Source organism: Delphinus delphis, chromosome 11 (assembly GCF_949987515.2).
Source record: "Delphinus delphis chromosome 11, mDelDel1.2, whole genome shotgun sequence".
Lineage (NCBI taxonomy): Eukaryota > Metazoa > Chordata > Mammalia > Artiodactyla > Delphinidae > Delphinus > Delphinus delphis.
The window spans coordinates 78,511,452-78,583,540 of record NC_082693.1 but is presented as its reverse complement, the minus strand read 5'-3'; positions in this window follow the sequence as shown (position 1 = coordinate 78,583,540).

The window sequence follows — 72,089 nt, the reverse complement described above, 5'->3', positions numbered from 1 at the left end:
AGTGCCTGTGCCCTGTAGACCCAGTGTGCCTGGTCCAGTCTGCCATGCTCCCCACCACTCCCTGTTGTCTCACACTCATCTGCTTCACCCATTTATTGTTTCACTACATGGCCCCTGTGGGAAAGTGAGACTGAATGCAGAGGCAGAGAATCTCAGGCTGGAGAGAAAGCATGTGGAAAGGCCTGAAAGCAGAGTTTATCATGCTGTGTGTCTGTGTGCACACGCATGCACACATGTGTGTAGTCCAAGTCAGAGAAAAAGCAGGGGAGTAAGAAGTGAGTGGCGGCACCACCTAGAGCAGAATGGACAGATTTGATGGGAGTCGAGCAACGTAATCAAGGAAGGACAGAGACGCATTTCAGCAGCGAGATCTATACGCATGACTCCTCTCAGGAGTTCTGGACCTGGGGGTATGACATTTTGAAAGTTGAGCTGGGTAGGAGAGATTACATGAGGGAGAAATGGGTGGGGAGAAGACTTGGGAGGACATTGCGATGACCCGCATGGAAAGCAATGAGAGTCTTAGACCAAGAAGGAACTCTTGCTTCTGCCTGGTTCAGCCAAGAAGTATTTAGCACCCTGTCTAGCTCTGTTTACTTCAGTCATCCCTGGCATAGTAAGCGGAGTGGGAAAAGGTGATGTTTGGGCTAGAGGGCTGATCTGGAAAAGAGATGATTCTTCACTGCTTAACAGATGGGGGAGATTAAACAGCAGAGTGCTGGCAAATAGAGAAATGTCACAAAAGGAGTCTGCAATAACCTTAAGCCATGAGTGTCTCTTTTCTTTTCCTTCTACTCAGTCTATACCCAATCCTTGCAACTTCCTGTACACTTAATAAAAATAGGGTACGTGAAAGCAGTTTGCATAAGCTGGGCACATAGCAGGTGCTCAGTAAATGTTAGCCTGGATTGAGACAGACATTTCAGTTTGCCCATCTATATTTCTGTCAGGTCTGCAAAGACCAGCTTCAGCTGTAATAGATTCAGTACTTCGAAGGCATTACCACAGCTCAAGAGGAAGGAAACCACTAATGAGGAGAAACTGCAGCAAGAGAAATAGGATGAAAGAATAACACACATTTTTATTCCTACAGGAAATAATTGCCTAGAAATCACATAAACTTTCCCAAGTTGAAAAAGAATACTGCACTTTAAATTCCCTCTAAAAGTACATGATCTAGTGACCACGTTTTAACCCTGAGTTGAGTTGTTTGGCATAGCAAATACAATAACAACCAAAGTCAATATAATATACTCTTTCCGTTGTGCATTTCCTTTCATCAGTGGGTTTCAAAGGGTTGATGTCAGTATGGGCCTGAAATACCCCAGCCCAAAGCATTTAAGTTATGGGGACATGAAGAATTTCTTCTCCCATGTTAAATTTTTTATGGGAACAGCGTGATATAGTATAAAGAGTATTAATATAAAACATCAAGAATTCTACTACTAACCTGGCCAGGTACTGAGACTTTGGGCAAGTCACTCTACCTCTCTGGGTCTCAACATCTCCCTATAAGACAAGAGGAGATTACAGGAGATCAGCGATTTCCAAATCGAGGCGGATAACAGAATCACGTGGTGGGCTTTTAGAAACACAGATTCCTGGGCTCTACTCACAGAATATCTTGAGATGGAGCCGAAATCAGGCCCTTAACAAAGAATCACAACATCTCAGTGGCATACATCAACAAATATTTAAGTCACAAGTCTGTGGACTGGTTGGCCATCAGCTGATCTCAGCTGGGCTCAGCTGGAGGGCTCTGCTGATCCTGGCTGGCCCAGTGACATCTGGAGGGGCAGCTGGGGCTTGAAATTTGAGGGCTGGGATCCACGGGGGTAGCCCAGCTCTGAGCAATGTGTATCTTATCCTACTCCAGGGACCAGCATGCTATATTGGGCATGTTTTCTCACAGCAATAGCAGAGGTGCACAGGAGCCAGCCTAACTTCACAAGAGCATTTCTAGCCTCTACTACCTCATGTCTGTTTAATATCCAGTTGAGCGAAGCCAAGCCTAGGCTAACATCAGAGGGGAAAAGTATGTTCTTCCCATGGAAATTAGGAGGACAGAGTGAATAGTTTTCAAGAATAATCCAATCTGCCACAGGATGCTAAAAAACTGTATATGTTTTTGGGTTTTTTTTTTGCGGTACGCGGGCCTCTCTCTGTTGCGGCCTCTCCCGTTGCGGAGCACAGGCTCCGGACGCGCAGGCTCAGCGGCCATGGCTCACGGGCCTAGCCGCTCCGCGGCATGTGGGATCTTCCCAGACCGGGGCTCGAACCCGTGTCCCCTGCATCGGCAGGCAGACCCTCAAACACTGCGCCACCAGGGAAGCCCTGTATATGTTTTTTAATCCTGGATACACAGTCAGGAATAAATGATCTGTAAGGTATTTTCTGGTCTGTCATCCTAAAAGATGCTATAAATTGATGAAGAGAAACTGAAATTGGGTTGAAGAAAAGGCAATCTGGTAACCTGGGCAGGGGAGATAAATGAATTCTTATCACCATCCAGCAAAAGCCATCACTGAGGGAAATATGGGAGACTGTCCTGCTAGGAGCATCTGTTCTCTTCCAAGGACTTCGTATGAGCTTTCTTGTTTTGTTCCAGACAAAACCCCTGCTAGTTAGGTGTTATGACCCTCATCCTTTTTCCTTCTTCTTTTAGACAAAGAACATGGCAAAGAAAGATGAATCCTCTTGCTTAAGGCCACACAGCTCAAACATTGCAGCACGAGGTTTCTATCCCCATTTGGCTCCAGAGTCCCTGCTCCTGTCACTGCACGTCCACTGCCTTAACATGGGTTCCTACAAGGACCTACCCAGAGTCAGAGCCCCTAAAAACTTCCTGAGAACCCTAATATCTCCATGCCTCCTACAGAAGGTTTTGCATCTCTGGTGGCATTTATTCAGCTTTATAACATGGTCACTTACTAGTTGAGAGTGCCTGGGCAGGTTACTTAAAACTGGGCAAGTGCCTCAGTTTTCTCTTCTATAAACCAGGTATAACAGAACCTGCCTCATAGGGTCTCTGTAATGAGTAAATGAGTCGATAACTGTAATACTATGTATTATGTATATATACAAAATCTGGCACATGGTAAGTGCTAATTAGGTGCTTGTTAAACAAATAATGGTCTCATTTGTACACCTATCTTGTGTATAGGATATAGAGCGGTGAGTCTCAAAACATGTTCCATTGAACATATTGCACACCAACTGAATTAGAAACTCTGGGGATGGATTCGAGCGATCTGAGTTTTACCAGGTGATTCAGATGCATGCTAAAGTAAGTTAAGAATCCTTCTGTCTTCTGGCTCTTATTCGAGAGTTCAGTAAATAAATATCGAAGTAATTAATGGTATTTGACACTTACTGAGCCCTCCAATGCATCAGGTACTACACTAGACACTTTTAATCCTCCCAAACGCCCAATGAGGTAATTGCTATTATTATGCCCAACGTGCAGATGAGAAAAACTGAGGCACAGGGTAACAGCGAGTAAATCGGCAGATCTGAGATTTGAACCCATTCTGTCTAACATCAGAATCCACACTCTTCAACCTCACACCACACGACTAAAGGAATGATGTTGAATAAGTCAAGCATGGACAAAGCTCTGGCTTCGGGCACCAACCTGCCCTCCATAAGCACCCACCCTCTGTAGGGATTTATGGGCAGAGAGTAGCTGCTCTTCTCTAGGATCAGAAACAACTGCAGCGTCTCCCATCTGCTGGAGCCTCAACCTCCACCTTGCTGGATGCTAGACCCCACCTGCCATAATCTCCCCAAATTTGCTTAACCTTCCTGCCTTGGCTGCGTTCCTAGACTCACTCTCTGTTTTTAGATGCCTGATGTTCAGGATTCTACCAGATTTGCCGTTTTCTTTGGTCTCCAACAAAACTTGAGTTTCCCACCAAGTCCCTCCCACATCTCTGACCTCTTGCTTGGCCATCCCTGTATGTGCCCAGAAAAATATACAGAAACTGTTATTGTTACCTGACTTCTCAGAAACACACACACTCCTAAACATATTAAGAGTTTTGTGAGAGACTCATAGGACTGCCTTACTTGGCAAATTTTAAAGCCACACTATCGACTTGTGCCTGGTTCCTAAAACACAAAATGAAATATCCTGGGTTTTGGCAAAGGGACCTTTTTTTTTTTTTTTTTTTTTGGCGTTACGGGGACCTCTCACTGTTGTGGCCTCTCCCGTTACGGAGAACAGGCTCTGGACGCGCAGGCTCAGCGGCCATGGCTTACGGGCCCAGCCGCTCCGCGGCATGTAGGATCCTCCCAGACCGGGGCACGAACCCGTGTCCCCTGCATCAGCAGGCGGACTCTCAACCACTGCGCCACCAGGGAAGCCCAAAAGGGACCATTTTTAAGGGCAGCTGTTGACTCTCAGAATGTGTATTTCTTTGAGGACAGTTATGTGAGATTACATAATCTTCTCCCTCCATTCACTGCCATTTCGTCTGGGCCATTTCAGCTTTCATCACAGCCATAACGCATATGCTTGTGTGCGAAGTACCCACCGCTAAATGCCCGTGCAGGGTGGAGAGCAATAAAGGAAACCTTGATCTCACCTGGCATGGAGGCCAGCAACGCTAGCCAAAGAAGGAGACAAGAGAAAGAGCCCGGCTCAAAAGGGGCACCACCCTCCCTCCCTGGGCCTCAGGAAGAGGCTTCAGACAGAGTGAGAACGGCAGACAGAGGATGCCTGTGCACATGTGCTGTCAAGAAGGGCTCGCAGAGTCCGAGGATGCCCCGGAGGAGAGAGCAGCTGCTTTTGTTTCCTCGGAGGCAGAGCCCAGTAGGGAGTGGGTAAGCCAGGAGCCAGGGAGACAATTACTAGAAAGGCATTCCCTGGTGTTCTAATGAGGCAATCAGAGCCACTGAGGTTTCCAGTGTCAGAGCAGGACAGGGCTCTGAAGACCCCAGGCCAACACCCTCGTTTTGCAGAAGAGGTAACTGAGGCCCAGATGGGGAGAGTGACTTGCCCAGAGTCACAGAGCCAATTAGGGCTGGGAACGGAACCATAATTCTCTGCCTCTGCCAGAACCCAAACCCTACCCACTGAAGGGCCGCCTCTGAGGGCCGGTGGAGGAGAAAGCGGCTCATGGCAGTAGAAGCGTTTTCACTCTGAGCAGCCTGGCTGTGGGATTCCCTCAGGGGGCACAGTCCAGGTTCAGGAGGCCTAAGCAGTCGCTGACCAGAAGCCTGGGGTCTGGGTGGGGAGGCGCGAGGGGCTGAGGAGGGGATGGAGGCGAGGGTGACAGCGAAGTGCGCTGCGTCAGACACTATGAGGCTATGACTTACCTCCCTGTGCCACGTACTGTCGTATCCCTGCCACCGCCAACAAAAACATGCCTCATCTCTGCATCTCTAAGGAGCCCATTCCCAGGGTTCTCAGGGGATCCTAGGAGGCGGAGAGTCCCAAGATGCCTGAGTTTAGAATTCTGAGGGACCTCCCAGGCCTGGAGGCCACTAAGCCTCACAGTATTTCCTTAGTCCTTAACAAGCCCAATAAATCTGCTCACAAAAGGCGAAGAAAGAACCTGAAGAACGTGCCCTGCCTTCGCCCCACTACCCGCCCTGCTCCCTGCACACTCGTCCGCCTAAATGGCCTCTTAGTGCGCCCTTCTCCCTGAACAGGCTCAGCAATTTGCATCTCTGCTGTTCTCCTTTTTAAAATGACAGAAAAACACTCAGCAGAATGGGGCCTGCCAGGGCCAGGCTTCCGCCCACAGCAACAGAGGCACAGAAGGCAACCTGACGTTTAGCCGACGTGACCTTCCCATCCGTTCACACACACCACAAAACAGACTTTAATAGATGAGGTTCGGAGAGGGGGGCACGAGGAAGGGATCGAAGGAGAAAAGGCACCGCGATCTTTTTATCATGTACAGCTTAGTCAACATTTTCGTAAGTGGATTCTCGTGCGTGCGTCGCTGGAGAAGACGGGGTTCCAGACACGCTACCCCAACCATGTGGCATCTGGCGTACTGAGTACTGTGAGGCTGAAGGGCACCCTGAACTCCTCCCTTGGCCGAAACAGGTCATAAAACCCTCCTGTGAGAGGTGTCCTCCCCCATCCTGAGGGAAGGAGCACCCTCACCTCTGAACACAAAAGGAGGCCAAGAAGAACCTGAACTAAGAGGCCTTGCTGAGCTCCCCTGCTTTAGTGCCCCTAACCTCACACCCCTTACCCTGTCAGCTTCCTCTACCACTGTGCACTCTTCGTCAAGTCTGGCAAAAGAATACTCAGCTCTAACTGTTTCTTTGGGTCCTTATTTCTTTATGAAGGCTCCTGTGTCATGTAAAACAACTAAATCTGCATGCTTTTCTCCCGTTCATCTGTCTTCCTCAGTTTAATACGCAGACCCAGCCAAGAACCCTAAGAGAGATGAGAAAAACCTTTTCCTTCCCCACAGAGATCAGTGATAAGCCCTCAGTGGTGGGTTTTCTTCCCCTCTTTCTCTAGCCTTTAAAGGGGGAAGGAAAAAGATACGTGAGAACTATATATCTAATGTATTGGTGTTCTTTATTGCAATTAACTCTTCAACACCCCAATATTCTCATGCTGTAGAGGAGCCTGTTGTGCATCAGAGAGGTTAAATATCTCACCCGAGGATACCTGAGATTCAACTCCCCTATGCTTTTCCATACCGCTTAGCTCTGTGGCTTTCTAAAGGTGCTATATTTAGGGAAATGGAGAAGACATTGTCACTCAAAAGCCTACATGTTCTTCCAATTAAAAAGATATGCTGAAAGGACCTCTTCTGTTTATCTTTTTTATATAATATACCCACTAGCACTTTCAGCTGTCAGTAATATTGCTCACTATACATTCGCAGACAGAATGGAGGAATTCATCAGAAGGTAGAAACACTCCACAGCAACTACATAAGAAGCCCTACGGTGGGACTGGGCACTTCATCCGTGTTCATGAGGCACGAAGAGCAGTGGCAGGTGCATGTGGAGTGTGGCTAAAAGAAATGTGGTTCTCAACTTGGAGCTGTATGTGAAATACAGGCAGTCTGTAGGGCGGTGAGGGTATGTGATATGTTTTTTAGAATGGCCATTTTTCCCCCTAGGGTTCTAAAGCGCCAGAAAATAATCTTACAGAATATAAAGCAGATAATTCAGGCTTCAGTGTGGTTCAGGTGGAATCAGACTCCGCCCCGTTTACAAACAGAGGTGAGCCCCACTCCGCATTCTGCCAACAGCCAGGCTCTGTCATCCTTCACTGCCTTCTGAGAAGTGCATCTGCTTTGAACTTGGGAGCAGGCACTCAGGACTGAGACTAACAGCCAGAGCCTGGAGACTCGCACTGGGGAATCTCTTGGCCTGTTCTTCAAGGTCTGTGGGAGATGCTGGGAGCAAGACTGAGAGGAAGGTATGGAGACTTCCCATACACCTCCTGCTCTCAGACATGCACAGCCTCCCACATCTGCACATCAACTGTGGTAAATGTACCACTCTGGTGGAGGATGTTGATGTGGATAAAGGGGGAGGATTTCTTGATTTTTGGTCCTGTCATGTGGGAGATGGCAGTGCATGAACTGGGCCAGTGCTAAAGTCTGATGGGACTTGGCACTTCCAGATGCAAGATATTTTCTCCTCAAGCTCATGGATGTGGGATGGGGAATTAGACCTCCCACTGCCAGATCACAGGGCTGAACATCCCTTCCTCAAAGAGCTCTTAGACAAGTTTCCTTCTCATATACATGACTGCCCAGAGGGTGCCCAGAGCTTACAGTCAGTAAATCTCATCCTAAAATCTTAGTCTTTGATGGAGTGAGTATAACCAGGAAAACCTATATTTCAAACCTTCCCTTGTTTTGCAAGAGGTAGGGGCTATTCAAATGAGATTTTTATAAAATTGAGCACATGAACCAAGCTGCTTTAAGCACTGGTGTCAACAGAGGCCAGCGGGGAGAGGGCATGCTACCATTCTTATGGACTGCGGTTCCATTGTTGTACCTCAAGAGGAGACTTTGGTGAGTGTATGGAGATAGAAGCATAGGCAAAGATACTAGATTTTCATGAATTTCTAGCATAGCACTTGCCACATGTAAGTACTCAACTAATTGTAAGAATGAATGATTGGGATTCTCAGCATTGGTAGCTAGGAGATACTGTCCCAGGCAGAAACAAGTTAAGTCTGAAAATGGAGACGAAAGTGGATAGACCATTCAACTAACAGGCAGGAGAGAGATGGCCTATGTGCGGCGTTCCTTTATAGGTCTCCAGAAATAACTGAGGTACATATTAAGGGGTGGAGGGAGAGTAATATTCTATTTGGTTGGGAGAAATTAACTCAAACGTTGGAGTCTATAGCCAGGTGAAGTATACACACACATTGTTTTCAGGCTTTAAAGGGTAAGTGTCCCCCTGTTGGTGGAAATGTAAATTGGTGCATCCACTATGGAAAACAGTATGGCGGTTTCTCAAAAACTAAAAATAGAGCTACCACACGACCCAGCAATTCCACCACTGGGTATATATCTGAAAAAAACAAAAACACGAATTTGAAAAGATACACGCACCCCAATGTTCATAGCAGCATTATTTACAGTAGCCAAGATATGGAAGCAACCTAAGTGTCCATCAACAGATGAATGGATAAGGAACATGTGATATATATACACACACACATACACACAGTGGAATACTACTTAGCCATAAAAAACAATGAAATTTTGCCATTTGCAGCATCATGGATGAAACTGGAGGGCATTACGCTAAGTGAAATAAGTCAGACAGAGAAACACAAATACTACATGATATCACACATGTGGACTCTAAAAAATACAACAAACTAGTGAATATAACAAAAAAGAAGCAGACTCACAGATATAGAGAACAAACTAGTGCTTACCAGTGGGGGGCAGGGGCAATATAGGTGTCGGGGAGTGGGAGGTACAAACTATTGACTCTAAGATAGGCTCAAGGATGTATCGTACACCATGGGGAATGCAGCCAATATTTTATAAAAATTGTAAATGGAGTTTAACCATTAAAAATTGTATAAAACATCTTAAAAATTAAAAAAGAAAGAGTAAGTGTTCCCAAATCCTATCTTTCCAAGTTAAAAAAAACAAAGTACAAGCTCAACCTTGCCAAAATTATATTTTGAAACCATTTGAATTGCCATTTTCTTCAGGAATACGAAAAGCTTCAGAATATCAAATTACTGAAAACCATTAAATCATTTCAAATCATATCTAGCACCAAATTATGAAGGACTAATTGAGCCTGAAAGTTCTAAAATGTCAAACCCGAAAGTGAGAAAATAAATAAATAATAATCATAAAAGAAAAATACTAGTAGAAAACACTAAAAGAAAAAGAAAGTAAAAAGTGATTTTCAACTACTCTATAAATTATTTTCTTTCATCTCTAGTCTGATGGGAGCTTCTTCAAAAAGCCAAGAACCAGAATATCACCCCAAGACATCTGGTCCTCTCATCGTTTCGTGAAGTGCAGATGGAGCGTCCTATGTGGTCTTGGTAAGAGAATTGGTCACGCTCATTAGCCTGGGCAGATTTAGGTTTCAAATAATAAGCTAAATTGAGAACTACCAAGAGACCAACTCTTGCAAAAGCAGCACTATAGCCTGAAGGGGGACATGCCAATTTTTGATTAATTAAAAAGGTTATTAAACTGTTCGGATGGCATGTTAATGAACAATCTGCACGGCACTCAATCAAAACCACACCTCCCAGCCTTAATTACAGGACCCTTATATTGAAAAGAATCTGGGTGAGCCCGCAAGGGATCTTGAAGTGTATCAGACTTGAATATAATACGATCATGGTCAAGCCAGGACAAATCCCATGAAGAAAGATGGTAGTTAAGCTTATAATGTAAACTCTTTCAGGAGAAAGGTGATGCTGATTCCAGCCAGCTTAGAGACACTGAGATGTTAGAATTAGAGAGGTACAATAGACACTGTGCCTTTACAATACATTTTGTACCCAAGAGGTCCAAGTGCTCGGTATATTTTAACTCACATTTTCCCCAATCCTGGTGGTAAAATTAGAAGCCAGAAATGATTGTTTTTTATTTCATAAAGTGTACCTGAATTTATAGTTTGAGACACTGTAATATCTACCATCTACTTTAGAGTTCCAATGCCAGAAAAAGACAGTACTTCTGCCTGGATCAATGATTCTCAAAGTGTGGAACACATGGGGCCTTCTCATAACCCTCAGCCTAATCTACCATTGCAAGTCTCTGCTTTAGTCTTTTGGGGTGAATTACCCATAATTCTATAGGCCTTAGATTATATGTACAACCAAGGTTGATTTTCCAGTGAATTCCTAAATCAGTTAAAAGTCACTAAAATTTGGCATTCATAAACTAAAACTAAGTAGCTCCTAAAGTTTATTGAGGAATATAATTCAATATCCATCTAAGACATCTGACTGCCATACGGTGTTTGGCAGGGATGAAAACTTCTATTGTGTATAATAACTTGCAGATTACTGGAAATCCCACAAAATTCAGAAAGTATGATTTGTTTTTATTACCTCAAGAATTTTCTCAAGCTGATTATGATTTGAATAACTGTGATTATTACTTTTGAATTAAAAATTGCTGTTTAATTTATTTCTATCTTTATCAAGGTAGGTTGTTGTGGATTGTTTGGTTAACCCTATAGTATTCTTTTGCTTTTGATGTTTATTTTTATTTATTTATTTTTCCTTATTAGTCATCCATTTTATACACATCAGTGTTTACATCTCAATCCCAATTACCAATTCATCACACCCCCACCCCCAGCCCCCACCACTTTCCCCCCATACGTATTTCATCTACTTCTGTGTCTCAATTTCTGCTCGGCAAACTGGTTCATCTGTACCATTTTCTAGGTTCCACATATATGTGTTAATATACGATATGTTTTTCTCTTTCTGACTTACTTCACTCTGTATGACAGTCTCTAGATACATCCACGTCTCTACAAATGACCCAGTTTCATTCCTTTTTATGGCTGAGTAATATTCCATTGTATATATGTACCCCTTCTTCTTTATCCATTCGTCTGTCAGTGGGCATTTAGGTTGCTTCCATGACCTGGCTACTGTAAATAGTGATGCAATGAACATTGAGGTGCATGTGTCTTTTTGAATAATGGTTTTCTCTGGGTATATGCCCAGTAGTGAGATACCTGGGTCATATAGTAATTCTATTTTTAGTTCTTTAAGGAACCTCCATACTGTCCTCCATAGTGGCTGTGTCAATTTACATTCCCACCAACAGTGCAAGAGGGTTCCCTTTTCCCCACACCCTCTCCAGCATTTGTTGTTTGTGGATTTTCTGATGATGCCCATTCTAACTGGTGTGGGGTGATACCTCATTGTAGATTTGATTTGCATTTCTCTAATAATTAGTGAGGCTGAGCAGCTTTTCATGTGCTTATTGGCCATCTGTATGTCTTCTTTGGCGAAATGTCTATTTAGGTCTTCTGCCTATTTTTGGATTCGGTTGTTTGTTTTTCTAATATTGAGCGGCAAGAGCTGTTTATATATTTTGGAGATTAATCCTTTGTCCGATGATTCATTTGTAAATATTCTCCCATTCTGAGGGTTGTCTTTTGGTCTTGTTTATGGTTTCTTTTGCTGTGCAAAAGCTTTTAAGTTTCATTAGGTCCCATTTGTTTACTTTTGTTTTTATTTCCATTAGTCGAGGAGGTGGTTCAAAAAAGATTTTGCTGTGATTTATGTCAAAGAGTGTTCTTCCTATGTCTTCCTCAAAGTTTTATAGTGCCCAGTCTTACATTTAGGTCTCAAATCTATTTTGAGTTTATTTTTGTGTATGGTGTTTGGGAGTGTTCTAATTTCATTCTTTTACAGGTAGCTGTCCAGTTTTCCCAGCACCACTTATTAAAGACACTGTCTTTTCTCCATTGTATATCCTTGCCTCGTTTGGCATAGATTAGTTAATCATAGGAGCGTGGGTTTATCTCTGGGCTGTCTATCCTGTTCCATTGGTCTATATTTCTGTTTTTGTGCCAGTATCATATTGTCTTGATTACTGTAGCTTTGTAGTATAGTCTGAAGTCAGGGAGTCTGATTCCTCCAGCTCCGTTTTTCTTTCCCAAGATTGCTTTGGCTATTCGGAGTCTTTTGTGTCTCCATACAAATTTTAAGACTTTTTGTCTAGCTCTGTAAAAAATGCCATTGGTAATCTGACAGGGATTGCACTGAATCTGTAGATTGCTTTCGGTAGTATAGTCATTTTCACAATGTTGATTCTTCCACTTTAAGAACATGGTATATCTATCCATCTGTTGGTATCATCTTCCATTTCTTCCATCAGTGTCTTATAGTTTTCTGCATACAGGTCTTTTGTCTCCTTAGGTAGGTGTATTCCTAGGTATTTTATTCTTTTTGCTGCAGTGGTAAATGGAAGTGTTTCTTTAATTTCTCTTTCAGATTTTTCTCATTAGTATATAGGAATGCAAGAGATTTCTGTGCATTAATTTTGTATCCTGCAACTTTACCAGATTTATTGATTAGCTCTAGTAGTTTTCTGGTGGCATCTTTAGGATTCTCTATGTATAGTATCATGTCATCTGCAAACAGTGACAGTTTTACTTTTTTTCTTCTTTTCCAAATTGTATTTTTTACTTTTTTTTTTTTTTACTTTTTTTTACTTTTTTTTTACTTTTTTCCTTCTTTTCCAAATTGTATTACTTTTATTTCTTTTTCTTCTCAGATTGCCGTGCTAGGACTTCCAAAACTATGTTGAATAATAGTGGTGAGAGTGGACATCCTTGTCTTGTTCCTGATCTTACAGGAAATGCTTTCAGTTTTTCACCATTGAGAATGGTGTTTGCTGTGCGTTTGTTGTATATGGCCTTTATTACGTTGAAGCAGGTTCCCTCTATGCCCACTTTCTGGAGAGTTTTTATCATAAATGGGTGTTGAATTTTGTCAAAAGCTTTTTCTGCATCTATTGAGATGATCATATAGTTTTTATTCTTCAATTTGTTAGTATGGTGTATCACCTTGATTGATTTGCGTATACTGAAGAATCTTTGCATCTCTGGGATAAATCCCAGTTGATCATGGTGTATGATCCTTTTAATATGTTGTTGGATTCTGTTTGCTTGTATTTTGTTGAGGATTTTTGCATCTATATTCATCAGTGATATTGGTCTGTAGTTTTCTTTTTTTGTAGTAACTTTGGTTTTGGTTTCATGGTGATGGTGGCCTCACAGAATGAGTTTGGGAGTTTTCCTTGCTCTGCAATTTTTTGGAAGAGTTTGAGAAGGATGGGTGTTAGCTCTTCCCTAAATGTTTGATAGAATTCACCTGTGAAGCCATCTGGTCCTGGACTTTTGTTTGTTGGAAGATTTTTAATCACAGTTTCAATTTCATTACTTGTGATTGGTCTGTTCATATTTTCTATTTCTTCCTGGTTCAGTCTTCGAAGGTTATACCTTTCTAAGAATTTGTCATTTCTTCCAGGTTGTCCATTTTATTGGCATAGAGTTGCTTGTAGTAGTATTTTAGGATGCTTTGTATTTCTGTGATGTCTCTTGTAAGTTCTCCGTTTTCATTTCTAATTTTATTGATTTGAGTCCTCTCCCGATTTTTCTTGATGAGTCTGGCTAAAGGTTTATCAATTTTGTTTATCTTCTCAAAGAACTAGCTTGTAGTTTTATAGATCTTTGCTATTATTTTCTTTGTTTCTGTTTCATTTATTCCTGCTCTGATCTTTATGATTTCTTTCCTTCTGCTAATTTTGGGTTTTGTTCTTCTTTCTCTAGTTCCTTTAGGTGTAAGGTTAGATTGTTTATTTGAGATTTTTCTTGTTTCTTGATGTAGGCTTGTGTAGCTATAAACTTCCCTCTTAGAACTGCTTTTTCTGCATCCCATAGGTTTTGGATCGTCGTATTTTCATTGTCATTTGTCTCTAAGTATGTTTTCTTTCCTCTTTGATTTCTTCAGTGATCTCTTGGTTAGTTAGTACTGTATTGTTTAGCCTCCATGTGTTTGTGTTTTTTACCCTTTTTTCCCTGTAATTGATTTGTAATCTCATAGGGTTTTGGTAAGAAAAGATGCTTGATATGATTTCAATTTTCTTAAATTTACTGAGGCTTGATTTGTGACCCAAGATGTAATCTATCCTGGAGAATGTTCCATGTGCAGTTGAGAAGAAAGTTTAATCTGCTTTTTTTGGATGGAATGTCCTATAAATATCAAGTAAATCTATCTGGTCTATTGTGTCATTTAAAGCTTCTGTTTCCTTATTAATTTTGTTTGGATGATCTGTCCATTGGTGTAACTGAGGTTTTAAAGTCCCCCACTATAATTGTGTTACTGTCGATTTTCTCTTTTATAGCTGTTAGCAGTTGCTTTATGTATTGAGGTGCTCCTATATTGGGTGCATATATATTTATAATTGTTATATCTTCTTCTTGGATTGATCCCTTGATCATTATACAGTGTCCTTCCTTGTCTCTTGTAACATTCTTTATTTTAAAGTCTATTTTATCTGATATGAGTATTGCTACTCCAGCTTTCTTTTGATTTTCATTTGCATGGAATATCTTTTTCCATCCCCTCACTTTAGTCTGTATGTGTCCCTAGGTCTGAAGTGGGTCCCTTGTAGACAGCATATATGTGGGTCTTGTTTTTCTATCCATTCAGTAAGCCTGTGTCTTTTGGTTGGAGCATTTAATCCATTCACGTTTAAGGTAATTATCGATATGTATGTTCCTATGAACATTTTCTTAACTGTTTTAGGTTTGTTTTTGTAGTTCCTTTTGTCTCTTGTGTTTCCCACTTAGAGAAGTTCCTTTAGCATTTGTTGTAGAGCTGGTTTGGTGGTGCTGAATTTTCTTAGCTTTTGCTTGTCTGTAAAGCTTTTGATTTCTCCATCGAATCTGAATGAGATCCTTGCCAGGTATAGTAATCTTGGTTGTAGGTTCTTCCCTTTCATCACTTTAAGTATATCATGCCATTCCTTTCTGGCTTGTAGAGTTTCTGCTGATAATCAGCTGTTAACTCTATGGTAGTTCCCTTGTATGTTATTTGTCATTTTTCCCTTGCTGCACTCAATAATTTTTCTTTATCTTTAATTTTTGCCAATTTGATTACTATGTGTCTCGGCGTGTTTCTCCTTGGGTTTATCCTGTATGGGACTCTCTGCCCTTCTTGGACTTGGGTGGTTATTTCCTTTCCCATGGTAGGGAAGTTTTTGACTATACCCTCGCCAAATATTTTCTCCGGTACCTTCTCTTTCTCTTCTCCTTCTGCGACCCCTATAATGTGAATGTTCTTGCATTTAATGTTGTCCCTCCCAGAGGTCTCTTAGGCTGTCTTCATTTCTTTTCATTCTTTTTTCTTTATTTTGTTCTGCAGCAGTGAATTCCACCATTCTGTCTTCCAGGTCACTTATCCATTCTTCTGCCTCAGTTATTCTGCTATCTATTCCTTCTAGTGTATTTTTCATTTCAGTTATTGTATTGTTCATCTCTGTTTGTTTGTTCTTTAATTCTTCTAGATCTTTATTAAACATTTCTTGCATCTTCTCATTCTTTGCCTCCATTTTTTTCTGAGGTCCTGGATCATCTTCACTATCATTATTCTGAATTCTTTTTCTGGAAGGTTGCCTATCTCCACTTTAATTAGGTGTTTTTCTGAGGTTTTATCTTGTTCCTTCATCTGGTACATAGCCCTCTCTGCCTTTTCATCTTGTCTATCTTTCTGTGAATGTGGTTTTTGTTCCCCAGGCTGCAGGACTGTAGTTCTTCTTGTTTCTGCTGTCTGCCCTCTGGTGGATGAGGCTATCTAAGAGGCTTTGTGAAGTTTCCTGATGAGAGTGAATGGTGGTGGGTAGAGCTGGCTGTTGCTCTGGTGGGCAGAGCTCAGTAAAACTTTAATCCGCTTGTGTGCTGATGGGTGGGGCTGGGTTCCCTCCCTGTTGGCTGTTTGGCCTGAGGCGACCCAACACTGGAGCCTACCCATGCTCTTTGGTGGGGCTAATGGCGGACTCTGGGAGGGCTCACGCCAAGGAGTACTTCCCAGAACTTCTGCTGCCAGTGTCCTTGTCCCTTGGTGAGCCACAGCTGCCCCCCGCCTCTGCAGGAGACCCTCCAACACTAGCAGGTAGTGGTTCAGTCTCCTTTGGGGTCACTGCTCCTTCCCCTGGGTCCCGATGTGCACACTACTTTCTGTATGCCCTCCAAGAGTGGAGTCTTTGTTTCCCCCAGTCCTGCTGAAGTCCTGCAATCAAATCCCAGTAGCCTTCAAAGTCTGATTCGCTAGGAATTCCTCCTCCCATTGCCAGACCCCCAGGTTGGGAAGCCTGACGTATGGCTCAAAACCTTCACTCCAGTTGGTGGACTTCTGTGGTGTAAGTGTTCTCCAGTTTGTGAGTCACCCACCCAGCAGTTACGGGATTTGATTTTATTGTGATAGCACCCCTTCTACCATCTCATTGCGGCGTCTCCTTTGTCTTTGCATGTGGGGTATCTTTTTTTGGTGAGTTCCAGTGTCTTCCTGTCGATGATTGTTCAGCAGTTAGTTGTGATTCCAGTGTTCTTGAAAGAGGGAGTGAGAGCATGTCCTTCTACTCTGCCATCTTAAACCAGTCTAACCATATAGTATTGTTCTTATGCACTGTCATGTTCTTATTATGGCTTTTCTCATTAGAAAGTAGAAATGAGCGGAGTTTCTTGTACTATGGACTGTGGGTTTCTTGTACTGTCTTGTGGGGTACAGTAAAATGCAATGGAAAGCCATTAATCTAGAAAAACAATAGGGGGAAGCAGTTGAATTATAGTTTCAGACATACTTTGACTATTTCTTAGAGCTAATAAATGAAGAAAAAATTGAGGTAAGTCAGAAACCAATAGTTTTTACACTGTTCTAAAATTTTGCCTTTAAAACAAATGAACTGATTAAATAAATAAACATTCATTAAGCATTTATTTTGGACTGGTACTGTGCTGTGGGCGTTTTCCATTAATTCCCTCAAATGAGAGTTGCCAGATTCAGCAAATAACCAGTTAAATATGAATTTCACCTAGACAACAAATAATTTTTTTAGTGTAAATTTGTCCCATCCAATATTTGGTACATACTTACACTAAAAAATTATTTGTTTATTTGAAATTCAAATTTAATTGGGTGTTCTATATTTTATCTAGCCACCTCATCCCAAGCAATCTTGTATTTTTATTAAGAGCCAAAAAGTTTAGTAAAACAGGGTTTGTCTTAAGTGCTGAGTCACATTGATTGGTATTGCCTGTCTGGAATGATCTGAGACTGTTAAGTCTTGGTTCAGTCAGAGAAAAAAAAGTCATGATCAATTGGTGATGTCTGCCATGGATAAGTAACAAGGATTTACTGATACAGATAATAAATTTTTGCTATCTCTTCCTTAGGGGCTAAAATAGAACCTCTATCTTGCAAAGTCCTGCTAGAAGTTATACATTGATTGCGCCACTCCCTAGTGTGAAATCTTAAAATCCTTTAATGTCTTCCACTGCTCTTTGGATAAAGACCAAATTGAGTTCTTAACATGGTTTGTAAGGTGCTAGATGCTGCCAACTTCCTAGCATAGCCTTTTGCCATGTTCCCCCTCACTTTCTGTGTTCCAGCCTTCCTGGCTTTGGTCAGGTTCTTTAAGTAGGTTTTTACCTCTGCCTGGAAACCCCTTGCTCCTTTTCGTTACCCAAATGACTTTTGCCCATTCTTTAGATCCCAACTCAAACATCTGTCCTCAGGTAAACTTCCTAACATCCCGTAGAAGGTCAAGAACCATTTAATGGACTGCCAGGGTCCCATGATCCAGGGACAACTTCCCTGGGAGAACAAACGGCGCGCATCAGCCTGTTGCAACGTCACACGCCAGCCTCTGCCACTGCAGGCTCACCCCACATTCTGTACCCCGCCCTCCCCCCAGCCTGAGTGAACCACAGCCCCCTAATCAGCTGCTCCTTTAACTCCATCCTGTCTGGGCAGGAACAGACACCCTCAGGTGACCTACACGCAGAGGCGGGCAAAATCCAAAGCTGAACCCCAGGAGCTGTACAAAGAAAGAAGAGAAAGGAAAATTTCTCCCAGCAGCCTCAGTAACAGTGGATTAAATCTCCACAATCAACTTGATGTACTCTGCATCTGTGGAATACCTGAATAGACAACGAATCATTCCAAAATTGAGGCAGTGGACTTTGGGAGCAACTGTAGACTTGGAGTTTGATTTCTGCATCTAATTTGTTTCTGGTTTTATGTTTATTGTAGCTTAGTATTTAGAGTTTATTATCACTGGTAGATTTGTTTATTGATTTGGTTGCTCCCTTCCATTTTGCTTTTTTATATAGAGATGTATATATATTTTTTCCTTTTTCTCTTTTTGTGAGTGTGTATGTGTATGCTTCTTTGTGTGATTTTGTCTGTATAGCTTTGCTTTTACCATTTGTCCTAGGATTCTGTCTGTCCTTTTTTTTTTTTAAATATAGTTTTTAGCGCTTGTTATCATTAGTGGATTTGTTTTTTGTTTGGTTGCTCTCTTCTTTCTTTCTTTTTTCTTCTATTGCTTTTGAATTTTTTTGTTTTTTATAAATTTTTTATTTTAATAACTTTATTTCTATTTATTTATTTTCTATATTTCCTTCTTTTTTTCTCCCTTTTCTTCTGAGCCATGTGGCTGCCAGGGTCTTGGTGCTCCGGCCGGGTGTCAGGCCTGTGCTTCTGAGTGGGAGAGCCGAGTTCTGGACATTGCTCCACCAGAAACTTCCCAGCTCCACGTAATATCAAACAGCGAAGGCTCTCCCAGAGATCTCCATCTCAATGCTAAGACCCAGCTCCACTCAACAACCAGCAAGCTCCAGTGCTGGACACCCTATGCCAAACGACTAGCAAGACAGAAACACAACCCCACCCATTAGCAGAGAGGCTGCCTAAAATCATAATAAGGTCACAGACACCCCAAAACACACCAGTGGACATGGTCCTGCCCACCAGAAAGACCAGATACAGCCTCATCCACCAGAACACAGGCACCAGTCCGCTCCACCAGGAAGCCTACACAAACCACTGAACCCACATTACCCACTGGGGGCAGACCCCCAAAACAATGGGAATGAAGAACATGCAGCCTGTGAAACGGAGACCCCAAACACAGTAAGTTAAGCAAAATGAGAAGACAGAGAAATACACAGCAGATGAAGGAGCAAGGTAAAATCCCACCAGACCAAACAAATGAAGTGGAAATAGGCAGTCTATCTGAAAAAGAATTCAGAGTAATGATGGTAAAGATGATGCAAAATCTTGGAAATAGACTGGAAAAAATACAAGAAACATTTAACAAGGACCTAGAAGAACTAGAGAGTAAACAAACAATGATGAACAACAGAATAAATGAAATTAAAAATTCTCTAGAAGGAATGAAGAGGAGAATAACTGAGGCAGAAGAATGGATACATGACCTGGAAGATAAAATAGTAGAAATAACTATGGCAGAGCAGAATAAAAAAGAATGAAAAGAACTGACAGTCTTAAGAGACCTCTGGGACATTAAACACATAAATATTCAAATTATAGGGGTCCCAGAAGAAGAAGATAAAAAGAAAGGGACTGAGAAAATACCTGAAGAGATTATAGTTGAAAACTTCACTAATATGGGAAAGAAAATAGTCAATCAAGTCCAGGAAGTGCAGAGTGTCCCATACAGGCTAAATCCAAGGAGAAACACACCAAGACACATATTAATCAAACTATCAAAAATTAAGTACAAAGAAAAAATATCAAAAGCAGCAAGGGGAAAAACAACAAATAACATACAAGGGAATCCCCATAAGGTTAACAGCCAATCATTCAGCAGAAACCCTGCAAGCCAGAAGGGAGTGGCATGATATATCTAAAGTCATGAAAGGGAAGAAACTACAGCCAAGATTACTCTACCTGGCCAGGATCTCATTCAGATTCGATGGAGAAATCAAAAGCTTTACAGACAAGCAAAAGCTAAGAAAATTCAGCACCACCAAACCAGCTCTACAACAAATGCTAAAGGAACTTCTCTAAGTGGGAAACACAGGAGAAAAAAAGGACCTGCAAAAACAAGCCCATAACAAATAAGAAAATGGTAATAGGAACATAAATATTGAAAACTACCTTAAATGTGAATGGATTAAATGTTCCAACCAAAAGACACAGGCTCACTGAAAGGATAGAAAAACAAGACCCACATATATGCTGTCTACAAGGGACCCACTTCAGACCTAGGGACACATACAGACTAAAGTGAGGGGATGGAAAAAGATATTCCATGCAAATGGAAATCAAAAGAAAGCTGGAGTAGCAATACTCATATCAGATAAAATAGACTTTAAAATAAAGAATGTTTCAAGAGACAAGGAAGGACAATACATAATGATCAATCCAACAAGAAGATATAACAATTATAAATATATATGGACCCAAAAGAGGAGCACCTCAGTACATAAGGCAACTGCTAACAGCTCTAAAAGAGGAAATTGACAGTAACACAATAGTAGTGGGGGACTTCAACACCTCACTTACACCAATGGACAGATCATCCAGACAGAAAAGTAATAAAGAAACACAAGCTTTAAATAACACAATAAAGCAGAGAGATTTACTTGATATTTATAGGACATTCCATCCAAAACCAGCAGATTACACATTCTTCTCAAGTGCACATGGAACATTCTCCAGGATACATCACACCTTGGGTCACAAATCAAGCCTCAGTAAATTTAAGAAAATTGAAATCATACCAAGCATCTTTTCCGACCACCATGCTATGAGATTAGAAATCAGTTACATGGAAAAAAACATTAAAAAAACACAAACACATGGAGGCTAAACAATACATTACTAAATAATCAAGAGATCACTGAAGACATCAAAGAGGAAATAAAAAAATACATAGAGACAAATTACAATGAACACACGATGATCCAAAACCTGTGGGATGGGGCTTCCCTGGTGGCGCAGTGCTTGGGAGTCTGTCTGCCAATGCAGGGGACATGAGTTCAAGCCCTGGTACAGTAAGATCCCACATGCCACAGAGCAACTGGGTCTGTGTGCCACAACTACTGAGACTGCACTCCAGAGCCCATGAGCCACAACTCCTGAGCCCGCAAACTGCAACTGCTGAAGCCCACACGCCTGGAGCCTGTGCTCTGCAACATGAGAAGCCACCACAATGAAAAGCCTGCGCACCACAATGAAGAACAGCCCCCACTCACCATAACTACAGAAAGCCTACGTGCAGCAATGGAGACTGAACGCAGCCAAAAATAAATAAAATTTAAAAAAAAAAAAGAAAGAAAAAGCTTTCAAAACCTATGGGATGCAGCAAAAGCAGTTCTAAGAGGGAAGTTTATAGCTGTACAAGCCGACCTCAAGAAACAAGAAAAATCTCAAATAAACAATCTAACCTTACACCTAAAGGAACTAGAGAAAGAAGAACAAACAAAACCCAAAGTTAGCAGAAGGAAAGAAATAATAAAGATCAGAGCAGAAATAAATGAAAGAGAAACAAAGAAAAAAATAGCAAAGATCAAAAAAACTAAAAGCTAGTTCTTTGAGAAGATAAACAAAATTGATAAACCTTTAGCCAGACTCATGAAGAAAAAGAGGGAGAGGACTTAAATCAATAAAATTAGAAATGAAAAAGAAGTTACAACAGACACCACAGAAATACAAAGCATCCTAAGAGACTACTACAAGCAACTCTATGCCAATAAAATGGATAACCTGAAAGAAATGGACAAATTCTTAGAAAGGTATAACCTTCCAAGACTGAACCAGGAATAGAAAATATGAACAGACCAATCACAAGTAATGAAATTAAAACTGTGATTAAAAATCTTCCAACAAACAAAAGTCCAGGAACAGATGGCTTCACAGGTGAATTCTATCAAATATTTAGAGACGAGCTAACACACATCCTTCTGAAACTCTTCCAAAAAACTGTAGAGGAAAGAACACTTCCAAACTCATTCTATGAGGTCAGCATCACACTGATACCAAAACCAGACAAAAATACTACAAAAAAAAGAAAATTACAGACCAATCACTGATGAATATAGATGCAAAAATCCTCAACAAAATACTAGCAAACAGAATCCAACAACACATTAAAAGGATCATACACCATGATCAAGTGGGATTTATCCCAAGGACATAAGGATTCTTCAATATACACAAATCAATCAATATGATAAACCATATGAAGAAACTGAAGAATAAACACCATATGATCATCTCAATCGATGCAGAAAAAGCTTTTGACAAAATTCAACACCCATTTATGAAAAAACTCTCCAGAAAGTGGGCATAGAGGGAACCTACTTCAACGTAATAAAGGCCATATACAACAAACCCACAGCAAACATCATTCTCAATGGTGAAAAACTGAAAGCATTTTCTCTAGGATCAGGAACAAGACAAGGATGTCCACTCTCACCACTATTATTCAACACAGTTTTGGAAGTCCTAGCCACGACAATCAGAGAAGAAAAAGAAATAAAAGTAATACAAATTAGAAAAGAAGAAGTAAAACTGTCACTGTTTGCAGATGACATGATACTATACATAGAGAATCCTAAAGATGCCACCAGAAAACTACTAGAGCTAATCAATAAATCTGGTAAAGTTGCAGGATACAAAATTAATGCACAGAAATCTCTTGCATTCCTATACACTAATGAGAAAAATCTGAAAGAGAAATTAAAAAAACACTTCAATTTACCAGTGCAACAAAAAGAATAAAATACCTAGGAATAAACCTACCTATGGAGGTAAAAGACCTGTACTCAGAAAACTATAAGACACTGATGAAAGAAATCAAAGATGACACAAACAGATGAAGAGCTATACCATGTTCTTGGACTGGAAGAATCAATAGGGTGAAAATGTCCATACTACCCAAAGCAATCTATAGATTCAATGAAATCCCTATCAAATTACCAGTGGCATTTTTTACAGAACTAAAATCTTAAAATTTGTATGGAGACACAAAAGACTCTGAATGGCCAAAGCAGTCTTGCGGGAAAAAAACAGAGCTGGAGGAATCAGACTCCCTGTCTTCAGACTATAGTACAAATCTACAGTAATCAAGACAATATGGTACTGGCACAAAAACAGAAATATAGATCAATGAAACAGGATAGAAAGCTCAGAGATAAACCCACGCACCTATGGTCAACTAATCTATGACAAAGGAGGCAAGGATATACCTATATATGGAGAAAAGACAGTCTCTTCAATAAGTGGTGCTGGGAAAACTGGACAGCTGCATGTAAAAGAATGAAATTAGAACACTCCCAAACACCATACACAAAAATAAACTCAAAATGGATTCGAGACCTAAATGTAACACCGGACACTATAAAACTCTTAGAGGAAAACAAAGGAAGAACACTTTTTGACATAAATCACAGCAAGATCTTTTTTGATCTACTTCCAAGAGAAATGGAAATAAAAACAAAAAATAAACAAATGGGACCTAATGAAACTTAAAAGCTTTTGCAAAGCAAGAGAAACTACAAATAAGACGAAAAGCCAACCCTCAGAATGGGAGAAAATATTTTCAAATGAATCAACAGACAAAGGATTAATCTCCAAAATATATAAACAGCTCGTGCAGCTCAATATTATAAAAACAAACAACCCAATCCAAAAATGGGCAGAAGACCTAAATAGACATTTCTCCAAAGAAGATATACAGATGGCCAAGAAGCACATGAAAAGCTGCTCAACATCACTAATTACTAGAGAAATGCAAATCAAAACTACAATGAGGTATCACCTCACACCAGTTAGAATGGGCATCATCAGAAAATCTACAAACAACAAATGTTGGAGAGGATGTGGAGAAAAGGGAACCCTCTTGCACTGTTGGTGGGAATGTAAATTGATGTAGCCACTATGGAGAACAGTATGGTGGTTCCTTAAAAAACTAATAATAGAGCTTCCCTGGTGGCGCAGTGGTTGAGAGTCCGCCTGTTGATGCAGGGGACATGGATTCGTGCCCTGGTCTAGGAAGATCCCACATGCCGCGGAGTGGCTGGGCCCGTGAGCCACGGCCGCTGAGCCTGCGCGTCCGGAGCCTGTGCTCCACAACGGGAGAGGCCACGACAGTGAGAGGCCCACGTACCGCAAAAAAAAAAAAAGACACATGCACCCCAATATTCATTGCAGTACTGTTTACAATAGTGAGGTCATGGTAGCAACCTAAATGCCCAGTGACAGACGAATGGATAAAGAAGAAGTGGTATATATATACAATGGAATATTACTCAGCCATAAAAAGGAACGAAATTGGGTCATTTGTAGAGACTGGATGGGTCTAGAGACTGTCATGCAGAGTGAGGTAAGTCAGAAAGAGACAAACATGTATCGTATATTGATGCACATATGTGGAACCTAGAAAAATGGTACAGATGAACTGGTTTGCAGGACAGAAATAGAGACACAGATGTAGAGAACAAACGTATGGACACCAAAGGAAGCAAGTGACAGTAGGGGTGGTGATGGTGAGATGAATTGGGAGATCGGGATTGACATATATACACTAATATGTAAAAAATAGATAACTAATTAGATGCTGCTGTATAAAAAAATAAGTAAAATAAAATTCAAAAATTCAAAAAAAAGAGAACCATTTAATGTAGACTCATAGAAACTATCACGTTTGTGAAAATTATTTGTGTCAATATTTAATATGTTTTTCCTCCTTGACTAGACTGTAGAATTCTTGAAAGCAGCATCGGTCAGCATTTGTTTTATTCACCATTCTATCCACAGAATCCAGATTAGTGTCTGCCATATACTACCCTTCACATTATATATTTGTTGAATGAATAAATTTATTGGCTTAATGAGTTCTATATTATAAAAACTCTTAGTAGTTCATTTAAAAAACAAGCTAAGTTTATTTACTTTCTTTCTTAGGTCATAATTATAAATTCAGGTAGCATAGTAAAAATGCAATAAATAAAATAAGCATTATTTCTCCCATTACAAATTAAAATAACTCTTTAAGTTGTACATTTGCCAAGGTACTTTTAAATGTTTCCTTAGGAAAAACACTTTGGTGAACAGTTGAATATAGTAGAAGGAGAGTTCTTCCTTTTTTTGTTATTATTAAACTACTACAATTTTTGTTGAATACATTCTAACCATCATCCTTTGATAAACATTTTATTCGGTTTACCCATCTGTAATAGTTTATGATATGTCAGCTTGGTTAGGCTACAGTTCTCAGTGATTCCACCAAACACTAATCTAGGTGGTTCTGTGAAGGTATTTTGCAGATGTAATTAAATCCCTAACCAACTGACTTTAGTTAAAGTCCAAAAATATCCAGGATTTCATACTATATAATATGGGTAGAACTGTTATGTATATTTTACAATAAAATTTTTAAAAAAGTCAGGCTGAGGCTTCTCCCAAAAGCAGAAGAAATTCTGTCTTTGGACAATACCTTCAGCCCTTGCTTATGAATTCCAGATGGCTCATGACCTTCCCTTCCTTACAGATTTCAGACTTGCTTAGCCAGCCTCCACATTCATGTAAGCCAATTCTTTGTAAAAAATCCGTTTATATGTCTATCTATCTATCTATCTATCTATCTATCTATCTATCTATCTATCATCTATCTATCTACATCTCCTACTGGTTCTATTGATACTTCTTTGGTTGAACCCTGATATACCATACATCAGTCTACACAATCACACAAGTCTTGACAATTCTTGTGTCCAGAACATTTAAAATATAAATGGACACTGAAATGGATAGGATAGAGCTAAAAGCATGGCTGGTTGCAGAACTTTTATAGCCTAGGTCACTCCCTAGCTCTGCCTCACCCCAAACCAAGCAAAGTTACAAGAAATCACTTACTGTAACTTTCAAGCTAAACCAATACAAACTAGTTTTTAAAATATCATAGGAATAACAATATGGAAAAATGTAGCTGCTGGCTCTAGAACTCATTTCAAGAAAAGCTTTATCTTTGTTGTGAAGAGACTTTGATAAGCTACATTACAGTAAATATTAAGCCCTGAATGCAGATAGAACTTTTCTGTATGAGGGAAATGGAAAAACTCAGTTATACTGGAGGATATATTGGAGGAAGATGAATTGCATGGGGAAAGCAACAAGAAGGCTAACTGCTGCATCCTCTGTGAGCAAATCCTGTTTTGATCCCTTACCCCTTTCCCTGATTCTTTAATAAAGTTACTAAACTCAGGTCAAGTGAAGTTTTTAAAAAGCCAAGGAGGGAACTGGGCTTCATGCAGACTGATGTGGCAACATGGTGGCTCAGCAGAGGGAAGGGGAGGGGAGGTGAGGGCAGGGGAGAGAGAGAGAGAGAAAGACAGAGCAGAGAGAGAGGGAGAGAATGAAGGAGGAAGTAAGCTTACTCCCTCGAACTCCCAAGCCCGCCCCCACCACTACCAGCATCATCACCCCCAGCCACATGGGGAGGGCTATCAGTGCTCGCTGGGCCACAGAACTGTGGTTCTTGGGAAGTTATCCAGCTCTCCTAGGTGGGAGTGAGAAGGGCATTGGTTAATATCTAGTTACCCAAGCATGATGTCATGTCTATAATACTTAGGCATTTCCAGGAAGCTGAAAGTTTTACCTAATTGGCCTAGTGTTAAATTGTTAATAGGTCATTGTACATTCCCCAAGGCAGCAGCCAAATATCAAATTGCCTAATTAGCTATAAAATATTTCAAATATTGTTAAAATTCATAGCAGGTTCAGATTCAACAACTTCTGTCTTGATATGCTTAAAAAGATAAATATTTACAAGCCACTAAGTATATTGAAAATTTCCTATTTTGGTGTGAACTCTTCGAAACTCTTGCCTGTTAACGTTTTCTGGTAAGTGTTTAACAAAAGAAGCAAGAAAAGGGTCTCCTCTCTTCTAATATTTATGACTATACTCACTGGAATTTCCCAAGTGAGTTTTCACGTACCTGGTTCCCTTCCTGGCATTGTATATGGTGGCTTGGAGACAAGGTACAGACTGGCCAGAAATACATTGCTATCTGAGATTCCTGGCAGTGTTTTTTTCTGTGCTTGTTCAGTCCAATTCAACTAATTTATGGTTCAGACTCTGTGTTATGTGATAGCAACAGAGATGATTAATATATAGCTCCAGTGCTCTGTGAGTTCAACATCTAAATAATTAAATGCCATTCACATGATAGGAGTACAATAGAGGCAGAGAATAATGGAGAGAGCGGTTGGTTCTTTCTGGGGTTGATGGGAGGTCAGCGAAGGTTTCACAGAGGTAGCCTCATGTGATGACATAATTTGAACTCAATAAATTAGAAATTTAAAAGTTAAGATGCATTTTAAACAGTATTAAAAAGCTAGGGATGTGTTGTACAAGGAAACCTTAAACTGGAGAATATTAATGGGCAACTAACTGCTACTTAGCTCAATAACATTCATGAGGAATTGGGAAAGGAAAGGGCAGCTCGAATAAACAAAAAATGGATTAAGTACCTTAGTGCTTTTGGTGGTTGATAATTAAAGAACTGCTATCGTGACAAGACATAGCACTGCAGACTCGACCTTAGGTCCTAGGGGCAGTTAGATGCCTTGAAAGTCAGCATTTTAAAGATGAGTAAGGATCTAGTATGTGTGCTTGAGACAGCTGCATTTCTTTGTTGCTCTAGTTGTGTTGTATCTAGTTCTAGTACCTTTGTTCCCAGCTGCATTGCTACCACCTTACACATAGCAGGTGGTCAATAAATAATATGAGTAAGAGCCATCATTTTTTACTGAGTTCAGCTTCTTATGTGTCAGGACTGCTCTCTCTTGGTATTAACAAATATGAACGAGGAGTCACATAGAGAACTTATATTCCCAGAACTTATATTCAACATGCAAGTATACACTCTCCATGGGCAACTTCATTTGGTGTCATGGTTTTAGCTTCAAAGTAGTTAAAATAATCTTCAAATGCTTATGTCCTAAACTCTGTCTTTCAAAGATTTATGAGTTTAAAGGCATACTTGCTCCTCCTATAAAAACTCTAAGAAACAAAGTTCATGGAGTAGAAAAATATAAATTAATGGAAAGAAAAAAAACAGAAAAAGATGGAGGGAGCTGGAAGGTTAAGTAACTTATCCAAACACCCACAACAGGAGAGTTATCCAGGCAGGATTTAAACCCATGGCTGCCTGTTGAATAAGGGTAGTGGTAAAAAGCAAAGAATTTTTGAAAATCAGGCAACTCAACATCCCAGGAAGGTAGCAACATTAGGGTGAATCACTTCACTTCCTATGCCTTTCTCAAAACACTTATAAGAAACATCAAGCAAAGAGTTACTTTTGCCTCTTTCTTTCTTTCTTCATTTTTTTCTTGCCCAATTTCTGGATAGGTACTTTTGGGAAAGAAATAGCTTTAAAATGAAGCTACATAACTACCTTAAATGTAAATGCATTAAATGCTCCAACCAAAAGACATACACTGGATGAATGGATACAAAAACAACACCCGTATACATGCTGTCTACAGCAGACCCACTTCAGACCTAGGGACACATACAGACTGAAAGTGAGGGGATGGAAGAAGATATTCCATGCAAATGGAAATCAAAAGAAAGCTGGAGTAGCAGTTCTCATATCAGACAAAATAGACTTTAAAATAAAGTCTATTACAAGAGACAGAGAAGGACATTACATAATGATCAAGGGATCAATCCAAAAAGAAGATATAACAATTGGAAATATTTATGCACCCAACACAGGAGCACCTCAGTACATAAGACAAATGCTAACAGCCATAAAAGGGGAAATCGACAGTAACACAATCATAGTAGGGGACTTAAACACCCCACTTTAAACAATGGACAGATCATCTAAAATGAAAATAAATGAGGAAACACAGTTTTAAATGATACATTAAACAAGATGGACTTAACTGATATTTATCACACATACCATCCACAAACAACAGAATACACTTTCTTCTCAAGTGTTCATGTAACATTTCCAGGATAGATCATACCTTGGGTCACAAATCAAGCCTTGGTAAATTTAAAAAAATTGAAAATGTATCAAGTATCTTTTCTGACCACAACACTATGAGACTACATATCAATTACAGGAAAAAAGCTGTAAAAAATACAAACACACGGAGGCTAAACTGTATACTACTAAATAACAAAGAGATCACTGAAAAAATCAAACAGGAAATCAAAAAATACCCAGGAACAAATGACAATGAAAACATGATGACCCAAAACCTACAGGATGCAACAAAAGCAGTTCTAAGAGGGAAGTTAATAGCAATACAATCCTACCTCAAGAAACAAGAAACATCTCAAATAAACAACCCAAACTTACACCTACAGCAATTAGAGAAAGAAGAATAAAAAATCCCCAAAGTTAGCAGAAGGAAAGAAATCATAAAGATCATATCAGAAATAAATGAAATAGAAACAAAGAAAAAAATAGCAAAGATCAATACAACTAAAAGCTGGTTCTTTGAGAAGATAAACAAAATTGATAAACCATTAGCCAGACTCATCAAGAAAAAATGGGAGAAGACTCAAATCAATAGAATTAGAAATGAAAAAGGACAAGTAACAACTGACACTGCAGAAAAGCAAAGGATCAATACAAGCAACTATATGCCAATAAAATGGAAAACTTGGAAGAAATGGATAAATTCTTAGAAAAGCACAACCTTCTGAGACTGAACCAGGAAGAAATAGAAAATATAAACTGACCAATCACAAGCACTGAAATTGAAACTGTGATTAAAAATCTTCCAACAAAAAAAGCCCAGAACCAGATGTCTTCAAAGCGAATTTTATCAAACATTTACAGAACAGCTAAGACCTATCCTTCTCAAACTCTTCCAAATTATAGCAGAGGGAGGAACACTCCCAAACTCATGCTACAAGGCCACCATCACCCTGATACTAAAACCAGACAAAGATGTCACAAAAAAAGAAAACCACAGGACAGTATACTGATGAACATAGATGCAAAAATCCTCAACAAAATACTAGCAAACAGAATCCAACAGAACATTAAAAGGATCATACAGCATGATCAAGTGGGGTTTATCCCAGGAATGCATGGATTCTTCAATATACGCAAATCTCAATGTGATAAACCATATTAACAAACTGAAGGAGAAAAACCATATGATCCTCTCAACAGATGCAGAAAAACCTCTTGACAAAATTCAACACCCATTTATGATAAAAACCCTCCAGAAAGTAGGCATTCAGGGAGCTTACCTCAACATAATAAAGGCCATATATGACAAACCCACAGCCAACATCATTCTCAATAGTGAAAAACTGAAACCATTTCCTCTAAGATCAGGAACAAGACAAGGTTGTCCAATGTCACTACTATTATTCAATATAGGTTTGGAAGTTTTAGCCACAGCAATCAGAGAAGAAAAAGAAATAAAAGGAATCCAAACTGGAAAAGAAGAAGCAAAGTTGTCACTGTTTGCAGATGACATAATACTATACATACAGAATCCTAAAGATGCTACCACAAAACTACTAGAGCTAATCAATAGATTTGGTAAAGTAGCAGTATACAAAATTAATGCACAGAAATCTCTTGCATTCCTATACACTAATAATGAAAAATCTGAAAGAGAAATTAAGGAAACACTCCCATTTACCACTACAACAAAAAGAATAAAATACCTAGGAATACACCTACCTAAGGAGACAAAATACCTGTATGCAGAAAACTATAAGACACTGATGAAACAAATTAAAGATGATACAAACAGATGGAAAGATATACCATGTTCTTGGATTGGAAGAATCAACACTGTGAAAATGACTCTACTACCCAAAGCAATCTACAGATTCATGCAATACCTATTGAACTACCAATGGCATTTTTCACAGAACAAGAACAAAAAATTTCTCAATTTGTATGGAAACACAAAAGACCCCGAATAGCCAAAGCAATCTGGTAAAGAAAAACAGAGTTGGAGGAATCAGGCTCCCAGACTTCAGACTATACTACAAAGCTACAATAATCAAGCCAGTATGGTACTGGCACAAAAACAGAAATACAGATTAGTGAAATCGGACAGAAAGCTCAGAGATAAACCCATGCACATATGGTCACCTTATCTTTGATAAAGGAGGCAAGAATATACAGTGGAGGAAAGACAGACTCTTCAATAAGTGGTGCTGGGAAAACTGGACAGCTACATGGAAAAGAATGAAATTAGAACACTCCCTAACACCATATACAAAAATAAACTCAAAATGGATTAAAGACCTAAATGTAAGGCCAGAAACTATAAAACTCTTAGAGGAAAACATAGGCAGAACACTCTATGATATAAATTACAGCAAGATCTTTTTTGACCCACCTCCAAGAGAAATGGAAATGAAAACAAAAATAAGCAAATGGGACCTAGTGAAACTTAAAAGCTTTTGCACATCAAAGGTAACCATAAACAAGATGAAAAGACAACCTTCAGAATGGGAGAAAATATTTGCAAATGAAGCAACTGACAAAGGATTCATCTCCAAAATTTACAAGCAGCTCATGCAGCTCAATATCAAAAAAACAAACAACCCAATCCAAAAATGGGCAGAAGACCTAAACAGACATTTCTCCAAAGAAGATATACAGATTACCAAGAAACACATGAAAGGATGCTCAACATCACTAATCATTAGAGAAACGCAAATCAAAACTACAATGAGGTATCACCTCACACCAGTCAGAATGGCCATCATCAAAAAATCTACAAACAATAAATGCTGGAGAGGGTATGGAGAAAAGGGAACCCTCTTGCACTGTTGGTAGGAAAGCAAATTGATACAGCCACTATGGAGAACAGTATGGAGGTTCCTTAAAAAACTAAAAATGGAACTACCGTACAACCCAGCAATCCCACTACTGGGCATATACCCTGAGAAAACCGTGATTCAAAAGGAGTCATGTACCACAATGTTCATTGCAGCTCTGTTTACAATAGCCAGGACATGGAAGCAACCTAAGTGTCCACTGATAGATGAATGGATAAAGAAGATGTGGCACATATATACAATATAATATTACTCAGCCATAAAAGGAAATGAAATTGAGTTATTTGTAGTGAGGTGGATGGACCTAGAGTGTGTCACACAGAATGAAGTCAGAAAGAGAAAAACAAATACCGTATGCTAGCACATATATATGGAATCTAAAAACAAAAACAAAATGGTTCTGAAGAACCTAGATGCAGGACAGGAATAAAGACACAGACGTAGAGAATGGACTTCAGGACACTGGGAGGAGGAAGGGTAAGCTGGGATGAAGTGAGAGAGTACTACTGACATATATACACTACCAAATATAAAATAGATAGCTAGTGGGAAGCAGCCGCATAGCACAGGGAGATCAGCTCCCTGTTCTGTGACCACCTAGAGGGATGGGATAGGGAGGGTGGGAGGGAGATACAAGAGGGAGGAGATATGGAGATATATGTATATGTATAGCTGATTCACTTTGTTATAAAGGAGAAACTAACACACCATTGTAAAGCAATTATACTCCAATAAAGATGTCAAAAAAAATTTCAAGAGATTAGCTCATTTATAGAATTGACATTGTCTTAAAAGACAGTATTTGGGAGTCCTCACGATTTATAGGATTCAAGCTTTTATGTACTATGCACATTTTTCCATGTCCTACAGTCTTGGAGGACACCTCTCTGGCAGTGTTATATCCACTGTGTGGTCTCTTTTCACATGTCTCCTGTGTTCACTAGACTGAAATATTTATTAATACTCATCTCTGTCTCCCAAGTTATAACTGTCCTAAATTTAGATGCCTTTAGGACATATTTCCTCACTTTAAAAGAGGGGAGAATACTGTAATCTCATATACATTTCTGTGAGGAAAAGCTCATCATTCTAAATTAAATAACACGAAAGGAATAGAAAAGAGGTGTTATGTGGAATTGAAGAGAGATCTAAATCAAAAAAGCTTATCTTGGAGAAAACTGACACGTCAGAACTTTAAAATATCCAAACATTACACATATCTGAGCAATAAAATTCTATTCACAGAAAGGCTCTGTCTCCTTGATCACAATGACTAGAAATATGAAAGAGGTAATAAGGGCATAAATTGAGTTGCAAATGAACATAGGTAACCTGAGTTGCAAGGGTAAGATACTGACATAAAATCATGTAAAAACGTGTCTCTGTTTGAGTTAAGGCAGATGATCATTAAGTGTTTCAAGGGTACAGGAAGTAGATGAGAGAGGAACAAGGTACACAGTGGAATATGTTATTGGCACTCGCCTTTTTCTTGTTGACTCTCCTCTGAAAAATAAGAGGAACAAATAAACAATTCGTTCCAAATAAAAGCATAATGTCGGCAAGGAAGGAGAACAAAAATTGGGACCCCTTTCATAATATACTCTATGGTGCAGCTTGATCCATATTTGTGAAAACTGGAACCATAAGATTCCAAAGGACATCTCACCAATCAGCGACAGTGTTGCTTTACATCCCTCCACCACTTCATGCAAAAGGAACTAAATTAGGAAATGAAAGTATAAGGGGAGGTAGGGAAGGAGTTCTTTTGGGATACACAATATCAATCATTCTTCTTTCATTGGGTCATCCTTTTTCACATTAAAATGCAAATGTATACACGTGCACAAGGCAGGTACTTAAAAAGTGATGAGGAAGCATACAGAGAAGGCACACATCTGTGCAAAACTGTATCGGAAGCAGCGGTCATATGAGACTTGCTATATTCATTAAAGTGGTATATTTCTAAATTCCATCCCCCAGAAACAAGAATATAATTGAAATTGTCATGAGAAGGGAGAGTATTAAAGCCTGAATGATTATATTAGGTTTTCTTTGGAAGTTTGCAAGACAATAGTGCTTGTGTCCTTCACTCAATGTTTGCAATGTTGAGAGATGTATTTCAACTTTCTTTAAGATATATAATCTTCTAAAAAGATTTAATGGGGTTTGCAGTTTGTTGTTTTGATAATTATGTAAATAAAAATGCAAAAGAAAAAAAATGCAGTTATATAAAACATCAAAGGACGTTATGATAAGAAGAAACATGATGATCCACAGGTCAAAACGTCAACTGACTTCACGGAAAATTTGTTAATACCCTGACCTTTACCCAAGCATGATGGGCAAAACACTAGTCCTAAGGATGATGTGCATGCATGCTATACACACATACACACACACACACACACACACACACACACACACACACACACGGGGTTCCATTAGGGAAGAAGTTTGGGAAACACTTTTGATTATAACTCCTCCCACATTCCTCTTGGTAGTTCATTAACGCTGAACCTTTGGAGATTTTTGAATTTTAACTCAGAATTTCCCAAACTTACTTGAGCATGGACCTTTCCACAACATACATATTCATTTTGTTTTTTGTGTTTTTGTTTTTGTCAGACAACCTATTAAATATTATGGAAACCACTGGTTTGTGGAACACCTTAGAAAGTACTGTTATAACCAGCATCTGATCATGTATATGGTGTGGTCTGAAGAACATATAAAGGTCCCTCCTGACTCACTGTTATAAGGTCTAAAATATCAATAACTCTTAGAGGCTGTTGGACTTTGCAGGTCTTTATTAATAAACAAATATCCCAGGAATCAAAGCCAAGAGATAATAACTTGTTAGCACAGCCAGTGATCAATGTGAATCCTAACTAGGTCCCTAATTGCCTAGATGCTATCCAATTTCCAGTGGAGAGACGAGGCTGGCAAGGTCAGGGGTGAACACACACTCTGCTGCTATTAGTACATCTAGACAGTCTCTCCAAATTGTGGATTTCTTTGTCATAAATATTGCTTCAATATATTATGTCCATTACTACCAATCTAGCCCAGACTTTTGTAACCCCAAGCCTGTCTCTTCCAGGCTCTCTTAATATTAACCATCATGCACATACCCACCAAACAGATCCCCCTCAAATGCCACTTTTCTCCTCTGCTGAAGAATCTTGAACGATTCTCCACTGCCCATCAAGTTACTACTCTCACCCCAGCATTCAAAAGCAAGCCTACCCATATTCCTCTGCCTTTAATTTTCATTGCTCCCCTTCCCTTCACTGTATACAGCTTCTTAAAGTTTTCTCTATGAGTTCCAGGCTCTTCCTGTTTCCCTTTATTTTCTTTTCACATTCTCCTAACATTCTTTCTCACTTCCTCCCCAGACTCCACTTATCTTTCAAGTACTACTCCCCTCAAGAAGGCTTCTAGTAACTTCACCCAGCATGGCTCTCTCTCTTTCCTGTACCACAGAGTTGAGGGTGTTGTTAAATGCATTTAGCATTTGATTGTGTAATTCTATTTTATTCTCCATTACAATTGTGTATGTTTTGTTCCCCTCTCACCACTCCTTGCTTCTAAACACAAGTCTCTTCACTGTTGTGGCCTCTCCCATTGCGGAGCGCAGGCTCTGGACGCGCAGGCTCAGCGGCCATGGCTCACGGGCCTAGCCGCTCCGCGGCATGTGGGATCTTCCCGGACCGGGGCACGAACCTGTGTCCCCTGCATCAGCAGGTGGACTCTCAACCACTGCACCACCAGGGAAGCCCCACAAGTCTCTTCAGACAGCAAACCTTGTCATAACCTTAATTTGTACTCCCTACTGCATTTATCATGTACTGAAACACAAGAAACACTTCCTCAGTGATTGACTGAAATGAAAACAAAATGATAATTATAAATGGATATGATACAGTTATTAAAGCATGCTAGAGAGAAACTTCCCTTGATAATACTTAATTGGCATTAACTTTAAGATATTCTCTACTATAAGTAGCAAACTTACATGCCATTATAGACTAGTCTATAATTCATCATTTCAGACCAACTTCCCCCAAACAAACTCAAAGACCTCTTTCCTCTCAGAACGGATGGAAACAAAGAACCAAGCATGGCTCTTAGGTTTCATACCTCCAAAGTCCAGGGTTATGTGTATGGGCAGACAGACTCTAATTGCTTTGGATATGACCTCAATCAATCCAAAACCCCTTTGCACTACTTTGACAATCTCTGCATGGCTGCCATGAACTTTCAGAGCATGCATAATGTGACAACAGAGGCCAGGTTCCTCCTAAAGCTGGTCAAAGAGGGCATGGTGAAGGTTCTCAGCAAAGGCATCCATTGTGAATTTTGAATACAGAAAACCTCACTTGAAAATATAATTCTGACTCTGAAGGCTGTTTTTCATAGCCTTCTCGATGCATTTCATCCTGCAAATACTTCGAAGTGCAGCTGCTGTTTTTAACTTTTAATTTAAAAAACAAAACATAAAAACAGTTTAGCTCTTCCCACTTTTCCCCCTATTTATTTGAGGTCAGTGTTTTTTGCACAAAATTGTGTAAGTTAATTTTGAAGATTGAATTGGAAAGACTTTTCAAAGAGAATTGTATGTAATGATGTTTTATTGTATTTTTTAAAGTCGTTTAATTTGAAAGTTATTTAATTATCCCTGCCTCTTTATATTCATGCCCTTATGTAATCCCATTTTCTTGAGTGTGGGTGGGACCTATGACTTGCTTTTAACCAATAGACTATGGCACAGGGATGGGATGTCATTTCCATGTTTATGTTACATAAGATTGTAACTTCTATCTTGCTAGCTAATTCTCTTTTCACTTTTCAGCTGGCAGGCTCTGATGAAGCAAGTAGCCATTTTGGAGAGGCCCACATGGCAAAGAACTGAGGGTGGCCTCCAGCGTACAGTAAGCTAGGAACTGAGGCCCTTATTCCACTGGAACAACCTCCCAGAAACAGAATTTTGCTAACAAACACATGAGCTTGTTAGCAGGTCCTTCCCCGGCTGATTCCTCAGATGAGACCCAGCCCTGACCAACACCTTGACGGCAGCCCATGAGAGACCCTGATGCAGAGAACCCAGCTAAGCTGTGCCCAGATTCCTGCCACACCAAAGCTGTGAAATGATCACAGGGTATTGTTTTAAGTCACCAAGTTCGTAGTCATTTATATGCAGCAATGGATAATAAATATCGGATGTTAAAGAATATCTGTGTGATTCTTTCCCTTGAAGATGTACCTGTCAAAAGAACCAAACTTGTGATTCAAATATTCGGTGTGGAATCGCACATCATGGAAGCTCATATAATCATGCTGGAGAGATTAAGAATGTCTTACATAATACCTGGTAGAAGCTTGAAAGTATAGACAGCTATCATTGACCATTCACTTTATAACTTTGTTTGAAACCTGGCCCCAGTGTTCAAAAAGTAAAGTTTAGAAGAGGCTGGGAATTTGTTCACTTTAAAAGAGTCTATGTCAGTTGTCTCTGACAAAGGCCACACATTTTTAAAGGAGCTAAAGCTTCATAGTATAACACTAAGGTGAGCATTTCATGACTAAGTATATGAATTATATTTGATGTACATTAATTGGTAAACATCTCCTAGCTAGATAGTCAATGGGAGAGAAAACTGAAGGGTTTGAAAAGCTAGGGAGTAGAGAATTGCTAATTAGAAAAAAAATTGTGGCTCTTTTTACAGGTTTACATCTCACACCACTACATGATTGGCTCTTTGTTATAGTTTGGTTCATTATTATTTAGCAGCTGGGGGGGTCCACAGACATTTTGAATCTTTCTCCTAGGAATTTATGATTTCTTTGGTGAAACAGTAGTTGCTAGACTTTTAGATTTCAAGAACCAGGAAAAAAAAAAAGGTAGTTGGATGAATAGATGGATTGAGTATTTTGCCATAGACAGTAAGCTTCATTTTGCCAAGTTAGTACATTAAAACAACAACAACAAACGTGTTGTCACTGTCATTTCATAAAGAAAGGACAACTCAACCACAAGTAGTAAAGTCATAATCTCAAAATAAAACAGAACTTTAATTTCAATAAATCCATCTTTAAGAAAAATTCACCACATTGTCCGTATTTTTCTCTTTTCCTGGTAGTTCATCGCAGCATTTGGGAGTCCTGGGCTAAAGGAATATCCTGAGAGCAGAAGCTAAGAGACTTTTGACCTAAGACTACCTGGAACGCCTCTAAGGAGGTTCAACTCGTTTAGGAAATTCAAGGTGAGCTTCTTTTTGTAAGGTACAAGTGACAATAGCTGATGATTACGGAGAAGTTTACCAAAGGTATGTGTTTCTTTCAGCCTTGAAGTACATATTCAGACCTTTTAAAATGTAGTGATTACCAGGCTCAGATATTTTAACAAAATTCCTCCCCGTTCCCCCATAGGACAGACATGGTTGGGCAGAAATGTTACTCTGATCATTGTCTCAGTTATCTCCTCTTCTGGGAGGCCAGGTTTCTGTGACCCGGAAGTGACAATCCAGCCACCACTGCGTCCAGGCAGCAGCCATCTTGAATCGAGGTATGGAAGCTCAAGGAAATAACCTCTGGAGGCTTCCAAACCCAAGCCTAAAATGTCAAGTGATGGCAAGCATCACATCCACATTTTACACCCCTCCTTAAGGAACAAAACTAAGTCCCCACAGGACCTGCAAGTCCCCAGAGATCAACAGACTCTTTGGTGCACTCTGACAGCAGAAGCGCACCATGGCTGGATAGGTAGCAGCCTCTGATCTCCAGATATGTCTGTCGGTGAACGTGCAGCAGGCTGCTCAGCCGCTGATGCTGACAGGACTTTGGAATATATCATAGGACTTAACTGGAAAGTGCGTGATCCTCCCACGGATTTACTTCCTTTCTCTTTCTTTGGAGGTGACCTCTCGTGGTGCCTATTCGCTCTCTCAGACACCTCGGGGAGCCGCTGCCTTGGGGAGCCGCTGCTGAGGGAAGCACACAGGCGTCTGTTGTGGAAAAGAGCAGTACCTGAGACGGATATCAGGGCCAACATGAAGCTGATTGGCACACGTTAAAATGCAACATAACAGTGTATTTGTCGCAGTGGCCCTCTCCTGCCGTTGGCTCATGAGGAATAATGATGGCTCACTGACAGAAGCAGGGACTCGCCCGCTTCATAACAGTGTCGTGCTGACGGTTTGAAGAGCCCCACCGTCACTTGCATGTGGCTGGGAACAGCAGCCATTCACGCTTTCAGGCAGGGTGCTGAAAACAGACCCACTGCCACGCACAATGCTGGCCATTCTGAAAGGCTTAAGTAAAGCATTCTCTGCCATAATTTCCATTGTGGTTCTTCCCCACTGTTTATATAATACGGCCAGGAGTGGGAGCGGTGCAAACAACAAACGCGGGAGCTGAATTTTCCAGGGAGAGGATTACCAAGCTTCCTACAGAGGCAGGCATGCCACAGCACACACAGCCTCCCGCCTTATTAAAGCAGCCCTTTCCTGGGAAAAGAACATTGCCAGGGAAATAATGCATTAATTTGGCATTTCCTTAGGTCTCACTCAGCATGCAGTGTGCTTCCCTAAGCATGAAAACAGCACATCTTCACAGAAACGTTTCTAAAATGATGTGCCTACTCATAGAAAAGATCAATTTGAATAGATTCAATCCCCAAGAGGGCAATTCAATAAGAAAAGTTTTCAACTGAAGTCAAGACAGATTGTCCAACTAGTTTTCAAGCCCAGCATAGACCATTATCTTTGTCCATATTTCAGCTTATCAACCTTCTCTCGTTCCCTCTCCCACTATGTATATACAGGCACATACACACATTTATTTGTAGCTCTTGGTACACTGAGAACAAAGCTCTTGCTATGTCAGCATAAAGGCCATTGCTGTTCAAGTGAGGGAAAAAAAGTGTGCTCCAATATAGGGAACAGAAACCTAAAGTTACTGAATGTGACTTTTGCCTGAGAGACTGTATTTGGGTTGTTGAAAGTTAGAATAAGAGAGATGAAATAGTATTATAAACTGGGGGTTGGGGGAGGATTGAGAAAGAAAGAGAGAGATTGGTTGAGTAAAACGCTAGCTGGTGGCTACAGTGTTGAAAACACAGATCAGAGAGGTGAAAGGCCATACTTAGTGCAGAACAGCCAAAATGGAATTAGACTTTAAAAGTACAATTAGCAGGGCTTCCCTGGTGGCGCAGTGGTTGGGAGTCCGCCTGCCGATGCAGGGGACACGGGTTCGTGCCCTGGTCCGGGGGGATCCCACATGCCGCGGAGCAGCTGGGCCTGTGAAACATGGCCGCTGAGCCTGCGCGTCCGGAGCCTATGCTCCGCAGTGGGAGAGGCCACAACAGTGAGAGGCCCCCGTACCGCAAAAAAAAAAAAAAAAAAAGTACAATTAGCAGACTGAGGGTCAGAAGCCATGCATTGCAACAGGAAGTGATCATTCTAAATGGCTAAGTAGAGGATAGAAATCCAGAAGTCAGTGCTGCTGAGGAGGGAGGCTGGAACGCCCCAAATCAAGTACAAGAGGACAAAACACACGGCCCACCAACACTAGGATTCATTGAGTGAAAAATCCAACAGCTATGTTTTTTTTCTTTTCCTTTCATTCATAGCTCAAGTGTTGTTGCAACTGAATTTCCCAGGCTGTTTCTTGCCTGGTTTTTACCACGGAGACCTAACTGCTGTTAAAGCAGAAAGCTAAAAATCCTCTAAGACCTGATTCCAATATTCTCTGCATTTTCTGAGCCAATAACTTATGATACAGGACTTATTATTGCCATCCTCCATCCCTTCATAGGTGCCTGAGAACAATCTGTCCCAAGTAACTTTAATACTTACAAAATCAGGAACCATGCTGGTTAAGTTAGCTCAATAGGTAAGAGCCCCATACTAAGAAGCAAAGAGTATAAAGTAGTGGTTTCCCAATGTGGCTGCCCATTAGAATCACCTGGACAGCGTGTTAAAACTCCCCATTCCAGTGATGTAGATCAAAGGACACACATTTTCAGTTATCTTGATCCTGGTAACCATTTTATGATGTCTATGTATATCAAATCATCACATTTAAAATTTTAAATATATACAATTACATTTGTCAACTATTCCTCAATAAACTTTTAAAATAAAGTTTTAAAACAGAAAAAGAAAAAGGAAAACCAACAGCACACATGCATACAAAATACCCCATTCCAAGGCTCTATCCTAGACCAATTAAATGAAAATTTCTGGGGTGAGACAGAAGCATTCTTTTTTTTTTTTTTAAGCTTGAGAACCACTGGTATTGAGAAATCCCTGTGGCCTCAACAACTTTAATCAGCTCCACACTCCTGGATGGCAGTCTCAACCCTATCCTGTCCAAGCCCTCAAATATTGGCCAGTAAACCTTAGAAACCTCCAAAGTAAACGTGGACAGTCCAGCACCAATCCTTCTCCTCACCCGGCAGAGGCACTCTTAGGTACCAACAGAGTCAAAAGCTTGATGATAAAGGCCAACAGAGGTGGTTTCAGAAAGCAAGCAGCAGATTCAAGTTTGCAAAAGAAATTTCACCCATGAAATAAATGTGAGCTTTTATGTCCTTCCACCTAACCTCTTGTATAATATATATCCTCTAAACACTATTGCAGGTGTCATTTCAGGGCCAAAAGTGGGGAGGTTTCTACTCAATTTTGTGGGCTGACAAACAGTAACTGGACCACTACTAGTGCTTTTCTGACCTTCGGGATTTTTGCTGTATGTTGAACATTCTTCCTTAGTGAGAAGTAACCCACTAACATTCAAGGTTTGCTCTGATCCCACAGGCTTCTTCTTTATTCTTAGGGACTTAAATCAGAAAGCAATTCCAAAAATTCCCTGCTTGATTTTTTTTTTTTGTATCAATTGAAGTCAGAAAGGCTGAGGGAGCTCTTCCTTAATCCAAACACACAAAATGGTACTATATATATAATGCTTTCTATATCGTCATATATTTGCTACATCATGCACTACAAAACCCTTTTCTACAGTATTTTCATGCCTCCGTTCTTTATGAGGATGATTTTGTTAGTCCTGACTTTAAAACTTACTTCTGAGTCAAAATCCCACCACCTCCTAAAACTCTTTAACATATTTCCGTCTACACCATTCTCCTTATTTCTTAATTCTTATAATTCTCCTGAATTATTCTGGCATTTGTGCTATTATATCTTTTTTTTTAAAACTTGCAATGGCTCCCCAATGCCCACTGAATGAAGTTCAAGCTCCACAGGCTGCCTTTCAAAATATTCCATAATCTGCTTCCAACCTTAATTCCTAGTCTTTTAGCTAACTGACCTCTTACTGTCCCTGAAACATGCCATGCATGGGCCCATCAATGCACTGTGCAAGTGCAATTCCCTTCACAGTGACGGTCATCTCCCCACTTCTCTATGCTAGACTCGTTGAATAAAAGGGTTATCTTGCTTGATCCCAGGGCATGAGTCCTTAACCTGAAGTCTATCCACTTGCTGGGGTCTTTAAATGGATTTATAAGGTATGCATACCTCTTGAAATCATTGTGCATGCACACAGTAGGCTGGACCCTTGGTGGCCTGTACTAAACTTTGCCTCCCAGTATTCATGTGTGTGTGTATTTTCCTCCCGTGAACTTGGGTAAGCTCTGTGATCTACTTTAATAGAATTTGGAAGAAGTGTCTCTGTGCCAGTTTTGAGATCTAGCCTTAAGATTTCAACCTTTGAGGAAAGCCAGCTGCCATGTAAAAACCCCAGCGACTCTGAGACCACCAGACTGTTGGAAGTCCAAGCAGCCACATGGAGATGCCCAGGAGGAAGACATCTGAAGCCGATGGCCAAAAGCTAGCAGCTGCCACCAGCTTCCAGCCATGTGAGTGAGGGCTTTTTGGAATTTCCAGCTTCCCTAGTGTCCCAGTGACACCAGATGAAGCAGAAGAATCACCTGCCAATGAACAAAATCATGAGAAATTTTTAAAAAACAAAAACTGTTGTTTGGGGGTGGTTTCTTCCACAGTAGCAGACAGTAAAACAGAAGATACGTGGACGCTCCTGAGTGCAGATTTTTCTGGGAAAAGGGTTCAGATTCTCAAAGGAATTAGTGACACAAGACAAGTTAAGTATCTTTATATGAGGAGATCCCCGTAAAGCATTTAAAATAGCACCAGCCATATGGTAAGCACTCAGTAAGCCTTTAGCTATTATTATTATGATGTAGCCAACAGTCCACTCTAAATATTTCAAGGAAGAATTTCAGGAAGGCAAGTCATCGCTATGGTTGAGAGAGAAGCCAAAATTATAATAAAAAAGAAACAAAAACAAAAATCTGTGCATTAAATCTGATGGGTGAGTAGAAAATAGGATAAACAGCCCTGAATCAGGAAACTCAGAAATAGGGTGGCCAAAGTTTCAAAAGATCATATGGGAAAATTCAAGGTGTAGCTTGAACAGAAAGTGTGCACTAAGAATCCCCCTTTTCCCGCTCTATACAAAGTACTTAACGACATCCTGGACCGCCCTGATCAGTTTGGAGTAAAGGCCCTAGGATGGAAGAATGGGTGCCGATCAGGCTGACTTTTGGATGGAGAGGAGGTGAGTTGCAGGAGTGCGTGCCCAACAGCCCTACATTTTCAGTGAGGCAGGAACTCATTGTCTCTGAGTGATCAGGGATGGGAAGGATACTGGGAAGACTGGTGAAGGTTCCAAATGTCCATTGTAGGAACAGGAAGAGCAGCCAGCCAGAGATGAGTGAAATGATGGCCAGGTAGCATGGAGGGCTCAACTATAGCTGCAGGGCTTAGAATGAAATGTAGATCACTGCTCATAAACAGAAATCTCACCAGAATTCTTCCTTGATTTGCAAAAATGATACACAGGCAGTAATCTGTGTCTGGAGATGATGGGTGGAAGCAGGAAGGCCATTTGCCAGCACTGCTGTCAGGAGGAATTAGGCACTGGGTTTGAGAGCAACCCACATGACTGTCAAAGTCCGCCCTTGCCCAAGGACTTCCTAGCATTTGTTGGCTTCTTGACCTTGGACAGATTACTTAGCCATTCTGTGCTTCAGTCTCCTCATTTGGAGACTCAGAATGACCGTTTTGAGATTATATAAAAATCATGCAGGGAAAAAAAACAGCTGGAGGAATCAGACTTCCTTACTTCACACTATAGTACAAAGCTACAGTAATCAAGACAATATGGTACTGGCACAAAAACAGAAATATAGATCAATGGAACAGGATAGAAAGCCCAGAGATAAACCCACGTACCTACGGTCAACTAATCTATGACAAAGGAGGCAGGGATATACAATGGAGAAAAGACAGTCGCTTCAATAAGTGGTGCTGGGAAAACTGGACAGCTACATGTAAAAGAATGAAATTAGAACACTCCCTAACACCATACACAAAAATACACTCAAAATGGATGAGAGACCTAAATGTAAGACCGGACACTATAAAACTCTTAGAGGAAAACATAGGAAGAACACTCTTTGGCATAAATCGCAGCAAGATCTTTTTTGACCCACCTCCTAGAGTAATGGAAATAAAAACAAAAATAAACAAATGGGACCTAATGAAACTTAAATGCTTTTGCAAAGCAAAGGAAACTACAAAGAAGACCAAAAGACAACCCTCAGAATGGGAGAAAATATTTGCAAACGAGTCAACGGACAAAGGATTAATCTCCAAAATGTATGAACAGCTCATGCAGCTCAATATTAAAGAAACAAACAACCCAATCCAAAAATGGGCAGAAGACCTAAATAGACATTTCTCCAAAGAAGGCATACAGATGGCCAAGAAGCACATGAAAAGCTGCTCAACATCACTAATTACTAGAGAGATGCAAATCAAAACTACAGTGAGGTATCACCTCACACCAGTTAGAATGGGCATCATCAGAAAATCTACAAACAACAAATGCTGAAGAGGGTGTGGAGAAAAGGGAACCCTCTTGCACTGTTGGTGGGAATGTAAATTGATATAGCCACTATGGAGAACAGTATGGAGGTTCCTTAAAAAACTAAAAATAGAATTACCATATGATCCAGCAATCCCACTATTGGGCATATTACCCGGAGAAAACCATAATTCAAAAAGACACATGCACCCCAATGTTCACTGCAGCACTATTTACAATAGCCAGGTCATGAAAGCAGCCTAAATGCCCACTGCCAGACGAATGGATAAAGAAGATGTGGTACATATATACAATGGAATATTACTCAGCCATAAAAGGGAATGAAATTGGGTCATTTGTAGAGACGTGGATGGATCTAGAGACTGTCATACAGAGTGAAGTAAGTCAGGAAGAGAAAACCAAATATCGTATATTAACGCATGTATGTGGAACCTAGAAAAATGGTACAGATGAACTGGTTTGCAGGGCAGAAACAGAGACACAGATGTAGAGAACAAACATATGGACACCAAGGGGGGAAAGTGGCGGGGGGGTGGTGGTGGTGGTGGTGGGATGAATTGGGAGATTGGTATTGACATGTATACACTAATCTGTATAAAATAGATAACTAATAAGAACCTGCTGTATAAAAAAATAAATAAAATAAAATTTTTAAAAAATCATGCATTTAAAGGACTTGTTACAATGTTAGCCATTATTATTATTATTATTTCACAAACCAAATGTAATAGTGTCTTTTCCTTTTTGAGACTCGAGCCCCATTCTCTGGAACGCCTTGTGGATTTTATACCTCTCTGTTGTCATGCACACCCGAAGCCTGTTCCTTTAAAATGTAAATGCGCGTCTCTACGCTTACGTATTCATACAGTAGTTTCCACAGATACCATCATCAAAGGCTACTGCAATCTGCTGTCAAAAGTTCCGTCCGGCGTTACACATTCATTCTTGTACTTCTCATCCACACCAATAAAAAGCTGAATTCTAGTGCTGATTTCTCCAGTCAGTCAATGATGTTTCCCTTTCCTTTGGGGATAAAGTGATCACATACACACACACCCCACACACCTTGGAGAGCTTAAATAAGAGAATTCATATAGCGGAAAAGTCAATGAATATAAAATCTCACCGGGCAAGCTGTGACGGTTCATTTTATGTGTCAATGTGGCTGAGCTACAGAGCCCAGCTATTTGGTAAAACAGTATTCTGGATGGTTCTGGAGGGGATTCGTGGATGAGATTTACATCTAAGTTCATAGACTTTGAGTAAAGCACATTGCCCCCCCAATATGATGGGCCTCATCCAATCAACTGAAGGAATTAAAATAACAAACGACTGGGCTTCCCTGGTGGTGCAGTGGTTGAGAGTCCGCCTGCCGATGCAGGGGACACGGGTTCGTGCCCCGGTCCGGGAAGATCCCACATGCCGCGAAGCAGCTGGGCCCGTGAGCCATGGCCGCTGAGCCTGCGCGTCCGGAGCCTGTGCTCCGCAACACGAGAGGCCACAACAGTGAGAGGCCCGCGTACCGCAAAAAAAATAAATAAATAACAAACGGCTGAACTCCTCTGAGCAAGAGGGGATTTGGCCAGCTGATGGCCTTCATATTTCCTCTGAACATTTCCTCTGTAACATTAGCTCTTCTGTGTCTCCACCCTGCCAGCCCATCCTGCAGACTTTGGACTTGATGGTCTCCAGAATCACCTGAGCCAGTTCGTTAAAATAAATCTCTCCATATATATATACACACACACATCCTATGGGTTCTGTTTCTCTGGAAAACCCTGACTAGTACACTAGTTATTTCTGATGTTCTCCTGATGGGCCACTTGTGGGCCTAAGATGATTGAAGCTTATTTAATGGAGACCTAACAGGTAACAATATATAGCATACTCTTGGCCCCAAATTCTTTTTTGACTGTGAATTTATGGAAATATAGAAACATTTCCTCAGCATCTGGAGATTAAGAAAGGCATTAAATCAAACTTGCTGCCCTTCGGGTTTGTGAATTTTATTCTCCTATGGCAGCAGCATCTGCCTATCAGTTTGTGGAATGCTTTACCTCTAGAACAAGAGTCTCAGGTTCTCGTAATATCTACATTTCACTCAAGGCTTTTAGCAAAATCTGCCATCTCAGAGATAATATTCTTTCCACGTCACCCATATCTGGGGGCCTCTAGGTTCCATGCTAGCTAGCATTTCTCCTATATTTCAGGCAATACAACTCTCTGTATTATTTGTCAGAAAGACTCTGTCATACATATTCAGGAAACACTTGACTGGGAGACAAACGCAGTGAACATTATGCTGTAAGTAGAAGTGGCTCCTATCCATTCTTTCTGTCCCATTTCAGATAATAATGACTATCTGTCTATCCTTTAAATGAGTATTTCTGGACCGCAGGCAGAAACATTTTTAAAAAATCACTAAATACCCAACTTATTATTCATTTAATTTCCCATCTTGCCTTGGTTTAATGACAGATTTCTTTCTCACTGTATTTGTTCATTATTTTCCACTTTCTTCTGCTCTTCCGTATTTGCTGTTATTGTTCTTCGTGGGTTTCTGTTTTGTTGCTCTTACCTTCTCCTTCCTTTTCTCAGACCTTTTTTCAGCTGAACTACAAAGAGCATTCCACTGTTTTTTAATTCAGCTTTTGCCCACTGAAGCTCTTTCCCTAGCTGTAAAAATATCACCTCCCCAAATTTAAACTCCCCCCAGTAATTTTATTCCCCATCCATTATACAACGGTTGCTTATTATCTCCTTTCTTCATAACCTTTTTCTTAGTAGTTGAGAAAATTAGGAAAAGTTAGCTAAACGATCATTTCTGGCTGTTCATTATCATTCCTCATAATTAATAATCACAGGAGATGTGAATACCAGGTAATATGATCCATTTCTAGTTGTAGGAGCTCCAAGTCTAACTTCTCTGCCTTCAGCTTGTTCACCTGTAAAGGGAGTTTTATAACAATGATAATATGTGCCTTGGAGGACGAGGGTTAGGATTACATAAGATTAGCATATTAAAGCATGTTATAGACTATGAAAGTGTTAATACAAAGTTAGTATCTAGTCATCCAGGTGTGTATTCACCCAGAGACTTCCTGGGTGAATACAGGAAGATTAAAAATTAAATTAAAAACTCTGCCATAACAAGTAAATAAAGAAACTAAACAGCACACAATTAACAAACTTAGTCTCAATTGTGCTACATTCTTTCTGTCACCTAGAAACTAATTAGTACGACATAATCACATACTTCCTGCCCAGTAAACATACAAGTCCCAGAGGAACAAATGATTTGTATCATGAATCACCGGCCACTGCTTACTGGTAATTATCATATAAATGAGGTTCTTCAAGTTGACCTCTGATTCCCTAGTTCTTTTCTGAGACAGCAAAGATACACCAGTTATGCAAAAACTTGATAAAATTTAAATTACTTTTCTATTTTCTAGCCTCGCCTTCTGGATATTCTTTTGAAAAAAAGATCACCACCCCTACAAAAGCCCATCAAAACAGGTTCTAAAATACTAAAATATTAGTGCACAGTGGTATGTTTCGAAATGGCTTCCACAATTAAAAAAGAAAATTCAAGAAAATCTGTAATAAAGCTCCAAGAGTCAACATTCACCTTGGCTGTATGGAAGAGGCTGTCTTCAAACCCTTCTGGATGAGCCAACAAGTCAAAGTGAGAGCAAGACACCCAGCTCTGTCCCTGATTAGCTAGAAGAATTTTGTCAGTCACCCGACTTATCTCACCCATGGTCTCTTCCTTTGTACAATTAAGCAACTAGGTTTTAGGGCTCCTTCCTGCCTTAACATTTCTTGATTATGCATCTTGAAGAAAGAAATATACACGTCACATACCTTAAATATCATTTAAAACAGCTGTTCTCAACGTGAGCTGCGCTGTGGACTCACCTTGGGAGCTTTAAAAAAATACTGACGCTGGGGATCCCCCCGCAGAGAGTGGGAATTAATTGGTCTGGGTGCAGCCTAGCCACAAAGGATTGCAAAAGCTCTAATGTGTAGCCAAGATCAAGAAGCACTTATTAATTACTACATCCTTTTTGGATGTGGGTAGTTTCCTTTCTTTTCTTTCCTCATCTGAAGAAGCTAAATTATCTCTCTGAGGCTGCCTTGTCATTAAAACATAGAGACCTGACCTACGCTGCATGATTGCAGAAACCCTGCGCGAAGCAGCGGCAGCAGCGAAGATTCCTGGCAGGGCGCTGGCTCCCAGGATGGATACAACAAAGAGTCATTTATTTCCTTCCTCCTACTTCCCAGGCCCCCAAGACCTCCAAAGACTAAAGGTCCAAAGAGTAGTGGACCACTCTCCACTACTTATCAAATATTGGTGTATCACTACAAGAACTCAAATAAATTTTCTGAAGTAGAATTTTCCAAACTATTTCATCAACTCAAATGAAAACATGCTGAGGGCAGAGACCCCATCACCATTATTTCCCCAATACTTAGAACAAATTTTATTCAATGGAGAGCTAAACTGGTCAATGTTTCTATAGGCCTTTGGTCTCTGTCCCTCACGCCACCCCCAACACACACACACACACACAGACACACACACCACGTGCTTCACCATCTTCCTTAACTCTGCTTTTCACTGATGTAAAGGATCTGAGCCTGGACCACGTCTTTTTCTTTCCCCTCATTATGGTCTCTCTACTACTTATCACTGGAGATACCACCCTATAGATAGCATCGTATAGATAATGTCATATAGAAAGTCTCAATAAAATACTGGTTGGAGGCATGAATAAATGGACTCAGACTTCCTCATACATGAGTTTGGAATATGATTACAGAAATATTAAGAAATGACAGAATTAGAGAAAACATACCTAAAAACCTGACTTTGTGGATGTGCAAAGCCACCTGAGGTGTGCTTTTGTAGCCCTAATGAGAGCCTCCATTCAGTGACAGGAGGGCCCCCCAAATCAACAAAAAGATGAAGGTGAAATTTTTTATCACACTGAGCCTCCACCAGAGGAGTCTCTGTTCATAGCATTTGCCAGCCCAGTCCTTGATTTCAGAGATCATGACGTGACAGACACGCAGGGCCAGAAATAGAAGAGGAGAACAATATTCTATCAGCCAATGTTCTTAGTCAATCAGAATAATTCCTGTGTTTTCTCTTTCAAGAGGAGAAGGTGGAATGGAGGATGGTTAAAGGATGAAGTTATCAGTGAACAAGGAAAAAAAGACAAATTTCTAATGTTCCATCCATTCTTTCCGCCCATCAGCTCCAATAATAACAGTGCCTACTTCATCATTTTGTTCATACAGTCAAATATTCTCTGAGGATTTTGACCAGGAGTCTTCAACTACCCTCCTGATTGCTGAACAAGTCGGGCTGTCTTTGGCATTTTGTTCCTGTGCTCATTGATGACTTGAGAAACAAGTAGGTTATGAAATACTTAACAGTGGGTACGATTGTTGAACTGTCTGGCATGCCACTCTTATGTGCCTTTATAAATCAATTCAGCACAAAATGGTGTTTATCCTGACTAATCATATCTGAAAATTACAGACTGTATAATCACTTGTGATTATAGAAACTTTAAGGGGGCCGTCTTCATGCTGCTCTGCATGGGCCGTTTTCTAAACCCAGCATGTTCACAAGTCTAGAATGAACAGGAAGGAAATATTCAGAACAAACCAGATGGCTTTAAAGAAGCAAAGCTCTTTTAAAAGACTAGGTAAATAGGTCATGTTCTTCCTAAGGAAACCAAACTTAGTCCTGGGCATCCCTAGACAAGGAGTGAGGTGGAGGTAAAGCACAGCTCTTCTTCCCCAGGGAAACAGAGGTGATTCATCCACCTTGAGGAGGGCCTAGTGCTCATTCAGCCCACTGGGGAAACATTTAGTGAACTTGAGCAGCAATTTGCTAAATGAGTGGTAATTTCCGTAATGAATCTTTTCCCAAAACCTTTGTGAAGATAATTAGGTGTAATTTCAGAGGTGGAAAAAGGCTTGAAGGGGCCAGAAATGACTTGCCCACAGTCACACCATGAACTTTAGAGATTCACAGCTGCTTCTTAAGCCACTGGACTGTACTCTTGACTCTAAAAGAGAGATGATGAACTGGGGCACATGCCTGAATAAATCATCAGAGCAACTGCCACAGGCTTGCTTCCAGAGCCATCCACATTATTAATGGGAACCTGCCTGATACAGTCACATTTTCCTTCTGCCCTTTACATACTACTGTTGGTTATTCACAGATGTTGAATAACCAAGAGAAATGGCGCTTTTTAACTTTTTGAAATAAGAGACTAAATCAATCACATTCTACTCAAAAGGCAATTCCCTGAATATGTAAATTTCAAAGGAATATTAGAAAGGCTTCATTTTCTTTGTCCCTTGTATTTTTTTAATAGCACGCAGGTTAAAAAGCAGTGAAAATAGTTTCCCTAGAAGTATTTTTTGTTTCTCTATGGAGTAGGATCAGAATTTTTTGCTACACCTCATCTTTTTACATTATCTTTCATAATACCTTTGAAGATTATGGCACTGTTTAGAATAGGACTTAACTGATTTTAAGTATGGGAAATAGAATTGTGCAAGAGGAAGTGGACAGGCTTAAGAATTATAAAATCCTGGGTTCAAATTCCAGCTCTGCTACTAGCCTTGAATCGATTCTTTCACAATACTGCACTGCAGTTTCTTAACCTCTTCATAAAATGGGAAGAACAATACCTATCTCATATGGTTGCTGTACACATAGAATCAATGCCACACACAGTGCCTGGTTCATCAGAGTTTCTCCAAGTCATGAACCCTCTCTTCCTCTCAAAATTTTAATCAGTCCAAATCCTGGTATAGTCCCAATCAGTTTCAATTTTGTGGAGATGTGAGAAAACTCAGCCAACCATACTACAAAAGCATTGTGAACAAGAATGCCAAACAAGGTAAGAATCAAAGGTGTTTGGGGACAGGGAGAGTGAGCTGGAATCATCCTCACCTGGTCATTTACATGGAACCTCAGGCAAACTCCTCTCCATGTCAGTTTCTTCATCCGAGAAAAACAGTCAAAATAGTACTTGCTATTCAGACTTCACACATTGTTTCAGAGAACCAAATAATGTGCTTAGTAAATGATGAAAGTGTCAAGTATAATTCTTAAAGGTAATATAACAATAAGATCATGGGTAATTTCATTTCACCTGCTTTCAGCTATATGCATTCAAAACTTATTTCTTTGTATAAGAATGCTATACTTTACTTCTGTTATTTTCTTGAACAAAGCCTATATGATCTTTTTTTTTTCTGGCTGCGTTAGGTCTTCGTTGCTGCAGGCGAGCTTTCTCTAGTTGCGGCGAGCGGGGGCTGCTCTTCGTTGCCATGCGCGGGCCTTTCATTGCGGTGGCTTCCCTTGTTGTGGAGCACTGGCTCTAGGTGTGCAGGCTTCAGTAGTTGTGGCTTGTGGGCTCAGTAGTTGTGGCTCGTGGGCTCAGCAGTTGTGGCTCATGGGCTTAGTTGCCCTGCAGCATGTGGGATCTTCCTGGACCAGGGCTCGATCCCGTGTCCCCTGCATTAGCAGGCAGATTCTTAACCACTGCGGCCACCAGGGAAGCCCTAAGGCTATATGATCTTTAACTTTGATCTACAAAAAATAATTGTGGCAAAAAAAAAAAAATAATAATAATTGTGTACGTAGTTGTGTTTGTACACACACACACACACACACACACACACACATACATAAAGGACAGGGGATGATAAGAGATATCTTTGAGGAAGAAAGCATTTAAAATTTATTTAGAGTTTTTCTATGTTTTTTAAGGGTTGGAAACCACTGAAGAAGTAATTTTTAAACTTTAAAGCTGATGGAAATTAATCACAGAATATTATTAATAACAATAGTTTATGTTTATTGGGCAACTACCAGGTATCAGGTATTGGTCTAAACTCTTACTTTTTTTTAACCTCCTTCATCCTCAGGATGATCTTCTGATGTAGGTCCTAAAATTACTCCCATTTTCCAGGTGAGAAAACTGTGACTCAGAGAGGCTAAATAATCTGCCCTAGGTCACCGAGCTGATAGGTGGCAGGCCCAGGATTTAAACTCATATCATCCACTTCCAGAGTCTGCCCTCTTAAGCACCATGTGCTTTTGTTTACATTTCAAGAGATCAACCCTGTTACTGAATTGAGCTCAAAACTTTACCAGGCATAGAAGGAAAGAATACAAAGTAAATATAAGATAAAGCTGTCCATCTCAAGGGTGTTTCAGTAACTCTATAAAAATTAAGATAACTTCTAAAACAATACACAAATACATCTTAATATAGTGCCAATGCCACATTAGGGACTAAAGAAAAAGAGTAATTACAGAAAGTATGGTGCAAACCTACTCTAAGAATGAATTAGTGGAAAAGGCCAGTGAATGGGTTGTCAGAGAGGAGGATGTGTGTGTGCTGGGGTGGGGGATATTTCCAGGAGAGACTACACAGCGTGAAGCACGGAACTGTGTCCTCTTGAGTAAAGTTGCCTGTTTTTAGAAGGAAAAAAAATGCACAGATGACACAAGTGGTAGCGGTTGGTAGAAGACCATTCTTGACTCAAGTGCAAACTGCAAAATTAACAGAGAGAAAAGGGTCGCATCTTGGGGTGAGTAGTCTTCATCAAGAGCTGTCAGCAACCAATTCGTCATCAGCCTCCACATGCTCTCTGTTGTACCCGGTGTGGAGAGGGCAAACAGGAAATTACGTCTTCCTGTAGGGAAATCTCCCCATCTAAGAAGTTTTATAATTATGGACAGACACATGAAGTGGCCAAAGAACTCTGGTGAGTGATGTTATCAGCAAGTACAAAACAATAAAATATATTCCCAAGCTATTTAAGTTGGGCGAGATAGCCCACTAGTCTGTTCTCATCTGTAGACTAGAAGCAAGAGGCAATTCTGGCTTCACGTGTAGCTTGATGGCGAGGCCACCTCATTGGCACTGGAACCATTTGCCTTTGTTTCTTTCTTCCCCTCTGCCTTCCTTTTTATACTGACTTCATGATCACATAGATCATACGATGGCTGTGGCTGCTCTAGACACTTCATAACTTCAGGAAAATTGGAAAAATAAGATTCGTTTTCTCTTTATCTCATAAAAAAAAACCCAGAATTAATTCTCATTGGCTTTTACTGGCTTGACTCTTTTGTGTGGCTATTCCCAAACGAATTGCTGACTGGTGCATCCTAAGTCAAATATTCCATCTAAGGAATTCTGATGCTGGAGTCAGTTTCATACGCGTTCATAGCGAGGCAGGTTCACTACCCCAAGTAAAATTAGGATCTTGCCAGACCAAGATAGATCACCAATCCCCAGCCAACCCACAGACACATGAGTGAGATTAAATGCATGGTGTTTTGGGGTGGTTTATTACACAGCACTATTGTGACATTTGCTGATTATTCCATCCTGTTTCCTCCTGTTTAAACATACCTTCCTTCAAAACCCAATTCCAATGTTACTTCCTCCTTGTACTTTTTTTGATTTCTTCCTTTTGAAAGTATCACCTCCTGTCTCTGAACTCTCCTATTGTTTTATCTATACTTCTCTTAAAGCACTCATCTTCTTCCCTTCCCTCTGCGTTTTATTTTGTATTTATGCTTTACTTCCCCAATTAGAATATCTACTACTTGAGGGCAAGATAGATGATTCATTTACACGTGACTCTATTATGTTTTGAATGGAATATTCAATTAACTTCTGTTTAGGTTCTTAAAAAAAAACCAAAAAAACAAAACCAGATTTGACCCTGGGCCCTGCAAGATAGAGGCAGCAGAATTTAATTCAAATAGTTACAAAAATAAATAGAAGGGGAAAGAACCCTGAAAGTAGGATGCCACCACAAATATAATGAGTCATGAAATTGAACAGCTCCTGCCCAAAAGGGGATTAATAAGAGATAATTATATATCTCTCCAGATCGGGAGGGCCCCCCTCCCCTTCCACTACTGCAGCCTAAGCCAAGCCACCATCATCTCTTCTTGGGCCACTAGACTAGTCTTCTGCCTAGTGTCCCTACTTAAATGCTGGGCAACCTGCCATCTCTTCCATATAGTCATCAGAGGAATCTTTGCAAAATATAAACCGGGTGTTTTCTTGCCCCTGCTTAAAATTCTTTATTGCGCTGAGAATAAAATCCAAACTCCCTAATTTCATGATCTGGCCTCTGCCCACTCTTTTTTTCTTTTAAATTTATTCATTTATTTATTTATTTTTGACTGTGTTGGGTCTTTGTTGCTGTGTGGGGGCTTTCTCTAGTTGCAGTGAGCAGGGGCTACTCTTCGCTGCAGTGCACAGACTTCTCATTGTGGTGGCTTCCCTTGCTGCGGAACATGGGCTCTAGGTGCGCAGGCTCAGTAGTTGTGGCTCGTGGGCTCTGGAGCACAGGCTCACTAGTTGTGATGCGCAGGCTTAGTTGCTCTGCAGCATGTGGGATCTTCCCAGATCAGGGTTCGAACCCGTGTCCCCTGCTTTGGCAGGCGGATTCTTAATCACTGCGCCACCAGGGAAGCCCTGCCCCACTCTTCTTAACTTGTCTTATACAATCTCATCTTCTCCACACTCTGGTAACTGTGACTCTTTCCTCCCGTGTTTAGGATATGTCAAGTGTGTTCATACCTTAAGGATCTCACTCCTGCTGTTTCCTCAGCTGGTGTGCAGTACCTCCAGAACTTTGTAGGACTGGCTTCTTCTGGTCACTCAGGTCTCAGCTCCCATGTCAACTCATCAAAGAGGTCTTCTCTGAACACACTAGCTCACGTTGTCCCCACTCTCCCAACAAGCCACTCTCTTGAAATTAATGCGTTCATCTATTTGTTCACTCTAGAACAAGCTAGAATGTGACCCACTGTCCTTCAGCTTACATTCTTGTAAGTGGTAAGATTCTGCGGTTTTGAGATTGGGCTCTGGAGTTAGACTGTTTGGATCTGACCTTGGGCAAGTTATTTATGTTAGGCAATTTTCTTGAGCCTCAATTTTCTCATTTGTGAAATGGAAATAATATAGGAAATTACCTCATAGGTTTGTTGTCAGTTCATATGTAAAAAGCAATTAGAACCATCCCAGGCACATAGTGAACACTATAAATGTTCAGCCTTATTATTGCTGTTGTATTACTATTCACCATTGTATCCCAATGCCTAGGACACTATTGGTCATGCAGTCAGCACTCAATAAATATTTGTTGAGTAACTGACTGAATAAATAAATGAATGGATGATGGAATTGTCTATGAGACCCAATAACCTCATTTCAAGGTAAAAAATTCATCTGATTCTATTTCTCATGACCTAAATCCACTGTATTATTGACTTAGAACCAAAGGAGAAACCACTGTATACATGAATCACATAAAAACAAGTCTGATCATTTCCTAGAATTTATTCAGGAAGCCAAAATATATCCCAAACTGAAAACTCATAGGAAATCCAATTCCAGAGAATGAAAGAAAATCTTCAGAACTTTCAGGTCCCAAGATCTGGCTGGGGATAGCACAGTGAGGCTAACTCCAAGCACAGCATTTTGTCAAAGTGGCCCAACATGGTCTGGAAGACCAACCTGGCATTTCCAATGACAGCTTGACTGCAGTGCCCCTCAGGGCATCAGCCTCTTGGCCCTGTTCACTGGTTTATAATGGAGGGTAGGGATGAATAATCCATCCAAACCAAGTTTACACTTACTTTTCCTTGCTCTCCTCAAGAATAAGCTTCCCTGCTTGGCACTGCTTTTATGTCCCCAAAGTCCCATTTATGACTTTGAATACATTCCCATTAATACCAGACACGAAAAGAATCCAACCAAAATTAGACACCAACATGACTTGTGCTCTTCCACAAGCAAGATCCTGGTGACAAACCCCAGCCCAGCTCCCCTTAGGCTAGCTCCACCGCCAAGAGCAGCGAACTGAGCTCGTCACCTTCTTGAAGTTTAAATTGTGACAGATACACACCTATAACTGCAAAAACAGAAGCACATTAAAATACATCCTTGTAAATAATATTTTACATTACCTCTCTTCAATATTATGCCCTCAATTTTTTATTGCAAAAAATATTTGGCCCTGGAATTAGGGGAAAGAGCATTTAACTCAAATATTTGTAAAAATAAAGAAAAAAAAGAAAGCAGGATTCCATTACAAATATAAGCTGCTTTCTGTTGTAAGTCCCCCGGAGAGTGAGCAATATTAAAACTGAAATAACCTCAGGTTTGTGCCCATTTTAATGTTCAGCTACTGCAGAAGCCTCACTAAGTTTACTTCAAAATCATTTCCAGTGTTTATTTGGAACTTTTTTGGAGAAAACTTACTGCTAGTGCTTTCAATCAGGAGCTGGATAACAGTTCACCTCTACCGGAAACAACGCTGGCAGCAGCCTGGCCTCGCAATAACTCACAAAGGATGGAGCCCTTGGCTGAGCCAGGTAGCTACCTTTCCAGAACGTAACAATGATGGCAAAGGACGGCACAGTTCACCTACAGACCCGCTGGATGATTACTAGTGAGTGCACTATCACCTCTGCAGTTTCATTACTTGTATTAAGAGGAAGAGGCGGGCTTCCCTGTTGGCGCAGTGGTTAAGAGGCCGTCTGCAAATGCAGGGGACATGGGTTCATGCCCCGGTCCGGGAAGATCCCACATGCCATGGAGCGGCTGAGCCTGCGCATCCGGAGCCTGCGCGTCCGGAGCCTGTGCTCCGCAACAGGAGTGGCCACAACAGTGAGAGGCCCACTTACCGCAAAAAAAAAAAAAAAAAAAAAAAAAAGGGGAAGAGGCTTCAACTGCACCGTGACCCGACTAAGCTGAGCCTAAAAAATCATGGCGCCTTGTCTGTCTTTCCCTTAGCTCATTCCATGACCACAAGCAAATCACTCACTTCCTCTGCCCACGCCCCAACTTCTCCTAACTGTAAAGAGGGCAAAATAACAAAATAACGTCCATAGCTAACACGATCTTTAATCTGCATTGATTTTTGAATGCTCCATACATAACAAAATTAACAGGTAAAAATATACAACATTTTAAAGACTCCTTTTGTGCATATTTAAAGAATTTAATAAGGATGATCACTGTTCTAATCCTAGTTCCACCACTAATTAGCTGTATCTTAACCCATCTGAGGCTTGGTTTGCTCCTTTCTGAAAAATTTTTTTAAAAATCCTACCCTTTCTTGCAGCTTTTGTGATAATCATATAAGGTTATACATATAAAAGTACTTTTAAAAATATAAATTATTATGAAAATGTACAAGCAGTAACAGGAGTCCAGCCAAAAATCCAAAGTGTACCTTGATCTCTCTCTCTCTCGATTGCCATGCTACAAGAACTCGGCTTCTCTTCCCCGAATCACAAAACACCAATACATGAAAAATGACTCTGCCCTTTAGAAACTGCTCCTTCAAACCAGTAACCAAGAATGTGTATCTTCTCTTGCCTCCCACAAAAAGCATAACAAAAAATAGTTCAGCCTCTGGAGAATATGCAGTTATCAAAAATCAAAATGAAAACTCAAAGGAAAAAGAAAGAAATAGCAACACTTCCCAACAGTAGGTAAATACATTTTTGATAGATCGGAACTAGGAACAACTGTCTGGAGGAGGAACGTTCTAGCAGGCATTGTTCTCAGCAAGCAAAAAGCAGATGCCACCCCACATTTTGTGACATATTTATGACTACCGCACACCCTTTTGGGGGAGCAAATTGATGACTCTTCTACCCAACACAATCACCTGGGGTGTGCCAAGACCAGCCGCGATCAATCATGCTGATGTGATTTGTTTCGCCTCATTCAGGCGCTGCCTCCCCTTCAATCCCACGTCCAAGAGGAAGAAGGTGAAAAAGACGGAGTAGCCAAGGCATCTCTCATCAGTTTTTTTTAAATGCCAAGAGTTATAGTGTTTGGGGGTATTGCTGCTGGATACTGAAGTGTTTTATCTCCTTCAAACTGGCCAAACAAATGGGGAACTGTGTTAATCCCATTTCAGTCAAGTGCCACCTATCCCATATTTACAACTATGCACATAAAGCTGTGTCACAAGGTAACGTTCCGCTCTGCATAAGATTTAAAAATCAGAACACACACTGCCGAAAGCTGGATTAATGATGGAAATTCACACCAACAATGGATAGAAGTGGCTATTGCCAAAATACACTTGAGCACACAACCAGACTGGAATTAACTCTTTAGATTAGAGAGAACTGGATATTTATTCATAAACATGTATTGAGCATCTATTGAGCGCTAGACAATGCATTATGCAATGATGTTTCCTTCTTTTCAAGCAAGTGATTAAAATGCACCAAGTCTTCCATGATTGAATCCCAAATTTATCTCTCACCGCAGCCTCTTTGATATCCTCTCTTCCAACAATCTCGAAGTAGTCACTTTGCACAACTTGCATTCTCTTGCTTTTACTCAAGCTGTACCCTCCTCCCACGCATCCCTCTCTTCCTTGCTGCCAAAGTCCTATGCATTTTTAAGGACCCTGTTCACATACCACCTCCTCCGTGAGCTCTTCCTAGATTTTCTATCCTTGACCGTCACCAATTTCCCCCTTTTCTCTTTCAATTTCACATAACTTGTATACTTCATAATTCTTACCTCAATCTGATTTTTTGCAGACTTAGCTCTGGGAGGCTTATCTACAGAATCAATTGATCGTATACCTGTGGAGAACAGATGCCAACCATGTCTTATTCAACTTTGTTCACCTTCTACATCTAGTAGGTAAAAGATTGTCATGATGAAAAAAAGAAAAGTGCACTGGTTCAATAGGATTAATTGTTCCCAAAGATACCACCCTCATTTAGGGAGAACGCCATGGTATGTTAACACTTCCGTGCCAATTCTTCCTCAGGCTAGTTACGTTATTAGATTTTATTTCTGGGAAAGCACTAAGAAGGACTAGCAGATACCACTCCACCTTCCCCTCATCAAGCTAGGCACCGTCATAAAGAATTATCCCTGAGGGAGCCTGACCCTAGAGCTGTCTGCCCTGCCACAGCCATTGCCAAGAATGAGAACCGCAACACTTCCCCTTCACCTCACCATTTATTCCCATCTCTGATAACCTCGACTGACAGAAATCTTCTAGCTCAAAGATCTTCACACTTGGAAATGTTTTCGCCTTGTCGGTGCAAGTGTTTGTTCATCAAAAGCAGTGGATAAGCTGCTAGTTTTTCATGTTTTGAACTTTCTGTTCCTTGGGGTAAAAATACAGAGAAGGGGCACTCAGCAGCCCAGATATGGTCTTTGTACCAGCATTTTCGCTTTAGGATGTGTGGTTTATGTGCTATGTGAAAAAGCTATGTAATAAAAGGAGAAGGGAAAAAATACTCACTAGTGACAAGAAAACTTAGATACAAAATTGACCCCCCAAAGCCAGTCATCTACTGGTAGGCTTTATGGCTGAAGAGTTGTGTAAGAACATGGAAAGTATCAGGGGCGAGGGGGACAGAAATTGAGGACTGTAATTGCAAAGGTAGAAACTTTGCACAATATTTCCTTCTCAATGTAACACTCCCAGCAGAGAGAGTTAAACCTCAAATGTGAGAAATACTCTCGAACTATTTATCTTTATTCATCTAATAACCTACATTCTGTGATGTATTGGTGGCACAGTTCAGTTGAACATATACGTGAGATTTTAAATGGTAATGGAACAGCATTCATTATAACCATAGGCACAAGATCACCAGGCCGGAAAAGCTGGATTATGGCCCAAATGGCTTAAATTTTCAGTATTTTTTATTTATAGGAGACTGTGTTGCCTAAAAACTGACCTCCAAAGCAATTACAGGAATATATGCATATATACATACTCATTCTAAAGAAGAGGAGAAGTTGAACAAATTACGTTATTTACTCACTGTACCAAAATAAACACCATCTAAAGAAATTATGAACAACTCCTAGCTAAATATCAAATGCTAATGTCCATAATAGGTGGTATCAATTCTTAGATTAATCTGTAAGGGTCCTCTTTACCAAGTAACCAACTACTAAAGCTAAGAATTCGTTGAATTAGGATGTGGTGGGATTTTCTTTTTTATCATGTTCAGAAGAAAATAATGAAATTCTTCAATTTCCATAGTCTTGAATTTCTATTAAATTTTCAATAACCCTGGGGTCATTCTTCCTTGGCCAGAGTTCTGGCTCTGTCTCATAGAAGCTGTGTGACTGTGGGAAAGTTGCCTAATTTCTCTGTGTCTGTTTTCTTATATATAAAATGAGGATTAAAATAGTATATGCCCCATTAGATTGTCATGAAAATTAAAATAGTTAATACATATAAACTGATCAGGCTAGGGTCAAAAACACAATATATACTCCATAAAGTTGGCTGATTTTGTGGGGGAAGCTGGGGGTAGAGTCACAGAGTCAGTTAATACTTTTCTGTTGTGATTTCAGTATCCATTATATTTAAATTCTGAAGAGGGTGCTGACCCTTACATTTTCTCACTGTTTCTTCCCTTTCTAGACGGTAGCCAATGCCATATTTCAACCATAATGTATACACCAAAGTGCTCACATGTAATTTTCAAGAAAAGGAAGTAACTTCACCGTTATTCTCAAACTGTAACAAAATCAAGTCATACCTTCAACAACTTCTGTGTTATTGAGACGCTAAAACTATCCATAACATAGAGATAATAAAAGATTCAGGAAAGGTTCCTAACCTTTGAGGTTGACATCATGGAAAACAATAGTGCCCTTTCCTCAACAGATCCCTGGGTGGCTCTGAATGGCCGGACCATGGGTCCAAGCCAGGGAGCAGCTCTGCAGCTCCCAATTCTCCTCTTCATAATCTGTCATCATCATATGATATTGTGTTAAGATGTTCTTAATGCAGGCAATTTTTATATGAAATCTATACGCTATTATAAATGGTAGAATAAAATATTTGCCAGGTATACAAAAAAGAAGTATTTATATATATGCACTTTATAATACCTTAACTTTCAGCATTATTCACCTACCAAACAAAAACAAAACCCAGTATCTTTCTGGTAATTACACTAACTGAGGTGTAAATTTCCATGAGGTTCACAAGACAAGGATACTAAACATAAAACAGTCAACTGAAGAGTGATACACTTTTCTTAAGGTTTTCTTTGTCAAATTGTTTGCAAATTACAAAAGTAATATTGAAATTAAGATTAAAATTGGAAATGGAAAAAAAGAAAATAAAAAAAGTAAAAGTTAATAATTAACCTCCAGCCATCATCATTTTTATCTCTTCCAATGAGATAACCAAGTTAACAGCTGCTAAATAGTCTGTTACATACATGCTCATTAAAAATACACAAATGTACAGAAGATATCTGCTGTTTGTTTTACAAAAATTAGTTCATAATACACACATTATTACAAAATTGATTTTTGTCACCTAATAAGACATCATGGATATCCTTCTCCATGTTTAGATATAGATCGAACACTTTATTTTTTAATATGTGCATAATACTCTACATTATAGATGTCCCACAAATTATTCCCCTAATTGTTAATACTCAGGTTTCTTTCCAGTAAATTTTTAACCACAACAAAAGGTTGGATCTTTGCATACTTATATTTTCCAAATGAGAGATTGCTGAGTGAAAGAAAAGTTGTACTTTTATTTTTAGTAGATTTTGCCATATTACTCCCATCAGCAGTGTATGAATGCACTTGCTTCCTACCATCTTTGCCAGAACTGAGTGTTATTATTTCCTCTGATTTTTGCTATTCAGACAGGTGAAAAAGACATCTCATTGTTATTTTAATTCATATTTCCCAATGTGAAATTTTAGTGTTGAGTCACTCTTACCATTGAACAACATTTTATCATATTTCTCTAAATTAGGGTTTCTCGACCCCTGCACTATTAATATTTTGGGCCAGGTTATTTTTTGTTGTTAAAGCCTGTCTCATAAACATTGTAAGATGCTGAGTAGTATCCCTGGCCTCTACCCACTAGACGCCAGTAGCACCACGACCTCCATTAATGACACCCAAAATGTCTCCAGACATTGCCAGAATCACCCCCAGTGGAGAACCTCTGCTCTAAATGCTTAAATTAGAAAGATTGTAATTTTTTAATTTACTTATTAAATTTAATAAACAACAAGATTTCAGAAATCACCTCCAAGACATTTTTTCAAGGTAGATAAATTTCAAAACCTTCTCAATAATCTCAAAATATAAGTGAATATATGGCAAAGACAAGGCATGATGAACACATCTTTAGGTACACAATTAATTTTACCCTAGCAAGACTAAGAGTAGACCCTTCTAACACACAGAAGGGAAGTTATTCAAAACCTGGGCATAATACCTACTTTAATTTCAAAGTCAATAGCCTTTTTTTCATTTCATTCCAACTCCCTGTTTATAACTTGTGAACTGGTAAAGATAAAAAAGAGTTGTTAAATATTTAAATATCTATTCACTGACAAAATCTCAAGTGAGGCTGTTTCTTTTGATTATTACAGTATTTTGATTCACTTTGATTTCCTAATCCAAAATAGACAAATGATTTTCCTAGAACTTCCTATAATTGGAGGAAGGACTTGCTCTTTTGTTAGGAAATCAGGTTCCAAAGTATCTTTGCTATTTGAAAAATATGGAACATTCTAATTGTTTTTAGTTACAGAGCAAATTTTCCTACCCTCAGAAGAGAAACATATGAAGAACAGAAAAAGCATAAGAAAAGTTTAATTGAAATTCAATAATAAAAGCAAGAACTAATATAACAATTCATTATTTTTACCTATTCTTACAAATAGGTTGAATGCTGCCTTATTTATAGAAGTGATAACATGAGGCACAAAGAGACACATAGCAAGTACTCTGCAAAGAGACTGACCTTTAGCAATTTATTCCAGGCGTAATTTTCTGGCTTTAATTAGAGGTCAGTATTCCTTTCTGATGAATTCATAAATAATAATAAAAAGGCACCAGCTAGTCCCACCAGGCTTCGGGGTTCCAATTCTCTATAACAGCAAAAGGGATGGTTTTAAAAAGGCAAAATGCCAGTCATGAGATCTATGTGACTATTGACAAAATCCTGACAACAGCACTACAGTGAATCAATCAACAATGCAAAGAGCTGACCAAAACAGAAATGTGGAAACCTGCCCTCCTTTGCAGGCTGTGGGCTTTTGTGATAAAATCGCATGGCCTGACAAAATCTCCCTGCGTTGTCACATCACTGGCTTCCCGCACATGCCACCCTTATCAAAGTCCATTTTTGAATTCTAGATTTTTGGAGCTTAAAACTATTCACAAAGTTTATGTTGAAAGAGAAAATTAAAGTTTCTTACTTATGGCTCTGCTCACTCACTACCCTCTTCCTTGAAAGAGAATTTTTTTTTCCAAGCTCCTAAAAATATGTTAACTGAACAGTTTGTGTTCTATGAGTTGATAAGTCAATTAACAGCTTATATTTTCATCACGTTGCTGCTCATTACCAGCTCTTTCAGGTAGCTGTGTTTAATTATTAGAGTCCAGAAATGAATTGAAAAACAACATTCCCAACTAATGTTGCTTGGTTTCCTATTATAAGCATTTTAAAAAATCTTTATAAATCACTAGATTAAATAACAAACAATTGTTGGTGTTCTTCCAATTACAGCACCTCCAGCAAAAACTCCAATACACAGAAGCGAGTTGAATTATGATTAATTTATTAATAGATTTGGAACAGCATATAATGAGGTGGTTGATATTGAATCCACTTAAATGTATTTAAATAATCAGATTTCAGAGAGTTTTAAAAATTAAGCTAACTTTTCCCTAAGAGAACTCAAAATCAAAAAAGCAGAGAAGGAAGTAATCAGACAAGCTGTGGCTGGCCAGCCCACAGAGGCACTTGAGACAATCACACAGCTTTGAGAAAGAGCCTACCCACCACCTACCTCCTGCTGGTTACATTAAGAGCGCTTACCTCTGCCCAACACAATGGGTGGTCTGATGCAATCATTCTAAAGTGGTGGACCAGAACGAGGAGGTCAGACAGGCTCCTGGAGATCTAGACAGTTTCTTAAGTGTAGGGGTGGGAGGGGGGGCGGGGAGAGGGTGGACTGACTTTTGTGGTAAATTCTGCTTTTTCTATCTCTAATATCTGTAAGGAAAATATAAAGTGTCTGTTCTTGTGATGAAAGCAAGTATTAAATAGGTTAATATTATTTGTTTCTAAGAAAAGTTACCATTACTGGCATATCCTTTGTGGTCTATTTCTGAACATTTAAATGGCTTCTTAATGTATTTTACTCATTAAGAGAAATAGTGGTACGTCAAAAAATTATATGTAAGTTGCCCATCAAGTAAGGTCATGGAGAGAGAGATGAACATTTACATTATTATTTTTTGTCAGTTCCAGATTTAAATAATTAATTAGGGCTTGAAGCCTGATTTTAATCTCACACGTCATTCCTCACTCCCCTATATATTGTCCCTTGTAAGATTTGTACAATTGTAAGAAATTAATTTTGTGATTATTTTTTAATGACTGTATACCTGCAAGAACACATAAATTCCTGAAGTCACAGACTTAGGGAATTAGTCACAAGTCTTATCTATGGCTTTATTGCCAGGGCCGAGCACAGTGCCCGCACACAGCAGAAACTCGGAAAGTTCCTATTCTCCATTCAAGAGACAAAGATTGGCAGAATGGATGAAAACACATGACCCAACTCTATGCCGTCTACAAGACTCACTTGAGATCCAAAGACACAAACAGGTTAAACATGAAAGCATGGAAAAAGATATTCCATGCAAATAGTAACCAAAAGAGAGCCAGAGGAGCTATCCTAATATGGGACAAACAGCCTTGAAAACAAAAAAAAGGTTACAAGAGAAAAAGGACATTATATATTAATAAAATATTCAATACAGCAAGAAGATATAACAATTATAAACATTTCTGCACCTAATGACAGGCCATCAAAATATATGAAGCAAAAAACAACAGAATTGAAGGGAAAAATAGGCAGTTCCATAATAATAGTTGGAGACTTCAATACCCCACTCACAATAATGAGAACAACGAGACAGAAGATAAAGAAAGAAATTGAGAAATTACACAATACAATAAACCAATTAGATCAAACAGACATACACAGACCTACTCAACAACAACAGAACCCACGCGCTTCTCAAATGTACACGGGACATTTTCCAAGATAGACCGAATGGTAGCCCACAAATGAAGTGTCAATAGATAGTAAGAAGTTTCTGCACCCAATTTCCAATGTGTGGGGGTGGTTTCCCACCCAACCAATTCTTGGACACCAGTTCAACTCAATTCTGAAGCTATCTACCTGGAGGTAGTAGCAGATTCTACAAGTTAAGGGCTCAGTCCTACAAGACTGGCCCCCACACCACTTCAAATGCCAACTGAAAGTCCAGATTATCACCTGTGCTTCTGACCACCCAGCTACAGATCTGAGGTTCCAACGACCCCCTCCTTGGGTTTGATTAATTTGTTAGAGTGGCTCACAGAATGCAGAGAAACATTTTACTTACTAGATTATCAGTTTATTATGATAGAATGTAACTCAGGACTATAGCCAGACAGAAAAGATGCATAGGGCAAGGTATGGGGAAAGGGCATGGAGCTTCCATGCCCTCCCCAAGAGTGCCACTCTCCCCAGATTTCTATGTGGACATAGGCAAAGATTTTTTAGACAAGAAACCTGAAAGCACTAACCATATATTTTTTTTAAAAAAAAAGATATAATGGACTTCGTTAAAATTAAAACCTTCTACTCCTCAAAGGATACATTATGAAAATCAATAAGCAAATTACAGGCCAGCATTACCCTGATAGCAAAACCAGACAAAGACTTTAAAGAAAAGAAGACTAAAACCCATCCTCCCTTATGATCAAAAAAGCAAAAATAGTTATCAAATATTAGCAAAAATAACCCAATGAAAATGGGCAGAAGTCTTAATCAGAAACATTAAAAAAGAAAATACATAAAGGAGCAACAAACACATGAAAAAGCACTGAACATCATTAGCCAACAGGAAAACACAAACTAAAATCACAATGAAATCTCACTTGAACGTCTGATAAGTACTCAAGCTTAATATATCTACAGTGTACCAATTTCTATCCTCCCCTCCTTTGAACTCTATGTCCTCTAGGCCTCCCTAATTCAATACTAGCTCCAGCCCTTGGTTTCTCAAGCCATCAGTTACTCAGGTCACAAAGTTCAGGAGTCATCCTTGATTCCTCCCCGTCCTTCCACAGTTTCTCCACTCTCAGCCAATATTTAGCAAGTCCTGCCAGTTATCACGCCAAAATAGATACCAATTCTTCCAAAACTTTCCCTTTCCATGTCTTGGTCCAAGCCACCATCTTATTTTGCCAGAATTACTGCTACAACCTCCTAATTGAACTCCTTGTTATATATTTGCTCCATGTTCATCCAATAGCGTAAATCAAACTATGTTTCTTACCCTTCTTAAAACTCTTCAATGTTTTCCCTTGGCACCTAAAATAAAATCCAGCTTCCTTTGCAATGCCTAGAGGGCACCACATAACCTGCCCCCTGCCTGTTCTCTCACTGGTCACAAGCCATCCCTATCCTTCAGGCCACCCCTACTGTGAGCTCCAGCCATCCTCCTTTTCTGCTCCTTGCGCCTGCCACACCTATTTTTCCCCCTTTGGGCCTTTGCCCTTGAGATTCCTCTCTCTGGAGCACTCTCCCCACTCACTCTTCCACTTATCCCTCATGTTTCAACTCCAACTTATCTTAGAGATCCTTAACTATTCAGTCCTCTCTTCTAACTTCCCCACTGGAGTACAAACTCCATGAGGCAGGGGCCTTAACTGTCTTGTTCACTTTGATAAGTCCAGGACACAGCACTAGATCAGGCACATGGTAGGCCCTCAATAAATGCCTGCTGAGTGAACAAATACACAGGTAATTTAAAATTAACAAGCAATAGTGTTCCAGTTTCCTGGACATTCAGAATTTGTTTGGCTAGATTTTCTAGTTTGTATTTTTCCAGTTGCATCATTCCTGATTTACTTCACATTTTTAACTTCTCTAAGTGCATTTATGCTACAGCAGTACTCTCACTGGTGCTAATTTAGTAGCATCTGTAGATTTCATTAATTTATTGTTTACTGCCTATTGAAGATCATTAATGAAGATGTTAAATAAGAAGAAAGCAACATCATTCCTTATGTGCTGCAGTAGAACTAATCACTTAGCAAATGCTGAAAAAAGCATTTAAAAAAAAGTTTTTCTGCATATATAGAGAGACTCTACTGAAAATATTAAGCAAAATTTATTTCATTCAAGTCATTCAGTCATTCCTTCACACAAATATTCAAAACCTTTATTTAAGCAGTAAGGCCATGGAGAAAGGAAGAAGAAAACAAATTAACTAGTTTACAAGGACCTAGCTATCCAGTCTGTTGATTCCATTATGGAAATACAGTCAATCCTCATTACTTACCAGTTCTGTATCTGCAAATTCCTCTATTCTCTAAAACGTATTTGTAACCCCAAAATCAATACTCTTGGTGCTTTTGTGGTCGTTCACAGACATGTAAAAGGCACTGAAATTTTCGAGTTTCCTGATGTGCATGTTCTCAGCAACAATCTGAGACAGGACTCTGCCTTCTTTCTTCCACTCTCACACTGCCAACAACTGTTCTTTTTCAATTTAGTGCCACATTTTTCACACTTAGTGTCCTTTTGTTGCTGATTTTGATGTTTAAAATGTCCCCCAAGTGTAGTGCTATAGTGTTATCTAGTGATCCTAAGCACAGAAGGCTGTGATGAGCCTTATGGAGAAAATAAGTGTGTCAGATAAGCTTCATTTAGGCATGAGTTATAGTGTTGTAGGCTGTGAGCTCAATGTTAATAAACCAACAATATATAAACTATATATTATATAAGGTGTCTTTAGACAGAAACACTCATAAAACAAGGTTTGGTATCAACTGGTTAGTGAAAATGTTGGGACCACAGGCTCTCAGGAACCTAACCCTGTACTTCCCCCAGGAGCAGTGGTTCAATATTTGCTAATTCAGTGTTCAAGATGACTTTGTAGAACATACCACAGCGGATAATGAGAACTGACTCTATGCATAACATGCTCTGGGAGTATGCATTATTCAAGGGTGGCCTCATAATGGAAGAATGGTTAAGTAAACATTTAATTAGAAGTTCAAAATGGGGTGGAGGTGTAGACAATGACGTGTGCAATGAGGATGGAAGGGCATTCCAGGCAGAAGGAACAACACATACAGAGGCACAGAGCAGGGGTCAACAAGCTACAGCCTCTGGGTCAAATCCAGCCCTCACCTACTTTTGTAAATAAAGTTTTACTGGAACACAGACATGCCAATTTGTTTATTTATTGTCTGTGTCTGTTTCCAGCTCCTGGCATAGAGGCACCAGAGGCACAGAGCATTTAGAGAAAGAAAAGTAATTTGTAGCAAATTGTTCAAGTGGGAGAGGGACAGTAAGTGAAGACAGATAGTTGGCAGGAGCCGGATAATAAGTAACCTCAAGGGCCAGGCAAAAGGCCTACACAGGGGAGTGTATGTTAGGTTACTGGATGCCCTGCAGACTGGAGAGGAGAGAGACTAGAGGCTGGGAGACGAGCTAGCGGGCTATGGAAATAGTCTAGCTGAGAGAAGATGGGCACTAAAGTGAGAGGGGGGCAATTTGAAAAACTTTTAAGGAGACATAAGTCATTATAGCTTTGTGAACATTTTGACTTGGAAGAGTGCAAAAAAGAGGGAGGAACACAACATGATTCCTGGGCCTGAATCTGATGAACCAGTGAATGATGGTGCCATCTTCCAAGACTCCCAAGATTTCAGAGGAAGAGTTTTGAGAAAGGGGAAGAATAGGATTTGGGTATTGGACATTTTGAACTTGAGATGTCACTGAGATATCCAAATGTAGATGTCCTGTGAGCAATTGTATGTACAGATCTATAGAAACAGGGAGAGAAGTCTTCATTGAATAAACAGCTTTGGAAGTCATCAGATGATAATGAAAACCTGTTTGCCGTTAGCTTGCTTAAAGAAAGCACAAATGATGAGAGATGTAGGGCAGGAGGAGGGATGAAAGAATTAACCCATTAGAGGACAACAGCCAGGCATGGGTAGAGTAAGACCTTGCCAATAGTTTGCGATAGTGTTTAAACATAGGAAGAACAAGTGATATCTCAGGCATCACCTGGATTTGAATCCTTATCTGATATGGGTGAGTCAAACTCTATACAGTTATGTCTTCTGAGTCCTCTTTAATCTTAACTAAAGACAGCTAAATCCTGGAGTGAGCAGTGTGGCGGTCGCCCAAGTCCAAAACTGTGCTACATCAGGGCCTACGGAAAATCCTTAGACAAGCCGTGCAGCTAACAGGGTCCTGGTGGTCCAGCCGGGTGTCAGGCCTCAGCCTCTCAGGTGGAAGACCTGAGCTCAGGACATTGGTTCACCAGAGACCTCCCAGCCCCATGTAATATCAAATGGCAAAAGCTCTCTCAGAAATCTCCATGTCAACACTAAGACCCAGCTCCACTCAACAACCAGCAATCTCCAGTGCTGGACACCCCATGGCAAACATCTAGCAAGACAGGAGTACAACCCCACCCATTAGCAGAGAGGCTGCCTAAAAATCATAGTAAGTTCACAGATACCTCAAAACACACCACCAGACTCAGTCCTGCCCACCAGAGAGACAAGATCCAGCCTCATCCAACAGAACACAAGCACCAGTCCCCTCCACCACGAAGCCTACACAACCCACTGAAACAACCTGACCCACTGGGGGCAGACACCAAAAACAATGGGTACTATGAACCTGCAGTCTGAGAAAAGGAGACCCCAAACACAGTAAATTAAGCAAAATGGGAAGACAGAGGAACACACAGCAGATGAAGGAGCAAGGTAAAAACTCACCAGACCAAACAAATGAAGAGGAAATAGGCAGTCTACCTGAAAAAGAATTCACAGTAATGACAGTAAAGATGATCCAAAATCTTGGAAATAGAATGCAGAAAATACAAGAAACGCTTAACAAGGACCTAGAAGAACAAAAGAGCAAACAAACAATGATGAACAACACAATAAATGAAATAGAAGGACTCAATAGCAGAATAACTGAGGCAGAAGAACGGATAAGTGACCTGGAAGATAAAATAGTGGAAATAAATACCACAGAGCAGAATAAAGAAAAAAGAATGAAAAGGATTGAGGACAGTCTCAGAGAACTCTGGGACAACATTAAACACACCAACATTCGAATTATAGGGGTCCCAGAAGAAGAAGATAAAAAGAAAAGGTCTGAGAAAATATTTGAAGAGATTACAGTTGAAAACTTCCCTAACATGGGAAAGAAAATAGTCAATCAAATCCAGGAAGCACAGAAAGTTCCATACAGGATAAATCCAAGGAGAAACATGCCAAGACACATATTAATCAAACTATCAAAAATTAAATACAAAGAAAACATATTAAAAGCAGCACGGGGGGCTTCCCTGGTGGCGCAGTGGTTGAGAGCCTGCCTGGCAATGCAGGGGACGTGGGTTCATGCCCCAGTCCAGGAAGATCCCACATGCCACGGAGCGGCTGAGCCCGTGAGCCATGGCCGCTGAGCCTGCATGACCGGAGCCTCTACGCCGCAATGCGAGAAGCCACAACGGTGAGAGGACCGCGTACTGCAAAAAAAAAAAAAAAGCAGCAAGAGAAAAACAACAAATAACACACAAGGGAATCCCCATAAGGTTAACAGCTGATCTTTCAGCAGAAACTCTGCAAGCCAGAAGGGACTGGCAGGACATATTTAAACTGATGAAGGAGAATAACCTACAATCAACATTACTCTACCCAGCAAGGATCTCATTCAGATTTGATGTAGAAATTGAAAACTTTACAGAGAAGCAAAAGCTGAGAGAGTTCAGCACAACCAAACCAGCTTTACAACAAATGCTAAAGGAACTTCTCTAGGCAAGAACACAAGAGAAGAAAAAGACCTACAATAACAAACCCAAAACAATTAAGAAAATGGGAATAGGAACATACATATCGATAATTACCTTAAATGTAAATGGATTAAATGCTCCCACCAAAAGACACAGACTGGCTGAATGGATACAAAAAGAAGACCCATATATATGCTGTCTACAAGAGACCCACTTCAGAGCTAAGGACACATACAGACTGAAAGTGAGGGGATGGAAAAAGATATTCCATGCAAATGGAAACCAAAAGAAAGCTGGAGTAGCAATTCTCATATCAGACAAAATAGCCTTTAAAATAAAGACTATTACAAGGGACAAAGAAGGACACTACATA